The 72089-nt window shown below is 39.4% G+C and overlaps 3 protein-coding genes across 3 annotated transcripts; 1 reads left to right on the forward strand and 2 right to left on the reverse strand.

Annotated features, from left to right (window-relative positions):
- Positions 1-5898: 5898 nt before the first annotated feature.
- On the forward strand, positions 5899-8145 carry LOC145132260 (uncharacterized). Its single transcript, XM_079066978.1, has 3 exons — positions 5899-6218; positions 6580-7013; positions 7519-8145. The coding sequence occupies exons 1-3, from the start codon at positions 6054-6056 to the stop codon at positions 7958-7960; spliced, it is 1041 nt and encodes a 346-aa protein (XP_078923104.1). The 5' UTR covers positions 5899-6053; the 3' UTR covers positions 7961-8145.
- Positions 8146-11596: 3451 nt separating this feature from the next.
- Positions 11597-12648, reverse strand: LOC145134461 (Calcium-dependent lipid-binding (CaLB domain) family protein). The gene has a single exon (XM_079069306.1). It carries the CDS (start codon positions 12584-12586, stop codon positions 11786-11788), a length of 801 nt encoding a protein of 266 aa, XP_078925432.1. The 5' UTR covers positions 12587-12648; the 3' UTR covers positions 11597-11785.
- Positions 12649-27283: 14635 nt separating this feature from the next.
- CPK13 (calcium-dependent protein kinase 13) lies at positions 27284-30966 on the reverse strand. Its single transcript, XM_079069158.1, has 7 exons — positions 30133-30966; positions 29747-29890; positions 29439-29591; positions 28292-28407; positions 28051-28218; positions 27744-27974; positions 27284-27600 (listed from the first exon to the last, which is right to left on the reverse strand). Exons 1-7 carry the CDS (start codon positions 30767-30769, stop codon positions 27448-27450), a joined length of 1602 nt encoding a protein of 533 aa, XP_078925284.1. The 5' UTR covers positions 30770-30966; the 3' UTR covers positions 27284-27447.
- Positions 30967-72089: the final 41123 nt, after the last annotated feature.

The following is a 72089-nucleotide window of genomic DNA, read 5'->3' on the forward strand; positions in this document are numbered from 1 at the left end:
TGGGGGTGTTAAGGAGATTAAATAGGGATCAAACCACGGAAATAGGGTTTGGGCACTGATCGTGTATGCCCAGCGTACTCGATTTACGCCCAACGTACTAGGGATGCCCTAGTACGCCTAACGTACGTGGCTCAACCCAAAACAACCCTAACTTCACACGTTCGTAACTTCTTCGTTCCAACTCCGTTTTTGATGATATTTATATCCACGGAAAGGTATTGAAGAGCTCTACAATATTATCTAAATACATTGGACTAAAAAAATTCTCGAACAAAAATCCATATTTCATGCAAGAACCCGACCTATGATTACCTCCTCAAAAGGTCTAAATACAATTCAAAGGTTTAGATCTTATAACCATCATTACCTCCTCAAAAGGTCTAAACATCGCCTCCTTAAGGCCCAAATCTTTTACATAATCGACTTCCGGCCCACGGCCCTAAATCACGGAATGATCCCGAACAGGGTGTTACAACTCTCCCCCACTTAAATTAGATTTCGTCCTCGAAATCATTCCTTACTATCTCCTTTACTGAACTAAACGATCCTGAATGAACTCCTTGAATCCCTAAAACGACTGGGGAAGTCACCTCGCTCTGATGACCGCCCACCCTTACTGTTTTCGAACCAAAAATAACAGATATCACCTCTCTATGTAGAGTGTTAGATGTCTGCGTGACTCTTGCATGTCTATGTGTTTGTATGCTTACTGGGTGGGGCCCGATGGTTATTCTGTACGCTAGTCTCAGGTTATGCATATATGATTTGTATGTGGGCGGGGCCCCGATGATTGTGCAGTATGCTACTATCTTTGTGATTCTCGCATGTGTTTGAATTTTATATGATTTTATGGTTATATGTTTAGTGGGCGGGGCCCGTTATGCGTGTGTGGGCGGGGCCCGTTATGCGAGTGTGGTCGGGGCCCATATCTCAGTGGGCGGGGCCCATTATGTGATAAGTCATGTATGGTATGTGGTATCTTGGGGAACTCACTAAGCTTTGTGCTTACGGTTTTCAGTTTATGTTTCAGGTACTTCGGTTTTCAAATGGAAGAGCTCGGGATGGTTGCAGGGCACACACCACATGTTTTTCGCATTTTGTGACTTACTCTGATTCGATGATGTTTTGCAAAATCTTGATTATCATGGTTTTATGGAAATGATATGTATTAACGATTTATTTATTTGATAAACGAAAATTTTATGTCATTATTTTTGGGACGTTTCAACCATTTTCGATCTTGATGTGTTCAAAAGCTTTATGAAGTAGACGTTGTGGAAAGTTTAGGTTTGAGATTTTGGTTAAAGGAACTGCAATGGGGTGGCGCGAGATGAACTCGATCACGACTTGAACAAATTCATCATAATCGTTTGGATCAAGTAAAAATAGTTGTGACGTGTCCCTCAAGATAGGTGTATCTGAAGAAGATGATGCAGAAACCTTTGAATATTTCTTCTTCTTCGATGGAGAGTTAGTTGTTTTGGGTGCCATTGTTGAATGCTTGCGGAAGAACACGAAGAACACAGAGTAAGGAAGAAGGGTTCTAAGAAGGAGAAAGATAAAGAGCGTAAAAAAGGGAAGGGTTTAGGATTCAAAATCCTTATATAGGTGGGTTATTTTCGGACCAGGTCGAAAGAACAATGATGACACCCGACTCGAAAACGGGTTGCATTTAATGCTTGGGTCTAAGTATACCTCCAATGTGACAATTAAAAACCATGGTGAAAAGACTTTGTTTATGCTAAAAAGGGTAACTGTCAATTCAAAATCTAGAAAATCACTCAGTAGTTTATTGAAATGCATGCCAAAGCATGTCTATTTCGACTAAAGGATAATAACCGTTGGGTAAACATTTTGGCCGTTTCGGAAAACCCAAATAATGATAACTTTAAAATCACATTTATTGTTATTAAAGTATGATTTCAAAACAAAGGAATTCCAAGATGAACTAACATAAGATACTTCCGAGAATCGAAAATTAATCACAAATGTTCGTGAAAATTATTTTTCCATTGAATTTGTCTCGTTTGGATTTTCAGTGAAGGATTTTGGCACAAAACAAATCCTCCCCTTATGTGATAGCTCTGGCAATCTCTATCCTGTCACGTTACCAACTACTCAAGCTTTCATCTCCACCACTCCTACTATATGGCATCAACGTCTTGGTCACCCCGGTCATCTATTCTCAAGCATCTAGTTAATAATCAAGTTATTTCTTGTTTGTCTAGTAAAGACTCTACTTTATGTCATGCATGTCAAATAGGCAAACATGTTAAACTGCCTTTTAGTTCGTCTTCTTCTGTTTTGCATTTGCCTTTTGAATTAAGTCATTCTGATGTATGGACATCTCCAATTGAAAGTTTGAGTGAAATTAAATATTATGTCATATTTTTGGATGATTACTCTCATTTTGTGTGGTCTGTCCTATTCGTTCCAAGTCTGATGTTTTTGACAAATTTGTGCATTTTCGGTCTTTTGTCAATAAACAATTTGAAACTGATATCAAAATCTTTCTATGTGACAATGGAGGTGACTATGACAACAACAAATTTCATCATCTTTTTGATCAAAATGGTATTACAATGCATTTTTCATGCCCTTACACTTCTCAACAGAATGGTAAATCTGAACGTATGCTTCTCACTTTAAATAATGTCATTCGTGCCCTTTTGTTTCATGCTCGTCTTCCTCCCACATATTGGACGGAAGCTCTTCACATGGCGGCTCATCTTCTCAACATCCTTCCATCCACCACCCTTGCCAATGACACCCATTTTCATAAAGTTTACAACAAAACACCCACTTATGACCATCTTCGTGTGTTTGGTTGTCTTTGCTTTCCCCACGTCAATGCTCCCCACAAACTCTCCCCGAGATCCACTCCATGCATCATTATCGATTATCCTACCAATCACAAAGGCTATCGGTGTCTTAATCTTGATACAAATCAAATCATCATATCCCGTCATGTGGTGTTCGACGAAACCGTAATCTATTTTGGATCAATGACTCCAAATAAAGCCCCATCCTACTCCTTCCTTGACAATTTCGACCCCTCTCATCCTCTTGCATCTACTCCGGTTCCAACTCCTTTATTCACGGATGACGCTCCTCAGAATCCCTCCTCGGATCCTACACCTCGCACTCCATATTCAGACACCTTCATTCGCTCAAACTCTAATCCTCTCAGTTCTTATCTTCATCCTTCGGCTTCATCGAGCCCTCCACCCTCCACCAACTCTTGTTCATTTGTACCTTTTAATTATCCGGTCTCTACTCCTTCACCTGAGTCGTCTAGTATCCTCTGCAATGTCACTTAATCTCAACATCCAATGGTTACTCGTGCGAAACAAGGCATTTATAAACCAATTCGCAAACTCAATCTTCACATTGATACTTCCTTTCCTGTTCCTAAAAATTACTTACATGCTTTTCAAGATCCAAATTGGCTAAATGTAATAACTAAAGAATATAGTGGTCTTATCTCTAAAAAAACTAAGTACTTGTTCCGAGACCACCTATTGCTAATGTTATTAACTGTATTTGGTTGTTTAAAAAGAAACTTAGTGCAAATATGTCATTATCTCGCTACAAAGCTCGTCTTATTGCTAATGGTCGCAGTCAGTGACCCGATATTGATTGTGATGAGACTTTTACCCTGTTGTTAAGCTTGGCACCATACATACGATTCTTACCATTGCAACACTCATAATTTGCCTATTAGACAGCTTGATGTGAAGAACGCTTTTCTTCATGGGCACTTACAGGAAACCGTATATATGCAACAACCACCCGACTTTCGATATCCTACCCGACCAGATTTTGTGTGTCTTATTCAGAGGTCTCTTTATGGACTCAAGCAGGCTTCTCGAGCTTGGTTTTAGCGGTTTGTCATGTTCATTTCTCGCATTGGGTTCGTTCATAGCAAATGTGACACTTCTTTATTTATATACAAACATGGCTCTCATACAACATACCTATTATTATATGTGGATGATATTGTCCTCACTGACTCTTTATCTGAGTTACTGGCTAGTACTATCTCCCTATTGAGCGCAATGTTCTCTATGTCAGACCTTGGGGATCTTCATTACTTTTTGGGTATTACAGCCACCCGATCGGCTGATGGATTATTCTTGTCTCAACAAAAGTATGCATCCGAGATTCTTGATCGTGCTTCCATGTCTACTTGCAAACCTGCTTCTACTCCAGCTGATTTATCTGCTAAGCTTGATGGATCTGGTTCCACTGTTGATGATCCTACGTTATATCGCAGCTTAGTCGGTGCATTAAAGTATCTTAAATTCACTCGGTCTGACATCACGTATGTTGTGCAACAAATATACCTATACATGCATGACCCTCGAGAGCCTCATTTCACCGCTCTCAAATGTATTTTATGCTATGTTCGAGGTACTACTGCTCATGGGCTTCAGTTATATTCTTCACCCAGTCGCTCTCTCATTGCATACTCTGATGCTAACTGGGGTGGATGTCCGGTGACTCGACACTCTACATCTGGCTATTGTGTCGTTTTAGGTCACAATCTTCTCTTGTGGTCCTCAAACGTCAAAACATGACATCTCGCTCTAGTGCTGAAGCCGAATATAGGGGGGTTGCTAATGTTGTTGCTGAAACATATTAGATTCGCAACTTGCTTCTTGAGCTTCATTATATGTCTGCTAAGGCAACCATCGTTTATTGTGATAATGTTAGTGTTGTTTACATGCCATCCAATATGGTTCATCATCAACACACGAAACATATCGAGATTGATCTTCATTTTGTTCGGGATAAAAGTTGCCATTGGTCATGTTCGTGTTCTTCATGTTCTGTCTTCTTCTCAATATGCATACATTTTTACAAAGACCTACCGTCACCTCTTTTCCTTGATTTTCGGTCCAGCTTGAACGTTCGTGAATCTCCTCCCGTTCAATCTGCGGGGGGATGTCAGTGTATTATTTGTATGTGTATTTGTATTAGTGTTTATAGTCCGGTCCAAGTGTTTGGCCATTTTCTGTTTATTATTGTACCTTGTATATATTGTGAGTATCTAATGAAATATCGGTTCATGGGAACATATAGACGATTACATGTTTGGTGTTGTATTCTCCAAGGAACACCACGGGATTAAGGCGGGACATTATTCCTACAACATGGTGGAGGTGACACCTGAGCCTCTCCATGCCGTTTTGAACCAGGATCTAGTAGCCCAAGAAATTTTTTCATAAAATAATTTACTTAGGTTTAAAAATATCAAAAATAAAATAGTCTTAACATTTTTGTAATATTAACCCTATAAAATATGTCCTAATAAATAAGAATGATTTTATCACATGTCCTCTTCTCCTTCATTTTGACACTTGTCATTTTTTAGATTTTTTTGAATTATTTAATATCCAGTTGTCATTTTTATAGTTTTTTTCTTTTTTATTAAAATTCCGCCTATTAAATGTCACATCATATTAATTAATTTTATAAATATATTAATTAATATACATAATAACTTTCTATTTATGAATTCCTCTTTCTATTAATATATTAATTAATGTATATGTATATTAATGTAGATAGTAAATTTCATTTGGGAATTCATATTAATTAATTTTATTAGTATAGATTAATTAAAACCAAATTACATAAATAGTCCATGCGGTTTAGCAAATGTCACAAACTTAGTCGTTACTTATTTTTTTTATGAAAATGGTCTTTGTGGTTATCATAATTTGCGTGAATGATTTTTTTTTGTTCACACCATTAGTTTTGATCATTTTAATAAACTCGTGTAATACACGGATCTCACATCTAATACTGTTAATATAAAAATATAGACCGGGGTCCAGGTGTTGTCTTTTTATTCGTTGATTCATTCATTCCTTTCTCAAATATACACTCCTTCATTCATCCTCTGTTGCCAACAAGGAACAGAGAAAGCGAGAGAGTCATTTCCTGAAGCCCCAACAAACACAATCCAGCTGCAATAAAACACCTGAAAATCTCATCACTAAGTTTACTTTTATATACAGAGAGAAAGAAAGAGTTAGAGAGCAGCCATGGGTGTGGATTACTACAAGGTTCTTCAGGTGGACCGAAATGCTAAAGACGATGACCTCAAGAAAACCTATCGTAAACTCGCCATGAAATGGCACCCTGATAAGAACCCTAATAACAAAAAAGAAGCCGAAGCCAAATTCAAAACCATCTCTGAAGCCTACGATGTATGTATTCTGAAATCAATCGATCAACATATATGTTTCAATGCCGACATGTATCGAATCTCATATAATTGTCAATTTAACAAGGTTTTCAACTGAATTTGTATAAATTTTTGAAATTGATTGGGCATACATTCAAAGCGATCAATGTATACAAAGGTTTTTTTATTGAATTCATAGACTTTTGAAACCGATTATTATAATTTGAATTGGGTATAGATTCACAGTTTCACACCGATCAATGTGCATTTACATATATGTAAACCTAAATTTTCCGAATACGTGATTTTCAAGCAAGGGTTTAATGTATCGATAAACTTTTTGAATCGATTACTGAAATTAGATCGGAATTACATACGTTCAGGTTTTGAGTGATCCGAAGAAGAGAGCCATTTATGATCAGTACGGCGAGGATGGATTGAAGGGGCAGGCGCCACCACCGGGCCCTGGTGCGTTTTCCGGCATGTCAAACGGAGGCTCTGCGACATTTAGGTTTAATCCTCGAAATGCAGATGAGATATTTTCAGAGTTTTTTGGGCACTCGAGCCCATTTGGGGGAATGAGGGACATGAGAGGATCACGTTCATCAAGTTCGTTTACCCGGAGTATTTTCAATGACGATCCATTTTCCCAGTTCAGAAGCGGTGGTGGTGGTGGAGAAGGGTTCCCCGCCTCCGCCAGTATGCCCAGTAGAAAAGCCGCCACAATTGAGCGACCATTGCCATGTAGCTTGGAGGATTTGTATAAAGGAACTACAAAGAAGATGAAGATTTCACGAGATGTTGCTGATCATACTGGGTGAGTTTGAGTTCTGGTTTTCATCTTTGATTTTACTTTCCAAAATTCTCAACTCAAATTATGCATTCAATTTGATTATCACTTGTTTCTTTATATGTCAAGTAATTGCATGAATTTTCCCATAGGATTATAATTGACGGGTTAAATACAAAAAATAACAATGTACTTAAATTTTCTTTTTCTTATTAAGCCCTCATACTATTAAAAAAAATCTACCCATATATAAAGCACTACCTATCAAATTTTTTTTATTATCATTACATTATATTTTGAAAAGTCTACCCAGTGTGAAATCACACACTGTATATGGGAGTTTCAGTTCCAATATAGATGGTTTCCCTGTGGCCACTAGACTCTTATGTCAGCCACCTAGCAGACTACTATGTACCTGATTTATATCTCATATGATTCTTTTGGGCTTATGTGTCAGCTTAGGGTTGGCAAAAGAATAATTTTTTTTACGGATACATTCAAAAGGACAAAATACTAAGCGTTTTGATTGTAGGAGAACAACTACAATGGAAGAGATTTTAACAATAGATATAAAAGCGGGGTGGAAAAAGGGCACAAAAATAACATTCCCGGAGAAAGGAAACGAAGGGCGAGGCGTGATTCCTTCGGATCTTGTTTTCATAATTGATGAAAAACCGCATCCGGTGTTAAAAAGAGATGGAAATGATCTTGTGATGACCCAAAAGATATCATTATGTGAAGCTTTAACAGGTTATATTGTGCAAGTTTCAACACTTGATGGAAGAAGCTTAACAATTCCTATAAACTCTGTAATTTCCCCGAATTATGAAGAAGTTGTCAAAGGAGAAGGGATGCCTATGCCTAAAGAACCCACAAAGAAAGGGAACTTAAGAGTTAAGTTTACTATTAAGTTTCCTTCAAGACTTACATCGGATCAAAAAACCGGCATCAAACGACTTTTGACGTGTTCTTGATTAATTTTTCTTTTATATTTTTTTGCGGTTTTATGAATGGGATCTTGGATTAGATTTTTTTATTGGAGTAAGGTATTAGATCTTTGAATGTGTTTGTGTGAATCCTATGATGTTTTTAGATTTGTATATGTGATGATTTGGTATAAACGATTGTTTTTAGATTGTATATGTGATGATGTATTTTTCTCTAGGACAAAAAGTGTGATTTGACCAAACTATAGGGACTAAAACTGTATTTTTCTCTATCTTGTATTAAAATTTAAAAATAATTTTAACTCTTTATTAAGATACACGTACCAAACGCGATATCTTTAGACGTCTTTAGATAATGCCTCGAAGTGTTCAATTAATCAACCGACCACCTAAGAAAAGCATAATACTAGCATTATTCTTTCCCATCTATAGAATTCCAAATATACCCCTCATGATTCAGGAATAACATATAAAATAATATTTATATGTCTATACCTTTTAAACATCTTTTGTCCAAAGTCGTAGTTTCATCTCAAACAATCGTTCCAGTACTACCTGCACTAGAAAACATTAGTCTAGATATTTACTAATTTACTTTATATTAAACAACAATAGTTTAAAATATTTGTGCTTAATTAACAAGCTTAGCAGCAAGGTTCAAACGGAGTCAAAACAGCAAAAACAGTTCGTTAAAAATTAGTTTGATTATGCACATAATTACGTTTTAGGTGTTTTGCCTCTGACTTTTATGTTTACTAAGGTTCAAATTGGTTCTTAAAATATTGTTTAAATATCTATTTACTTATATTTTTTCTATTAGTTTAAGATCATAAATACTTTAACTTGTTTCGATCGTGTATGTATATTAACATCATTATGAACCAGTACAATAGGTTTTTTATGATAATCAACATGTTTTTTTTTTCAAATTTACCCAAACGTTTAATTCTATTACAAATTTAGTCAATTTTTTTAATAATTTTGACCAACTTTTTGTACGTTTTTTACAACTTTGTCTTCATATATTTCTTTACAACTTCCACTTTACACGTTTTTTTAAAACTTTGTATTGATATGATTTTACATGTTTTGTACTACTTCATTTGAACAAAATTTGAGTATTACTAATGTATTAATTCTACTTTGGAATAGATGCTATTTGAAAACTGCGGCCTCTTGGTCTCCATTAGACTATGTGGTACAGGGCAGTTAACCCCCGTTATTGTCGACGTGGAACGCCCTTAACAGCATGGTAACACGCCCAACACCCCCCCCCCCCCAACCCGTTGTGTTGTCATCCATTGCCAAGGTAACGAGCTGCAACGTGTAAACTGGCGACGAATTCGAATGTTTTCAAATGGGCTTTGACCAATAAATGGTCATTTTAGATAATAAAAAAAATAATTAATTTTTATTTATCTATAAATACATACATTCTATAACGAATTATTTCACCTTATTATTTTCTTTCTCTGTGTTTCATAAACTTTCAATACTTCCAAAAAAATGGATTTGTTTCATCTGTTCCACCCGTGCAACGATGATGACGATGACGATATCTTCGTCACTACGATATACCAGCATTGTACGAACGTGCTACTACAACCAGATCCAACTCCTCTGTTAACAAGACTTGCGATGTTAAATAGAAATCAAGAAGAATGACACCAACATCTAGTTTCCAATTATTTTGCGGATAATTGTGTCTACCAGCCACGCAATTTCAAAAGAAGGTTTCGTTTGCGAAAAAGTGTGTTTGTACGGATAGCAAACGCCTTGGCAAAAATGTCTTGTTTCTTTCAAGTTTTGTAATTTATAAATCTAGATTTTACATAATTTAAATACATATTTTTACCTATTAAATATACGTTTAGGTATGAATTTTCCAAATGAGATATGATGCTAGAGGTAAGCAATGATTCACATGGTTGCAGAAATGTGTTGCAGCAATTAAGTTTATGGCCATGGGGGAGTTGTCTAATTCTATTGACGATTATATGAGAATGTCCGAGAGAACTACAAGAGAAAGTTTGTATAGATTGGCGAGAGTTGTTGTAGAAACCTTCGGTGATTTTATTTGCTCAAACCTTCGTTGAATGATATGCAACAACTATATGCCGCACATGAAGAAAGAAATGGTTTTCCAGGTATGCAAAAAAGCATTGATTGCACACACTGAAACTGGAGAAATTGTCTCGTGGCGTGGAAAGACCAGTATGCAAGTGGTCATCATGGAACGCCTTCGTTGGTATTAGAGGTTGTTGTTTCCTAAGATTTATAGTATTGACATGCTTTTTTTCGGGGTAGCGTGTTCCAAAAATGACGTCAATATTCTTAATCATTCACCAATATTCGACGATTTTTTGTTAGGAAATGCACTGGATGCTCCTTTCACAATGAATGAAAATGAATATAAGTTTGAGTATTATCTTACGGACGGAATATATCCAGCATATTCCACATTCATGAAGGCGTTTCGACACCTAGTAGAACCAAAAGACAATTTTTCAAGAGAATGCAAGAATGACCACGTAAGGATGTGGAACATGCTTTTGGATTTCTAAAGTCAAAAGGGCACATAATTGAACATGCAGCACGACCATATCAGTTAGAAACTCTACGAGATATTATGTATGCATGTATCATAATGCATAACATGGTGATTGAAGATAAATGACGAAATATTGCGGAGTATATGGCTACGAAACCCAGACACGTGTAATTTTAACTAGAGGTAGTGGAGTATTTACATAGATTCGTTGATATTCAAGACGCATGAAAACAAATGCAACTTCAAGATTTGACAGATTATGTATGATGGTAACGAAGATGAATAATTTTGGAGCAAAAAAGTAATATTTTTTGTTTTTAAATGTTATTTGTTTTTTTAGAATTTAAATGTTATATTTAATAAAAAAATTAGGTTTTATTTAAATAACATGTTTTATAAAATTAATTTTGTTTTTATAAATATTAAAAAAATAAACCTAAAAAAATGATAGCATGCAATTTAGTGGATGTTATAACATGTCGAGGGTTTCTTCACTTGTTGTTATAACACCATGTATAACATGACATGTGGGGTGACAACTTTTGGATATGATAACATGTTTTAACATGTTGCTCACACCCACTAACTAGTCTGAAGTCGATGATGTTTACCCTTTTGTGTGATTGACCGAAAAAACAACCCTTTTTCTCATCATCCTTTCGATCGATGCTTCTATTTCAAGTAATAAAAAACGTGTACAAAATGTCTCAAAATAAAGTGAAAAATATGAGAAAACAAAAGAATTAAAGAACCAATAAAGTTGTTAAAAAAAAAAGGCTAATGTTCAGATTTATTCTTCAATTGTTAATGTATTTGTTTTATTCACTAAACTTGTTTTTATAAATCAAAGGTCATTCAACTTTCAAAATTATATCTATTACATCCTTATGATTTGGTATGGCATTGTTATAATTGTTATAATGAAGTAATATACACAAACAAAAACAAATTAAAGAACATTAGACAACCCAAAAAAGTAACGGACTAAATTAGACAATAGTTTAAAGATCAATTTCAGCTTTAAGTTTTTAGCCTTTAACTCAAATGAGATATTACGAAATGAATCCATCTATGAACAAGCTAAAGCTACATATCAATCAATGCATGTAATGTAATTAACTTGGATCATACTATCATTTATCATTTTCAACCTGTAACAACTAACAAGTAACAACTTCAATTCATGCGATTCTTGATTTTTACTAATGATTAAAAACACATTAGACAAACATCATCGATTCCCTTTTATATAAAAGTAAACAGAAAGAAAAAAAATAAAAAGATGGATAAAGTCTAATAGTCTATTCGTCGTCGACGTCGTACCCGAGATCATCCTCAACTTTATCGGCGGCATCTTCGGCGATTTCATCTTCCACATAATCAACCCCCTCCGCAATCGCCAGCCCACCCACCAATCCCGCCGCCGCACCAACCGCCAGTCCAGTCCCCATCCCATACTTGCTTTTCTTCTCCTCCTTATACTCGACGTACGACGGTGGTTGACCACCGTAACCAGTAGACTGCCCATAACCAGGCTGACCGTATTGCGGAGGAGCACCGTATGGAGAATACGGATACCCAGACGGCGGTGCAGCGTAGGGATAACCCCCACCGTAAGGTGGCGGTGCAGCTGGGTATTGTGATTGTGGTGGTGGAACGCCGTATGGAGGTGCGTAGTAAGGATCCGGCGCACGATAGCTGGGTTCCCTAACGGAGACTTTCACCTCCAACTTCCCGTGAGGGCGGCCGGAGGGACGTTTGAGTTTTAAAGTATCGACATAATACTCACCGATTCCGACCTCATCAACGACGTCCTTGAGTTTGAGCTTGGCGGAGCCGATCAATGGCTTGGTGTCCTCCGCCGCGTTAGCATGAACGATGTCGATGTAGAGAGTGGAATCCTCGATTCGATCGTTGAGAGGGATGATGAGTTTTTGATCCCACACCGGTGACTCGTCGCCTTCTTCATCGACGTGTGTGGAGCATTTGTTTTTCGGGTCAACCCAGACGACGGCGTATGGCTTGAGAGGTCCGTGCCGCCAGTTGACGTTTTTGAGGTTTTTGGCGGAGGAAATGGTGAGGTCTAGTTCGTAACGCGCCATGATTCGCCGGAGAAGGAGGGAAATTTGGGTGGTTGAAGTGAAGTGTTGCCATGGTGGATCGAGGAACGGTATATATAGTAGTTGCTATGTGATTGTTATCGAAGGATCGCGAGAATAATGCCTTTATTGGGTATGTTTAATTACTTTTATGCCCTTGTAGTTAAGAAGAAAAATGTGGAATGGGATTGTCAACTATTATTGGTAGATAAAAATATATCGTTTTAAATAAAAATTAATTAAAAAATATGGATATGAAATTTTATTGCGTTTGTTTGAAATGTCATATTGCCTTTTTGCCTTGTGCGGTGGAAATAAAAGATTAATGAATATGAAAAGTAAATAAAAGGTTATTTGATTTCTCAAATTAAAAGGATATGTCTTTCTTTCATAAATGGTATTTTTATTACTTTTTAATACTTTTCAAAGGATGAGAACTAATTTTAAAGTAGCTGTGTTTGTATTGAACGACATGATTGTCTTAAACTCTAATCGAGCTATAAACACAAGTAAGTAGGCTAGGAGACGTGGGGGTATTAATAGAAGATGAACAATATAGAAAACCATAAGTTTTATAATTAGAAAAAAAAAATTCAAATTGATGTTATTATGTTATCTATCTATTATCTAGTTTTTATGTATAATCTCAACATTAATTTTTCATATTTTTGTCAATTTTTATTGATGGATCTAGAGATTCATCCTTTCCAAAACTATCACCAAAGTTTCTTAATTTTTGATAGTTTTCTACTATTAGTTTATGTTTTTTTTAATTATTTGTTTCATCTCGTAAAAAAGAAAGAAAAGCATTTCTACTAAGGAAAATGACTAGGTAACACAACAAAATTTTGGCTGTCTTGGATTTGTCACTAACATATTTTTTTTTTGCGCAATTACTCCTTAAAGTATCATTTTATCTATTAAATAAGGGAAACATGCAATTTAACCCAGTTTCACCGGTTATAATTATCCTAGGTGGCTTTTTATTTTTTATTTTACATTTTCCTTTACAAATCAAATCTAAGTTTATGTGACTTTTTTTCTCATTTTACTTTTCCTCACCAATCGTGCACCGTAATTGTTGGCGTGCTCATCTTCATAAGCAACAAAAGTACAAAACGATTTAGAGGTGGGAGTTCATGTGTATGTCAACTCCGTCACATCATACGAGATCAAATCAGGGTTTACAGACAAAGACATCTTCTTCTCCGATCTCAGCACTAACAAACTGTTAAAAACTCCCCAAAAACTTTCTTTCTGACTTCTTTCTTCGTAATCATCTCCGACGTCTCCTTCACCAACCATTTCAGCGCCGTCTTCAAGGGTTCATGGTGTCTAAAATCGAGTTCATGGCATCTTTTATCGACTTTCTTCACATCCAGATCTTGATATGTTTGCTTCTTCAAGTTTCTTCCATCTTCAGGTTTTTAGGTTTTGAGTTCTAGGATTCGATTATATATTGATTTCAAGAATCGAGTTGATTGGATAGAGCGTGTGACAAAAAGAAAGTTTTGGGAGTTTTTAAAAAATTTCTCAGTTGGTGGAAGTTAAAGATGGAAGATGGTGTTTGTGGGGAGGTAGAAGAATCACGGCCGGTCCAAACGTATATGGGGCCCGAGGCGAAAAGAAAAAAAAAGAGCCCCTCAAAGACAAATATAATAAAGATTCAAAAAAATATCATTTATTCTTCACTATAGAGTTGTTTAATTAGCAATAACAAGCAAGCAAGAAATTGTTTATCTTTTGAGCTACTTTGAGTTTAAACCAACTTTAGGCTCTAAAAATCATTTAGGTAATATATATATATATATATATATATATATATATATATATATATATATATATACACACACTACATAGCCTAGATATTTTGGGCCCCCTGGAGACGTGGGCCCTGGGCGGTCGCCCGGGTTGCCCACCGTCTGGACCGACCCTGAGAAGAATTCAGGATTCTTGGCATGGGTGATAGTTGGTCAGCTTAATTTCCTGATGTTCAATGGGTTGTTGAGATTGCACCACCATCGATTTCTGGTGCCTTGTGGTGGTAGTTGTCGCTGGTTGGACTGGGCCAATGTTCTGGTAAGCGGTGGGGATGGGTGGGAGGTTGTTGCTACTCCTGTACGTACCTCAAACTGAAGTTGCAGCTGCAACCGGCTGGGAATGAACCAAGATTGTTCTTATGTGTTCAACTTTTCTTTCGGTCTTACTTAAACTAAATATTCTTAGCCTAGTTTTATGATATATGAGTATTTTTTTTTAATGTTATAAAAAATGGAATTGGTGTGTTTAAGGTGCATTAGAGGAAGATAAATGGTGGTGGGGGAGATGAGAGGTGGAAGGTGGTTATGATAGTGCTGGTGGAGGTGGAGGTAGAGGTGAGGGTGAGGGTGAGGGTGAGGGTGAGGGTGAGGGTGGGGTGGGTGAAACATCCCAAAAATACAACCCAAAAATTTCGTTTGAAACATTATCAAAAACCATAATCATACATAATCAAAGAAAAACAAGTGTCATGTATCTCAGAATCTTATATCAAATACTATATCAAAACCAAATGAGAAAATATCAGAGTCTAACTCCCAGGCTAAATTGTGGTGTGTGCCATGCCATCATCCCGAGCCCTTCCCTTTGCTAGCTGAAGTACCTGAAACCAAAACTGAAACTGTAAGCACGCAGCTTAGTGAGCTCCCCCAAACTACCACATACCATACAATAACATATAAAGCACATACTGGGCCTTGCCCACTGCATCGGACCGAAGTCCGGAACTGACTAGGGCCTTGCCCACTGCCTCGGACCGAAGTCCTGAACTGACTAAGGCCTTGCCCACTGCATCGGACCGAAGTCCGGAACTGACTAGGGCCTCGCCCACTGCATCGGACCGAAGTTCGGAACTGACTAGGGCCTCGCCCACTGCATCGGACCGAAGTCTGGAACTGACTAGGGCCTCGCCCACTGCATCGGACCGAAGTCCGGAACTGACTAGGGCCTCGCCCACTGCATCGGACCGAAGTCCGGAACTGACTAGGGCCTCGCCCACTGCATCGGACCGAAGTCCGGAACTGACTGAACATAGCATATCATAGCATAAAATATGAACACATATACTGCATACTGCATCGGACCATAGTCCGGAACACTTAACACATACCATGCCTGTATCACAAAGACACCAAGCATACTGAACTACTGCATCGGACCGTAGTCCGGAACTACTGCTAACTAAACGGACCGACATTGTGGCCGTAGACCCGTTCCTACTGGAAGGAAAACTCACCTCGTAAGGCTGGCTGCTGAAATGTTGCTCGGGAACTGTCTGACTGCTGCTCCGGTAACTCCCTGGCTACAATCCCCAAAAGACACTTAATCAGACACCGGTAACTATTCTTAGGGTAAAATGACTATTTTACCCCCGGGTCAAAGTCAACAATCTGTTGACCTGACTCGCCGAGTTGGGCCGACAACTCGTCGAGTCCCTATCTTTTCTTCTACCCCCTTCCCGACTCTACTCGTCGAGTTTAACCAAAACTCGACGAGTTCTCCTTCTTAACAGATATCCTGTCATCTTCATCCGCCTCGCCGAGTTGTATGAACAACTCGTCGAGTTCACCTTCATCATAAGAACATGTCCAGCCTGTGACTCACTGAGTTGTATGAACAACTCGTCGAGTCTGTTCTTACGGGTAAGGAGATTGTCTTGGACTCGCCGAGTCAGGGCGTAGACTCGTCGAGTCCCTCTACACTCAGATCTATGTCTTAACTCACTGAGTCTTTACTCCACTCACTAAACAGACTCACTACTACTGAACAGGGAATCTAAGACTCGCGACCTGACTCGCCGAGTCGGAAGAACGACTCGTCGAGTCCTTTACATGCAGTTTCTATTCAGTCGATTCTAATCAGTTCTAGCACATCCAATTCATAGATCTGGGCTTCTGGGACTATCTGAACACGTAAAGTTGCTAACTTTACATGTATCTATGATGCAATGAAGCAATTACACTCAAACTTGGCTATTATGGGGGTTACTTGTCTAGAACAAAGCCATGGCTACCAAAAAGGCAGCCTTCTTGAGTTCCTGGAATTCAAGAGAGGCTAGATCCGAGGTATGGCTTGATACAAAGCTTCATCACTAAGGATTTTGGGTTTTTGAGCTCAAAACCAACAATTTGGGGACAAACTAGATCTAACAATTCCATAATCAAGATGAAAGCTTTATTACCAGAAAGGATGGCCAAAGAGGAGTATAATCTGGATCTACTTCTTCTTCCTTGAGTTCTTCTACCTTCTCTTTCTTCTTCTTGCTCAAGAATGCACCAAAATTCCTTCACAAGGCAAAGATCACTCACACACACTTCAAGGAGGCTAGGGTTTTGGGAATAAGTCTCTGAGAGGTGAAGGAGGCTGGCTTGGGGCTATAATGGTGTTTAAATAGGGTACACACCCTGAAAACTATGGCTTCCTCCAGACTGGCGGACTCGTCGAGTCGGGAATATCGGACTCGTCGAGTCGCCACGTTAATTCCACGTGCAGAACCGCTGCTACTCGACGAGTTAGGCTACCGACTCGTCGAGTAGCTTCTAAAACAAGAAGTATAATAATAAGAAATGCGTACCAGGAACGGAGCGTTACAGTTCTCCCCCACTTATCTTAGACTTCGTCCTCGAAGTCTGCTGTCTCTGGATCTGAAAATAACTCCGGATAATGCTCCTTCATCTCCTCCTCGGTCTCCCATGTCCACTCCGAACCTTTCCGGTGCTGTCACTGCACCTTCACTAGCTGAACCACCTTGTTCCTCAAGGTCCTCGTCTTCCGATCCAAGATCGCAACTGGTCTCTCGATGTAATTCAGACTGCTGTCAACCTGAATATCCTCCAACGGTACAACTGCTGACTCATCCACCAAACACTTCCGCAACTGAGACACATGGAAAGTGTTGTGGATCTGGCTAAGCTCTGCTGGAAGATCTAACCAATAAGCAACCCGACCCACCCGGGCCAAAACCCTAAAGGGACCAATGAACCTGGGGCCCAGCTTGCCCCTCTTCCGGAACCTGATGACACCCTTCCAGGGTGACACTTTCAGGAGGACCATATCGCCTACCTGAAACTCCAAATCAGAACGCCTCCTGTCGGCGTAACTCTTCTGCCGACTCTGAGTCGTCTGGAGCCGGCTACGAACCTGCTGTATCAACTCTGTGGTCTTAAGCACCACCTCAGTGCTCCCCATGACTCTCTGACCGACCTCGCCCCAATAGATTGGGGTCCTACACTTCCTCCCGTAGAGCATCTCAAAGGGAGGCCGGTCTATACTGGAGTGGTAACTGTTGTTATACGAAAATTCCGCTAATGGAAGGTACGTATCCCAACTGCCACCAAAGTCTAGAACACATGCCCGAAGCATGTCCTCGAGAGTCTGAATCGTCCTCTCGCTCTGCCCGTCCGTCTGAGGGTGGAAGGTGGTGCTGAAAAGAAGACGAGTCCCCATCTCGTCATGGAACCGCTTCCAAAACCTGGAAGTGAACTGGACGTCTTGATTTGATACTACTGAAACAGGCACTCCATGACGTGCCACAACCTCTCGTACATAAATATCGGCTAACTTCTCGGCCGATATACTCTCCTAGATCGGTAAAAAATGCGCGCTCTTGGTCAACCGATCCACTATGACCCAAATCGAGTCAACTCCACGTGCAGTCCTGGGAAGCTTAGTAACGAAATCCATGGTGATATCCTCCCATTTCCACACGGGAATGTCGAATGGCTGCATCTTGCCGTGGGGGTCTCTGGTGTTCTGCCTTGACCTTCCTGCAGGTCAGGCATCTCTCCACGTACCAAGCTACGTCCCGCTTCATGCAGGGCCACCAATAATCGGGTCGAAGATCTCTGTACATCTTCGTCACCCCTGGGTGAATGGAGAACCGAGACTTGTGGGCCTCATCCATCAACACCTGCCGTACTCCTCCCCAGTACGGCACCCAAACTCTCCCATGAAGGGTCAACAATCCTCGACTGTCATAATCGAAAGAAGCTACCCGGCCCACGATCCTCTCGCACTTCCGTCTTTCCTCCTTTAGGCCCTCAACCTATGCCTTTCTAATCCGCTCCAACAATGGAGTAATCACTGTCATCCTTATACATATATCTCTGATTGGGGCCGACATCGCCTTGCGGCTCAGGGCGTCGGCCACTACATTGGCCTTGCCCGGATGATAAAGGATCTCACAATCATAGTCCTTAACCACATCTAACCACCGACGCTGTCTCATGTTTGGATTCGGCTGATCCATGAGGTACCTCAGACTCTTGTGATCCGTGTAAATGGTACAGCGGACCCCATAGAGGTAATGTCTCCAAATCTTGAGGGCGAACACCACTGCCCCCAGCTCTAAATCATGGGTCGGATAGTTAGCCTAGTGAGGCTTCAACTGTCTAGAGGCATAAGCTATCACATGCCCTCGCTGCATCAACACTGCTCCCATACCTGTGATCGAAGCATCACAGTAGACTACGAAGTCATCCATTCCACTCCCTCTGGCAGAGTAAGAATCGGTGTCTCACACAATCTCTGCCTTAGGGTCTCAAATGTTGCCTGCTGCTCAGGCCCCCATCGAAATGCCACCGACTTCCTGGTCAGTTGAGTTAGCAGAAATGCTATCTTGGAGAAATCCTGGATGAATCTCCTGTAGTACCATGCCAGACCTAGGAAGCTCCGAATCTCAGATGGAGACCTCGGGACCTCCCACTGCATCACAACCTCTATCTTGGCCGGATCTACTAGTATACCCTTCTGGTTGACGAGGTGTCCAAGGAACTGCACCTCGCGCAACCAGAACTCACACTTGGAGAGCTTTGCGAAAAGTTTCTCCCTCCTCAGTGTCTCCAGCACCTCCCTCAGGTGCTCCTCGTGCTGCTCATGAGTCTTGGAATAGACCAAGATGTCGTCGATGAACACTATCACAGACTGATCTAACATCGGTCTGCATACGCGGTTCATGAGATCCATGAACGCGGTTGGCGCGTTGGTGAGCCCAAATGGCATCACCACGAACTCATAATGACCATAACGGGTCCTAAAAGCGGTCTTCTGTGCGTCCTCACCTTTGACCCACATCTGATGATAACCGGAGCGCAAATCAATCTTGGAGAACCAAGATGCTCCCTGGAGCTGATCAAACAAGTCATCTATCCTCGGAAGTGGGTAACGGTTCTTCACCGTCACCTTGTTCAACTCCCGGTAATCTATACACATACGGTGAGACTCGTCCTTCTTTTTCACGAACAGGATCGGGGCTCCCCATGGTGAACTGCTCGGTCTGATAAAACCCTTGTCTAGCAGCTCCTGCAACTGCGTAGACAACTCCTGCATCTCGGGAGGAGCTAACCGGTATGGTGCCTTGGCTATTGGAGCCGCACCAGGAACCAGGTCAATCCTGAACTCAACCTGTCACTCAGGAGGTATCCCAGGCAAATCCTCTGGAAATACATCCAGGTACTCGCATACTACCGGTACATCGTTAACTGCCGCCTTGCCCTTCTCCCGGGCATCTAAAACATAGGCGACGTACCCTGCGCAACCCTGCTGAAAGTAGCGCCTCGCTCACGCTGCTGAACACAGAATCGGTCCGCGTTGTGGCCTCTCGCCCTGAATCACTAACTCTCCCCCACTAGGAGTGCGAACCCTCACTAACTACAGTTCACAATCAATCACTGCCCCATTGGGGCTCAACCAATCTATACCCACTATGACCTTATTCCCTCGCAGGGGAATGGGGACTAAATCCACGAAAAACTGCTCATCAAACAACTGCAGTGTACATCCCCTATGTACCCTCGCGACCCTGACGGTCCTGTTATCAGCTATATCAACCTCAAGTGGACTGTCCAGCTCCCCCGGAGCTCTGCTAAACCGCTTGCTAAGCGCAAGCGAGACAAACGATCGGGTAGCCCCCGAGTCAAACAATACTGTAGCTGAAATGCCGTTCACTAAGAACGACCCTATGCACAAACACATAACCATAGGAAACAATCAATACTAAATACAGAGATAAGAGGAAAATACATGTTGGATTAGGTGTCTAAGCCCATAACTATAATTGGTATGTACTTGAATTGATAGCAGCACAGTCCTTTTGGGTTGCCCTCAACCTAGCAACTGGACAAGGAAATTATGAAAGGAGAGATATTAATTTATAAGGTTAATAAATTAATATATATATAAATGATTTATTAATATGTTAATGGATTAACATATTAATTAGAAATCATTATGTTTAATTAATTGTTAGCCAGAAATTAATCAGAATTGATTTTGGGGTTAAAAGAATTAATTATAAGGTGCAGGGACTAGTTTGCAATTATCTAATAGTTGAGTGGAAGGCTCTAGAAACCCCTTGGAAGAGGGTGGACGAAATCTTTAGGGGAAACCCTAATAATTTCGTCCATAGGGGCTTGGATAAGGCCCTTGGGTTTGCTTAGGCCCTAAGCAAAGGATAACTAGGGTTTCCCTTAAACCCTAGATCCCTCAGCTATATAAGGAGCCTCCTGGTTCATGTTTTTGGTCACTCTTTCTTTTGAAGAAACCCTAAGGCCGAGATTTTGCATACTCCCTCTCCCCTCTCTCTTCTACTTTCCTTCTTGCTAGTTTGGGTGTGATTCCATTAGAGGCATTACACTTGTGGTGCTAAAGCTTCCAAGAAGATCAAGATCAAGATCAAGGGAATATCAATTGTTTGCTGTAACAATTGAAAGGTATGTAAACCCTAAACCCTAGTTTGTTAATTTCGAAATTAGCCTCTCTCCTCTAGGGTTCTTGTTTTGCAATTCAAAGTTGTATGTTCAATAGTTAAAACATAGATCCAAAGTAGGTTGCATGTGAACTTAGGAATTGTTTCTAGTTTATTTGTTTTACCTAAAACCCATCAATACATACCCGTCACCACATCAGGAGTCGCCCGCGCCTCCTCTGTTGTCATCTGGAAAGCTCTACTCTTCGCCACTGACGCCTCAGCCCGACCCTGAAGGCCGTCTGTAATCCTCAAAGTAGCAGAGGCAGGTGTTGCCACCTTCCCTGCTGCTAAACTCAGGCACTGGGACTTTTTATGTCCCTTCTGATTGCAATGGAAGCAAATCAGATCAGCTGCTGTGGTAGTGGTGGTTGTACAATCCCTACTCATATGCCCGGTCCGACCGCACTTGTAGCAGCCAGAGATCCCTGCCTTGCACGCCCAATCGTGCAATCTCCCACACTTGCCACACCTACTGTGGCTCTGTTGTCCTCTAGGTCTGTGATCCGATACCTTGGGCTTCTTGCCCGAACTCCCTCTGCCAGATACCGCCTCTGGCTTCCTCTTCTTCTCCATCTCCAAATCTATATCTCTCTCTCGCGAGCCCTCGCAATCATGTCATCCAACGTTTTACAGCTGGACCGGCTCACAAACTGTCTGATATCACCCCTCAACATCTCATGATAACGGGCCTTCTTCATCTCCTCATCAGCCGCATACTGAGGAACGAGAAGAGCCCTCTCCCTGAACTTGGCCATAATCTCCGCCACAGTCTCAGTAGTCTGAGTAAGATCCTGAAACTCCCTCGCTAACTGCTGCACCTCGATAACCGGTGCAAACTCGGCTCTGAACCTGGTAGTGAAATCGGTCCAGGTCATCACATCGAGAGCTGCGTCATTTCCCATGACATGTCCGATCTCCTCCCACCAATCTCGTGCCCTGCCCTTCAGGAGACATGATGCTAGTCTGACCATGTCCCCCTCGGGACATCTGCTGGTGCGGAATGCATTGGCGACATCCGCCAACCACCTGGTACTCGCAATGGGATCCCGCGCCCCATGGTAGTCAGGAGCTCCACATGCTATGAACTCCCTGAAAGTGAGGGTGCGCGACCCCATCATGGCTGCCACCTCAGTACGAAATGTACTCAACTTCTCGTCCATCAGCTCCAAAATACCCTCCTTGATCGAACCGAAGATCACAGGAGTCTGCTCGAGTATGATGCGAGTAACCTCTGAGGAGAGAAACTCCCTAGTCTGCTCATCTAAATGCTCGGCCCCCGAGCCTGATCCCGATCCCTCACCGGCACGTGAACTGCCGACTGCTGGTCTAGGGCGTAAAACCACCATTCTGAAAACACATAATGACAATGTCAGGAATACAGATATATCTCGAGGGATCGCTACTACTACAAGTTTCCTAGTCTCATCTCAGCCTTCCTTGAATCGAGTACGGATCCTCTGCTTTCAGTAGTACGGGCCCATACTACCTTCCACATCTATCCGTACTTTCCTCAAGTACTGCCTCGACTCCACCAAGTCCCTTCTACTACTACTGTTGATCTCATGCTAAACTCATCCTAGGCTTGCCCTAGGGTAATCACCAACCCACTCTCCGCCATCAGCTGCATAAGAAGTCCCTGCTTTCTTCCCCTAACTAGCTCGCGAATACTATTACATATTACTCAGACTAAATAATTCTTCGAATGAGAGATCCTTCTCTACAACGGTTGGACTCAGACAAGAGCTGCGAAATAGAGCTAGACTTAACCTTCTGAAATTATTTAGTCCTTGCAATATGCAACGTAACATATTCATTTACTACTTAGTGAAAGATAACTAAGACTCCTAAAAGCACAAAGCAAACAGCATTTGAGCATCGAGTACACATAATCAAGCATCTACTACTCTGGCTATCATACTGACTAATTTGTACCAGCATGCAGTTCTCATAAAGCTGAACACATATAACAGGCACATAAGGCATCCTTCCTAGATCCTTAGTCCTAATCTAGCTTGCTGTTATGATAAAGCTAATAATCATAACATAGCATAAACTTGTATGGGTAATTTGGGAGTACTTACTTGAGCTCGACTGATTGCATGCACCACACCTTTTTTTCTTTTCAAAGTTCTTTTCTTTCTAAAAATTCTTTTTGCTTTTCTAAAACTCTTTTCTTTTTAAGTTTCTTTTTGCTTTTCTAAAACTCTTTTCTTTTGAAAACTTTATACCACTTCCTTAGTTTGAGTTCAGACACACTCGGGAGTGCGCCCGAATCTCTCAAACCAATGCTCTGATACCAACTTGAAACATCCCAAAAATACAACCCAAAAATTTCATTTGAAAAACATTATCAAAAACCATAATCATCCATAATCAAAGAAAAACAAGTGTCATGTGTCTCAGAATCTTATATCAAATACTATATCAAAACCAAATGAGAAAATATCAGAGTCTAACTCCCAGGCTAAACTGTGGTGTCATGTGGCGTGTCATGTCATCGGTGTTACCGGACGACCACTTCATATCTTGTAAACTGGTATAATTGACACATAAAATAATACTTTAAGGATTTATTGTGCAAAAGAATAACTTAACACCCCGTTCCCGAGTTCAACTTAACGAGAGAAAAGAAAAGAAAACAGGTGGAAAATAAGAAAAAAATAAAAGAAATTGGTGTTCCCGAGTTTCATTAAAGGAATGAAGTGGAGGGAAATGAAATGATTACTTTCCCTCCTAACTTTCCTTCCGATGTGGGAGGAATTGGAAAGAAAGAACAAATGATTAATTTTCATTCCACTTCTCTTCAACTTGGAAACAAAAAAAAAAAATTGTTTTCCTTTCCTTTCTCTTTTTTTCTCTCCTGACTTTTTTTTTCTTTTTTTTTGTTAAACTCGGGAGCTAGGCGTTAAGTGATCAATCCAAGACAAAGCCAAATTTTCCCTTACTACTACAATAAAAATGAAAAGTAAGACGATCCATGACCATGACCATGTTACCCTTGTTGCATATTCCGGTGAAATGATATTATGCAACATTTATTTCATGATACGAATGTCTTTTTGCAATGTGGCGTTGCGAACCATATTATGCCAACATTTTTATTTTATAAATGTTCTTTTATTATTATTAGTTTAAAAGAATGCAGGATGCCTTATCTGACACGTGGCATGTTTTGATTCGATTCTCTTTAGATTTAACTTTTAACAATGAATGTGACGTTACTCCCAAGGCAAATCTGATAGTGATTTCTACTTTACACGTTCCGGACGCGGCATTCCTTACCTTTGTAAAAAAAAAACATAAATATTATTTTACATGTAATTGTAAAGTTAAAATTAAAATTATTTAAACTTCGCATTTTATTGATGATATAATTTTTGTATTTTACATAAAATCTTAAGTTCAATCCAAATTTGAAGTCATTTATATGAGTTATTTGTTATACTCGTAAAAAGCACAAACTTAAGAAGTTATAATTTTTAATTTACTCTTATTTTATTAATCTTTAAGTATTTGAGACTTCTTTCTAAAGTGTTTATTTATTGAGATATTAACAAAAATAACCACAACTTAAATTAATTTTAAGAAAATTTAAATTGTCTCCTACCTTTTATGCCTACAAATATATCTACTCACTAGCATTATGACACGTGTCACCATTCCATTTTTACTTAACTATCTCATTAAGAGTATATTAGTAATATCTCCCTATTCTAATAAAAGAATAGTTTTATTCTCCTCTTGACATGTGTCACCCTATTATGTCTCCTAATTAATGCATATTTTATTCTTCATTTGTCATGTGTCACCCTATTATATCTTCTAATTAATGGATACCACTTGGAAACCTATTGATTTTCTTTTTCAAATTTCAAAATTTAAATTTCTCACTTTAATTACATTAAATTAATAACATTAGGACAAAAATTAAAATAAAATTAATACAAATTATAAAGTGATATAATTTCACATATTTATTTAAATAAATGATTATAATTTTATATAACTAAAAAAATCTCTTAATTAATAATTTATTTAAAATAATTGATTAATAAATTTGAATTTTTACTATAAAAGTTTGATTAATTTTATACCCGTGGTTCCCACGGGGTATAAACTAGTATCAAATAAAATTAAATTGAATTGTGGAATTATGACACATGTCATAAAGTTAATGGGTAGAAATATTTGTAGGTATAAAAGATAAGAGACAATTTAATTTCTCTAATTTTAATGAAAATAACCCATAATTGAAGTTTTAAAAAATAACCAATTGTCTGAACAGGACATTTCATACACAAATTCAGCCAGTTAGCAACCGTTGCCCGAACGATTAAAAAATAACGAGTTGTGGTGTTGTAGGTATGTTATTGCTTTCTTAATTGTTTTATTTCATTATTATGGTTATGGTGTTAAAAAATTTAAAATACTTATGTGAGTTTTGGTATGATAATTAAGTAGTATGTGAGGATAAGATGGTTGGTGTGGTTTGACGGTTAATAAAAATGTTGAGTGGGTGTTGGTATATTAATAAAATACAAAGTTAGATGATTATTCCAAGAATATGACGTTACTACCTTAGGATTTGATTTTCAACATTAAACTCACAATGAAAGCTATTGATGTTGCAGCTCGGAGTCCGAAATGCTCACTAGTCCAGAATCCGAAATGGTGCTTTGGAATGTCTCATTCTGAACAAATTGGTTATTTTTTATTGGACATCTCAATTAATATCATTTGTTAATTTGTTAATTTATTAATTCATATTCAATGACACTACTCAGTCTCTGTGGCCATAGAGTTTTGTCTGCAGTGACTCCAGGACATGAGACATAGTTTCATGTTGCAGCGGGAGATTAGTCGGTGCGCGAAAACTGAATTCTCTTTCCAAATAAAATATCAAACTTAATAATTTTTAATAATACCGCGTAAGCTAATTCAAACATTTTCCTTAACTTTTATTGATACCATATAAGTTAATATACGTTTTTATTTAAAAAAAAACTAAATTGTTTTAAATAAGTCATCACTAAGAATCCCTATATGTATATATACGTACATATTAGTTAATTTGATAGATTATTATACTAAATGATGTATAATTTCCTTGATAAGTTTTTATGAAATGTCTGTCAAATTCTTACGTTTGGGCATTGCCGCATTGGTATAAAAATAATTTGAGATATTATTTTGACTTTAGATAGGGAGAAGTAAGCATTCACTTATTGAGTAAAGTCGTGGGCTGTGGTTCTTTCACAATCAAAAGAGGCGATTGAATGTGTTATTAAAATTTAAAATAAATAATTTTGTTAATGAAAGTTAAAACTATAACTAGAATCATCAATTTGAACATAATAAAATAATCGAAGTTAAGGAGATTTATGTAATTTTAGGTAATTATAAAACAATCTGATTATCATTACACAAAAGTATATATATATCTAAAAAGAATATATCTTTAATAATATGAAAATCTGATTATGCTCACAAACAATTGCTTTTTCTCACGTGAGTCGTGATCCACAAATGCCAGTGCCTTATCTTTTACACCTTTTTTTAATGGTAAACTTAACTAACCCATCTTCATTTTTATGAAATGTTTTATAGAACATTTCATCTAACTAATTATTTTGAAGTGCGTACATATTTTCAGAATTAACAATATCTTCTTTTATAGACATAAAATATCCCAAGCAAACAAAATTTTGAACATTTACTACTTTTTCTCAAAAGGGATAAAAAGTTTAATCACCAACACATATTTGACCTAGTTAAAAGTAACATGTGTAAGAGTTTTCTTACACAACAAGAAAGATTTAATTTCTAATATAAGATTAGGCTCCTTATGGGTCCCCTAATTGCATACCTGATATACATTTCACACGATGCGTTTTGTCTAAGTCAGGTTACACAGGTTGATGGAAGAATAATTTTTTTTAAGAAACCGATAAAACCTCTCTAAAAACATTTAAAGTAGTCTAAAGTCAAAATATACAACATTTCACAAATTGAATGTAGTGGCGAAATCTAATAAAACATAATTACAAATGAAATTTTGCAAAGAAAAAAATTATAAACCTTACTCGGTATTTCCAAGGTTTATGGAGCCATCTTTCATAAGCTTCACACTTAAGCTGTTAAATCTCCCTCTTGAATAATGTCTAGAAGCTTTTCTCCAATCTGTTCCTGTTTTCATCATTGCAACAAACTCCTCATAGCTGATTTTCCCATCCTACATTTTTAGATACAACAATAATTAAAACAACAAAAAAAAAATATATATATATATATATATATATATATATATATATATATATATATATATATATATATATATATATATAGTTTAAATGCAAATAATAGCAAATAAATTACCTTATCTGTGTCAACTTCTTGGAAGATATCATTTGCAATATCTTCAGAATTATCATCTCCATCTTCTTTCAAAGAGTCCCGAAGCTCTTCAGGCTCTATGAAGCCATTTCCATTTTTGTCAAAGTATGAGAAAGCTTTGTGTATGTGTTCATCATTTGCCATTTTTCTTATGTGTAATGAAATGGCAACAAATTCACCATAATCTAGGGTTCCTTTTCCATTCGTATCCACCTGGAATTAAATAAACAATTTTTTAAAACTAATAATTTCCATGTGGATTTTTAAAAAAGTTAAGAATCTCACTCACAGCTTCAATAAGCAATTGTATTTCAGACTCTGCAAGCTGTGAGTTTAACTTTTGTAATCCGGTTTTTAATTCTTCAATTGTAACAATTCCATCATCATCAGTGTCGATTTTTTTGAATGTTTCTTTGATGTCTTCAACTTCTTCATTGGATAAGAAATCAGCAATCACCTGTACATAAAAAATTTATATAAAAACATGTATTAATAATTTAAATAAAGGGAAAGAGAAAAGTAAAACTAACCCTTAAAGCTTTTCTCTTGAATCGATTCATCATTGAGAACTGTTTTAGTCTTGATTTGACAACATCACCAAGGGGAACATTTGGAGCCTTTTTAGCATTTTGGAGCCAAGTATGTTCTGAAAATTACAAGAAAAATATAAAAATTCGAAATTATGATATTCAATGGACAAAGGTTAAATGCAAGAAATGGGAATTTAGTTTAAGTAATTTGTTTAGTATATTTATAGAATCCTACTTTCATTTCTTCCTGTTACAACATTTGTTTGTTATAAAACCAAATTGAAAGTACAATGCTGTAATAGAAAGAAGGGTTAATCTAAAAAAAAAAAAAAAAAAACTTATATGTTGTGTTTTTTCCGGATTAAACCTCAAATTTATTTTTTGCCTGAAAAAGACCTTGTATTTTTTTATTTTTTCCGAAAAAGCACTCAACTTTGTATTTTTTTTTTCCGAAAAAAACCTTCAACCTTCTAAATGCTTCCAAATAAACCCTTAACTCTTTAGTTTTTCTCGAAAAAACCCTCACAGGTTACAATTTTTTTTGGGGAAATCTACAGAAAAGTCCCAAACTTTTGGGAAAAGTTTCAATAAAGTCCTAAAAGTTTTTTTTTGAACAGGAAAGTCCCGATTATTTAATATTTTGCCCAAATTAACGAAAAAGTCCTTTTTTATATTTGAACACCAAATGACAGATTATATGATTTTATCAAAATAATGGGACTTTTCTGTTCAAAAAAAAAATTAGGACTTTTTTTAAACTTTTCCCAAAAGTTTGGGACTTTTCTGTAGATTTCCCATTTTTTTTTGGCAAAAAATGACTAAAAGGGCCAAATTGGGAAAAACGAAAAAATACAAGGTTTTTTTCAGGCAAAAAATAAATTTGAGGTTTAATCCGGGAAAAACACAAAATATAATGTCTTTTTTGAGATAACCCTAGAAAGAAATGGAAGTCTTGGACTCAAAAGGATTGATTATTGATTTGTAACTGATATTCTTGGGAGAGCACAACTTCTTGAATGTTGGAATAAAAAAAGATAAAGCTTCAATTTCCATCAGAAGATATGATAATGATATACTATAATACTATAATACAAATATATCAAAGTATGTTGCTATTTCTTGCATTTAGCCCTAAAGATAAACATACCAAGTACTTGTTTAGCTGTTAGGCGAAGCTTTGGATCAGGCTCTAACATTTGCTTTACAAGACTCTTGGCACCTTCAGAAACACTTGGCCATGGTTCACGTTTGAAATCTATTAGCCCACGAAGAATGGCTTGTGCAACACCTTGCTCTGACTCTACATTATGAAAAAAACTAACCATAAGCTGATAGAATTGTAACTTGTACACTAAGAAGATTGATAGAAGAAATGACTAGTTTAAATGTCTAATCGATCACTATATACAGAAGAGTAAGAAAGCAATTATCTAAGAAAAAAGAATTATCAATTACCTGCCCAAAATGGAGGGACACCACATAATAGAATGTAAAGAATTACTCCTGCACTCCAGATATCAATCTCTGGTCCATAATTACGCTTGAGGACCTCTGGAGCCATGTAATATGGGCTTCCAACTATTTCAGAGAACTTCTCACCTGTATATTTAACATGTTGTTTATTAGAAAGTTCATTACTCAATCTTCATGTTAAGTAATGTTTTCTAATATAATTCATTGAACTGAATTTGTCCTAAGATAAGGCAGCTATGTAGAATAAGACAGTAAATTGTGTGTATCCAATAGAAACAATGATTAGGAACCTTGATTGTCTACTAATTTCCTGACTAGAAGCTGTAATCCTTAATTTATGGTAATTCTGGAAGGAGAGATATAGTCACCTGGCTTGAAGAAGATAGACAGGCCAAAATCAATTGCTTTGAGAGGCGAATTCTCCTTCTTGTTCGCAAACAAGAAATTTTCTGGTTTCAAGTCTCTATGGATCACTCCATGCTTATGACACAACTGCACAACCTCTACAATTGTCCTAGTGACTGCCGCAGCCGCACGCTCCGTATAATGGCCGCGCGCAACAATCCGATCGAACAGTTCTCCGCCTTCGCACAACTCCATCACCAAATGCACTGCATTCTCGTCCTCGCAGGCCTCCCTCAACGTCACAATACTCGAGTTTTCCGGCAAGTGCTTCATGATCTCCACTTCTCTCCTCACATCATCAACATCCACCGCTGTCCGTAGCTTCCGCTTAGAGATCGACTTACAAGCCAACAACTCCCTCGAGCTCCGATCTATACACAAGTAGGTCACTCCGAATTCCCCACGGCCAAGCTCCCTATCTAACGCGTACTTGTCTTCAATATTTTCCTTCGATTTATCAGCTAAAACTGTAACCGGTCCCTTTTTCCCATTCCCCGCGTTAGCCTTCTCCTTCCGGTTGTTATGATCATGACCAGAGTAGTTCGATGACTTGACATCCTCCCTGGCGACCGCCGCCGGAGATCTGCAACAGTTCCCCATCTAATCTAGAGATTCCAAAACTGAAATCGAGCTCGCAGTTCAAAACACGAAGAGCCCTAACCCTAGCTCCGGTTAGCTAGGGTTTCACATCACCATATTAGCCCAAAATCAAAAGCTTATCCTATACCATTGGAATCGAATTATAGAGAGATAGAATTCAAGGAAGTGTGTGAAAAGGAAAGTGTTTTAGTATCGAGTAATAGTGTTGTTGGTAATTAGTTATTGTTTTTAAAGATTTTCTCTAATTAACCCTCAAGTTTTCAAATCGTCATGTTTAGTCTTCTTTAATTTATTTTTTTCAACTATCTTTTTTTATAGTTTAAAATTTAGAAATAGTACTTATGGTTTATAGTTATTACTAACCTTACAAAAATACCAGAAATTTTTTATGGATACATGCAATTCAATACATTTTTCGTAATGTAACAATTTGAAAAGGAATCCTATGGATATACCACACAAGAACTTTAGACCACTCGTTACGGGCAACGAGAGTCGGCGTTTTTTCTAGGTGACAATGAAAAAACGGCGTCATAACGCCGGAAACACTGGGTGGCGTTTTTTGATGTTATGGCATTAGTCGTGTTCGTGGTAACGGGAGGGAATGTAGACAATTTCGTTTACAAGCTTCTCAAACGGTAATATTTTAGACTGTTTAAAAACGGTCACAAACCCCCATAAAAATAAAAAAGAAATAACTAAATAAATATATCATTTATATCTATTATAAATACACATATTTTATCTCAATTGTACCTACAAAATTCATCAATTTCTCTCGATTACACATTTTTTTTCAATTGTCTTTTCTTTTCTATTTTTCTATTTACTAAAAAATGGATCCCTTTGATCTGTTCCATCCATACAATGATGATAACGACGACAATTATATCTTCGTAAGTATGATGTACCGATATTCTACGGACATGCTACCGCCAGAGCCAGCTCCACTAATGACAAGGTGTGCGGCATCAAACAAAGATCGTGCAGAAGAACATAGACGTCTAGTACACGATTATTTTGCAGATAACCGTGTCTACCAACCTAGCGATTTTAAAAGAATATTTCGTTTGCGAAAAAATGTGTTTCAACGGATAGCCAATGCACTGGAAAGCAGATATCGTAAATACATTTTTTAGATAATTGTTTTTTAGATAACATAAGTACACATTTTTTTACAAATTAAATATATGTTTAGGTATGAATTTTTTTCAAATGAGGTATGATGCGAGAGGTAAACGAGGTTTTACAGAGTTGCAAAAATATGTTGCTGCAATCAAGCTTATGGCTATGGGGGAGTCGTCCGATTCTATTGATGACTATATGAGAATGTCGGAGCAAACTGCATGAGAAAATTTGTATAGATTGGCGAGAGGTGTTGTCAAAACCTTCGGTGACAAATACTTGCGCAAACCATCATTGAATGACATGCAACAACTATATGCGGCGCATGAAGAACAACATGGTTTTCCGGGTATGCTTGGAAGCATTGATTACACAAAGTGGATATGAAGAAATTGGCGTGTGGCGTGGAAAGGTCAATACACAAGTGATCATCTTGGATCGCTTTCGAGAGGTTGTTGCTTCATAAGACTTATGAATTTAGCATAATTTTTTCAGAGTTGCGGGTTCTAACAACGACATAAACTTTCTTGATCAGTTACCAATATTCCAGGACCTTTTGTCAGGAAAGGCACCAGATGCTCCTTTCATAGTGAATGAAAATGAATATAAGTTTGGGTATTACCTCACGGATGGAATATATCCACCATATTCCACGTTTATGAAGCCGTTTCGACACCCGATAGAACTAAGAAAAAAAATTCAAGAGAAGACAAAAAGGAGCACACAAGGACATGGAACGTGCTTTCGGAGTTTTGAAAACAAAATGACACATAGTTGAACATATGGCACGACCATATCACTTGGACACTCTACGAGATATTATATACGCATGTATCATAATGCATAACATGGTGATTGAAGATAAAGGATGAAACATTGCGGAGTATTCGCCTACGGATCCTAGACACATTCAATTTCAACCAAGGACAGCGGAATAATTACATAGAGTTGTTGATATTCAGACCAACGAAAACACAAGAAACTTCGAGAAGACTTGGCAGATCATATCTATGATGGTACTGAAGATGAATAATCTAGGAAAAAAATGTAATTTTTCTCATCTTTTATTGTTTTTTAGGTTTTGTCATTTGTTGTAATTTTTTTAATGTCATTTTTAATTTAGGATTTATTAAAATTTTATTTTTAGTTTTTAAATGTTATTGTTAATTTATATGATAATTATAATATTATGACATGAATAAAAATAAAAAAAATGGAAAAATAGAAATTAAAAATATCAAAAAAAATAAATAAAAAAGAAATAGAAAATAAGGGGTGCTATCACATGTTATTTGGTTTGCCCATTTCCACAATTTGTGTTATAACACCAATGTATGAGTAGGATGATGACGTGACACATTTTGGGTGTGATAACATGTAATAACATGTTACCCACAGCCAGTAGCCTTATAACTGGATGTAACAATTTAAGGAGGAATCCTATGGATATCTCACACAAAAACTTTACAAAGTAGTAATCTTTTCAAAATATTTCTTTACCAATAATTTAATAAATTGAATTAATATTTAAATAAAGGAAAAATGATAAAACCATTGGTGACAACAATGTGTTTTCATCTTTTATACTACTGTGGTTTTTAAATTATGACATAACTATTAACGAAATAAATTTATATATATATATATATATATATATATATATATATATAAGGTATAAAATGAAGTGTATAATATTTATAGGCCAAAATATACAATACATAAAAAGAAAATTAAGAGGATAGAGTTTACTAAGTGGTTGGAGTGACCATTCCAAAAACCTCTTCATTCCAATGGTAGAAAACTATACAAAAACTTATTCAAATAGTAATAAGTTAGAGCATGTTTTATTTTAGAGGAAATTTTACTCCTCTATCTCCAATCCATCAAGACGTGTCTCGATGTAGTAAAGTTTTATGGATCTATTTTGGTTACCATAGACTTTGGAATTTTGCTTGCTTGTTGGAGGAAACTCCTACAAATATAAGTGGCAGAATTATCAATTATCAATCAAACAAATGAAAAATTATTAGTCATAGAAATGAATATCCAAATGAGTTTACTTTGAGCAGACTAAAGCTAATAAAGTTGACACCAACCTTCAACATAACTTCAAAAGAATAAAATTCATCAGGAGTGTTATCAGGTAGAGCATCAAGCTTAGAGACAAGGATTGACCAGTTAACTCAAGCCAAAACCTAGAAAGTCAGACAACTTCATTTGTCATCTCATTGAACTATAATGCCTGATATGTCAGGTAAATTCTTTAACTATTTATTTCTCTTTATTTTAGCTTGAGGACCTCGTACGTTGGGCGTACATAAGGTACGATGGGCGTACGTCAAAGGGTGCTTGGCAAGGGATTAACCTCCCTGGTACGTTGGGCGTATGTGAGTCAAGGGAAACCCTAATTTTTTAGGGTTTACACCCTATTTAAACACCTTATGTCCCAAGGCTGTCTCCTTATCAGCCTCCATTGCCCATTTTGAGCACTATCTCAAAACCCTAACCCATTTCTCAATAGATTTGACCCTTTGTGTGTGCTTTGGTGTGTGTGTGTGTTTGTGTGTGTGTGTGTGTGTGGTGCATATAGAAGAATAAGAAGCCTTGTAGAGGAGCATTAAACAAGTTTGAGCTTATAGATCCAGGGTTTATTCACTATTTTCAGCTTATTGGAGGTATAAGGTATTGACCTTGCTTATCTTATGTCTAGATCTAGGATTGGTTGAGATTTAGCATATTTTGGTCCCATGAATGAATTCTTGTGAGTAAATTTTACTCCAGAAGTTATGAGATGTTTTCTTTTGATGTTTTTGAGGTCCTTAGTCCATAAAGTTTGCATCTTGATGGTTGTAGATCAACCATGCATGAGTTAGTGATCATTTGATGGAAGTAGGATGCTAAATCTAGGGTTTGAGTCTCCTTGAGCCATGCAAAGGTATCAAGATGGAAACTTTATTATTTAAGACGTCCCTCAAGAGCTAGATCTTAAAGATGGACGTTGGACTTGAAGAATTAAGTGCTTAATGAAGTCTTGGCTAGATTGGGGGGGGGGTATGTCGGGGCGTACCTAAGTGTACGCTGAGAAAATGCGGTTGAATCCCCAATCCTCCTTTCTATGAAGCAGTACGTTGGGTGTACGTAGGTGGTACGCTGAGCGTACTCACCAGGGACCATTTTGGAGGTTTTGGGCCATTATTGGGCCTTAGGACCTTTAGGCTTGGGCCATGGATTGAGGGGCCCATTAGAGGAAGGGGTAAACTAGTCTTTTACCCCTTGGCATGTAAGATGGTAATCTGGACCATTCATAGGTTATTACCTTGAGTATTGATTAAGATTAATTGGAATGTTTAATGTGAGGAGCCATAGTAGCAGCAGCCCGGGAGTGTGATTTGTCTATCTTCAGACTGAGGTGAGTTCCTTCACTGTACTCGTGGGTCGAAGGCATCAATGCCGACCTACTGGATTATATTTGTAGGATGATAGTGGTCATCGTGACAAATACTGTTATGCATGTATGTGCTTGTTGTCTCTATGACTCTTGCTGATATGATTATATGCTAGTTGTAGGGGTGAAATGGACCCAATACCGGTTGAAAGAGGCCGAAGGGGGTGAAATAAACCCAATACCGATTGAAAGAGAGATGAAGGGGGTGAAATGGACACAGTACCGCTTGAAAGAGACTGAAGGGGGTGAAATACACCCAGTACCGGTTGAAAGAGACCAAAGGGGGCGAAATAAACCCAGCTATGTTTTTGACTGTTATGTATGTGTGGTATGAGGTATTTTGACATTAAGTGTTGTGCTTACAATTTATGTTTATGGTTTCAGATACTTCCAATGTAACACCCCGACTCCCAGGTATAACTTTCAAAAGCTTTATATTCATTTTGTTGACGGAACTCAACGAGTTGGAGGCCCCAACTCGTCGTGTCGAACCTAGTTGGCCCGCGTGGTTTATGATTCCTACTCGATGAGTCGGAGGACCCCGACTCGACGAGTAGAGTCTGTGCATAGAAACCCTAATGTTTAGGGTTTGCACCCTACTTAAAGGACCTTAAGTCCTTTCCTCCAGCCCCTTACCACCTCTTGACGGTCAGTAGAAACCCTAATCAGTCTAGACCTTATTCTTGAGTGTTTGTGAGATTTAAAGAGTGCTTTTGGTGCATTTTGTGAAGAAGGCTTGAAGTGTAAGGAGCTTGGAGCAAAGAGAAGCTTGTGGATCTGACTCTATTTCATCTTGACATCAATTTGAAGGTAACAAGTCGTTACCTTGGCTTATCTTTAGCTAGATCTCTTCATGCAAAGGTTTAGGGCCATTTTTAGCATATTTGTGAGTCAATTCGGGTATTGGGCATGATCTGAAGTTGTAACTTCAGATCTGGACTCCTCTTGGTCCCTATAGTCATAAAGTGATCTGATTTAGCAAGCATTAGCCCTTCTCTTTGGGTTAAACCTTTCCCTTAGCTTGGTTTTGGCATTTAGGGCCATGCATGTACGTAAAGTTTGCAACTTTACATGGAAACCATGCCCTAGGAGGTTAGATCTGCAATATGGAGCTTTGGGGTAGCTTAAAAAAGTCTGGATGAGAAATGGACTGAAGGGACTCGACAAGTCGCATAGCCGACTCGACGACTCGGTTGAAGATTGCATGTATTGGTTCTGCATGAACTTGGCGTGTCATTAAGAAGACTCGACGAGTTAGTTAGGGTTTTCCCGACATTTGGACCCCATATGGACTCGGCGAGTTGTCTGGAAACTCGACGAGTCAATTAGGGTTTTTATGATTTCATGAGTTCTTAAGGAACTCGACTAGTTGCTAGCTGCACTCGACGAGTTGGGTCAACATGGACTGTTGAATTTGACCGTTGACTTTGACTTAGACCAAGGGTTGACTAGTTGGACTTTTTAAGGTTTTTGGTAATTTGGGATTCTGATGGGCTTGGTCCTATGGTGGTTGAGTTCGTGGCTGTGATTCGGGAGTTTGATCTTATCACTACAGTTAAACATCGTGAGGTGAGTTCTTCTCACAATATCAACCGGGTCTAAGGCACCAAGGTCGGCCCTTATGATTTGTATCGTGGTTATAGGATGGTTGCTATGTTAGTGATCTGTTAGATCGGTATCCTAGTTATAGGATGGTTGCTATGTTAGTGATCTATTAGATCGGTATCATGGTTATAGGTAGGTTGCTATGTTAGTGATCTGTTAGATCGGTATCCTGGTTATAGGATGGTTTCTATGATAATGATCGGTTAGATCAGTATCCTGGTTATAGGATGGTTGCTATGTTAGTGATATGTAGATATGTATGATTATCTGTACATTCTAGCTAGCGTATGATATCTATGTGCACATGATTATTTGATTGGGGGTTGGGTTGAGGTAGGTCCTGCTTTGTGCTGTAGGCCAACATACCCAGGGCGGACCGGATAGACTGCAGACCCGGCTAGGGCATACTAGTCAGCCCGAAGGCCCGACGAGCGGTCCGGATAGGCTGAAGGCCCTGAGAGGCGCTCCAGACATGCCGATGGCTCGAAGAGCAGTCCGGATAGACTGATGGCCCTTAGAGGCGGTCCAGTCAGACTGATGGCTCATTATGCATGATGTGTTTGTTTATATGATATGGTTATATCTGTACGGTGTTGGTATTTTGGGGGAACTAACTAAGCTTCGGGCTTACAGTTATTGATTATGTTTCAGGTACTTCTGATGATCCCGGGAAGGCGAAGGCGTGATCGTGCACCTCCTTATATTTTCATGATTTGATTATGGGGATACTCTGTTGTTTATACTATTTTGAAAACAAATTTTAATAACTTAATGGGTTTAAATGTTTTTAAAAGTTTTAAATTGGCCTGAATTTTATGGGTATTACAAGTTGGTATCAGAGCCTTGGTTTGAGTGAATTGGAGGAAACACTCATGTGTATCCAATCTCAAACTGAGGACAAGAATTAAAAAATGATTTTCAAATGGTTTTCAAAATAATAAAGGAGGATGCAAGTGTACGATCAGTCGGAGCCAGTAAGTAGACCCCAAAATTCCTTACGGATTATTTGATTTTGTGATATGTTGGAACAACATGCTAGTACTAGGCTAGGGATCTTCAGGAATTGCATGATAGAATTGTCTGATTATATGATGCCTGATAGCCTAGGGTTTTTCCTTATATGAAATTGACATCATTATTGTAGTTGCTTAGTGTATGCATCACGACTGTACATAATTAAGATCTTATAGCCTGAGAATGTTTGGTTTGGCCTTATTTCTTGTTCTTGTTTGATGAAGGGCTTAGGGTAGGATCAGGTATTCGAAAGTCTATAGGGTCCAGCGTTATGTATGGCTAGCATACACTAGTGCTGTAGGGTTGGTGGAAGTTTCATGGATGAGTTGTATGGGATCGGTCTGCTAGTTATGAGATATTTATCCTTCCTCTAGGAGTGAGGATTGAGCGCATGCCATGCTTATGTATAGTTTTAAGGCGTTGTGATGATACTTGAGATAAATATGGGTAGGTGTGGAAGGTAGTATGGGCCCGTACTACTGAAAGCACAGGACCCATACACGTAGCAAGGAAGTCACAACCCCTAGGGTTTTGTTGGGAGTTGGTTCCCGGATTGTTACATGGAATATCGGATGTCTTCCTGGTATATTTTCAGCATGGTGGTTACTTAACGATTTGTGACTGGATCCGGGTCAGGATCAAGAGGCGGCGGACAGGAGGCACCAGCAGTACCCGAGACTATCGGCCATATGGGGCCAGCCGAGATGGACGCTAGGATTCAGGAGATCCTGCATGATGAGGTTGTTGCGATGTTCTAGGCTCAGTTACCGGAGATGTTTGGGTCTATCAAGACTGCCATGATGTAGTATTTCGATGAGCGCTATGCAGCCCTCACTGAGACGGCTGCCGCATCAGCTACAACGGCTGTAACAGCGGCAAGGGGAGGAGCTAGTCGGGCATTCCAGTACCGGGACTTCGATAGCACGAAGCCCTCGACTTTTGATGGGACTCAGGACCCCATCAAAGCCATGAGGTGGCTTTCTGACGTGGAGGGGTGTTTCTTCACATGTTCATGTCCGACTGACCAGAATGTCAGATGTGCCCTGAACCTGCTGAGGTATGGGGAAAAGGACTGGTGGAGGTTGATGACTGGGTCTTACACTGATGATCAGTGAGCTGCGGTTACTTGGGAGCAGTTCAGGGATATGTTCTGTGCCCGCTACATTCCACGGGTCGAGCGGGAACGGTTAGCTCAGGAGTTCTTGGAGTTGAGACAGGATGGTGAGACGGTGACGGAGATCACCCGTATGTTTACGAAGAGGGCGATGTTCTGCCCAGAGTTCGCTTCTGAGCAGGCTCAGATGACACGTTATTTGAGCATGCTCAAGACTAACATCCGTCAGTTTGTTGCTACCCAGTGTTGCGATACATTGCTGGATTTACAGGAGGCCGCTAGGCGGCGTGAGTTAGAGATTGATCTACAGTTGAGGGAGCAGCGGCAGGCCCCAACACAGTCACATCCGACGCCAAAGCAGTCTAAGACCGCTGATTCTAGGTCAGGAGGCCAGCATGGCCACACTTGTGGCAAGTGCGGGAAGAGTCACTCTGGGGTTTGTAGATCGGGTAGTGCATGCCGAAAATGCGGAAAGGAGGGGCACTTTGCGAGGGATTGTCGCCAGCTAGCCCTGGTTCAGGATATGAGGATCTGCTACCACTGTCATCAGGTTGGTCACATGAAGACCAACTATCCACAGCTCGCTGCCCGACCGACGCAGGCTCCAGCGCCGGCTACACTGAGGATTACTAACGAGAGTCAGGGTAGAGCAGCGCCCCCGAGGGCTCAGGGACGCACCTTCCAGCTTATAGCAGAGGAGGCCAGGGCAGCACCAAACGTGGTTGCTGGTATGTTTCTATCCCTTATCTTACTGATTATATATGTTGTATGCTTATATGTTTGTACCTGTGATTAGGTACGTTTTTAGTGAACTCCTTACCTGCTTTGGTATTATTTGACTCGGGGGCGAGTCGGTCGTTTGTCTCTCATACATTTAGTAGGGAGTTCGGTTTTCCAGTAGGAGAGCTAGAGTGTCCGTTGCGAGTTTCTATCGCCAACGAACACGAGATTTCCGCTTCTTCAGTCTATCAGGGTTGTGTATTGGAGATCTTCGGGGTATCTTTCCCGATAGACCTGATTCTGATTCCCATGGGGGACGTATGTGTGATTCTGGGTATGGAATGACTTAGTCGCTTCGGTGTCATGATCGACTGCGAGGGTCAGCGGGTAGTGGTTCGAACCCCAAGTGGGGGAGAACTGATGATCTACGTCTAGGGCACCAGATTGGGATCAAGGTTTTGCTCAGCTGCCAAGGCTCGACAGTGCATTCAACACGGGTGTGCGGGTTATCTAGCGTATGTGGTGGATACGCGGGTCAGGGATCAGACCATAGTTCCAGAGGTTCCAGTAGTCAGGGAATTCGATGACGTGTTTCCGGAGGAATTACCCGGAGTGCCTCCGGAGAGGCAGGTCGAGTTTAGGATCGACCTAGTGTCAGGTGCGGCCCCTATCGCCAAGGCGCTGTACCGATTGGCACCACCAGAGATGCAGGAGTTGTCATCACAGCTGCAGGAGCTGCTGGGCAAGCAGTTTATTCGTCCTAGCAGTTCTTCGTGGGGAGCGTCGATCCTCTTCGTCAGGAATAAGGATGGTTCACACCAGATGTGCATTGACTACTGGGAGTTGAACAAGTTGACGGTGAAGAACCGTTATCCACTCCCGATGATAGATGACCTTTTTGATCAATTGCAGGGAGCATCTTGGTTCTCCAAGATAGATCTGAGGTCCGGGTACCATCAGGTCAGGATTAGTGTGACAACCCGAACCTTTTTCAGTTAACGTTAGCCGATTCCCGTTAATAAAATTTAAATTTTATTGAGTTCCATCAAATTCCTTTAGTTTGGAAAATCATTTAGTTATATAATTAAATTCTATATAAGAGTCGGAACCAGAATCACGCGAAAAACCCGAGTTTTCTTTTAGTTTTCGGCCGAAGTGATGTTCACGCCCGTAAACTCGTTTACGGCCGTACACCTGTTTACGGCCAGTGCCGGGTGGCCCCCACCACCGACCATACCCCCAGCCTATATATACGGGACCCCCACCCTCATTTGAACTTTCTTGGCCGAAAACTCTCTCATTCTCTCTCTACGTCTCGACCGTAAACACCAAAACACCATCTTTTCTTCCGAAAATCATAAAGAAACACCTTCAGAAGTTGTTTTGGAGCAGCTAAAACACTTTTTTCATCGAATCTAACATCGTTGTTCTTGAGTTTACGGCCGTACACCCTTCAAATCTTCAAATCTTCAAAGACCGCAAACTGTTTACGACCGTACACCATTCAAACCTGCAAATCTTCAAAGACCGTAAACTCGATTACGACCGTAAATCCTTCAAGGGATAGTTCACGGCCGGAAACTCTTCACCGCCGCACACTCCTTCACACCGTGAATCTTGACGACAAAACCACTTTTCCGATCCAATCGAGTCCCGGTAACATTCCTAAACCGAAAGCAAGTGTGTTTCTAACACTATAAATAATGGTTTCGCTAATAAAATACATATATGTATTAATTGTATTAGGATACCGTTGAGTGCCGCGTACATCAACTCGAGGGTCTTCACTCCTAGTTTTCGCCATCCGACGATTCACACGACTAACAGTGAGTTCATACCCCTATGCTTTTACTATTTTTAAGGTTTTCATGGGGGAATACAAGCCAAACACAAATGATTTTGTGAACTTATACAAAAGAATTTCAAAACTTATGCAATTGATACAACCAAAAGATTTCCATGTTTTATAAAATATTTAGATATTTTATCCCTTTTGTAACATGCTGAGCATAAGGGACGTTTTCAATATACAGCCATAACTGCATAGTTTTCAGATCAATACACGAACCAAACACGCAACATATATGCAAACTATAATAGGTATAGTTTGGGGTTTTCAATACACAGTTTCATGAATTCAGAGTTATACATTTGATAGCTTATTTTATTTCCTTATTTTATTAGTTTATTTTAGATTTTTTGATCTTTTTATCATTATTGCATTGTATTTTATTTATTTTTCTTTAGTATGGATCGTACCGGGTGCTTCTTATGTTGCATGAGATATTTTGTAGGTTTTCGGTGCTTGTTGCGGTTGCAGGTTGATTGGAGACGGGCTGAGTGGGCTCCCGAAGCATTATTGGGCTTGGCGGAATCAAAGAAGAAGAATTGGGCTTTGAAAGTTATTGGCTTGGATTATTTGGGCTTGTGAAGATGGATCATAAATTTCTAATTTTGGGCTTGGAGCATCCATTTGGTGGCTAAATGATGATTGGTGGATTCAAATTACATGGACAAGGGGGGACCAAAGGAATCTTTGGTAGTGGAAGGGTGGAGTAGTGGAATGGTGGACCAATGGCATTCCAGCAGCATTTGCGCGGGTGGAATTTTGGCTGCGCGGGTACCCGCGCAACTGCCCAGTTTGGGTATTTTGGTCATTTGGCTCACAATAACTCTGGGGGATCAGATCTAGAGGGGATACACGAATTTTCCACCATTGGAGACCTGCAAGTGACGATTTGGAGAGCAAAATACTCAATTTCTTTCATCTTTTCAAGTCTTAGGTAGATTCTTGATGCAAATTAATTATTGTTCTTGTTACTTTGTTGCCATGAGTGGCTAATACTCTTATTTGGTTGACTTTGGCTGAAAACCAATGAATGTTTGTGGGTTTTGAAGGATTTATGTTGATTATCAATTTATTCCATGTTTATGATTCTAGTTTACAATTCTTATGCTTATTTGATGCTTTGATCATGAGCTTAGTATTTGATTGAGCAATGGTTGATTTGTTTCATTGATTTTGCATTGGATCATTGAATTTATCTAGAACAAAGGCTTTATGATGGTAGAAATCATCTCTAGCTTATGAATCATAGCTCCTTTATGGATGTGTAAGCATTTGACATCCTCTAGGAATTGGGGATTCCTTCATTCTTAAGGCTAATTGATTTCTTGGGATTAATTGCTTCAATTGACCCTTGATCTTAATTAAGAAGGTGTGTTGTGGGCTTCCCCAACCTCCATACTACATATGAGGATAAGCTATAACCAATTTGGGATGAAGGATAAGCTTTGTATTAGATCCTAATGATAAACACACAAATGTTCATTGTGTTGAATTGCCTTAGTTAACCAATTATTCCCAACCTTTGAGCATCTAATCAACTTGCTTAATTGCAAGGTTTTTAGTTATTCAAGTATTTTAGTTTTCAAGTAATCAAACACCCCCCTTTTAGTTTAATTGTAGTTAGTTAGTTTAATTTCACTAGTTCTATTGAATTGCATTGGTGATTGAATACAACCATTTCCCCGAGGATCGATACCCCTTTTTACCATTATATTACGTTTATTTAGCAATCAAAGGGTGTAATTTGCTTGGTGGACTTGACATCCCACCAAGTTTTGATTGCAAAACATATAAACTATGACATATTTAGTTTATGAAATACATTCGTACTTCAAGAGTACAACATTAAATAATTATTTAAGTATAATTATTACCCTATAAAGTATACACATAGATTCAAATACAAAAGAACCATACAGAACCACATGTAAACTAGTTAATACAGGATTGTGAGACAACTCTTTAATTGTACCTTTAGGGGTACAGGTTAAATCCTATCATAGTATAACCAGAGTCTCCTGGAGGGAGAGCATGATATTTGTGAATAGATCTATTCAGGACTGACAATACCACACCTGAACTGCTAGCTACAGTTAGGCAAGCATTGCTGGGGTGACAAATGTCATTTAACCGACACTTGAAGAACGTCGAAAAGGTCACTAGGTCATATCAAGCATGGTTATACGACTCACAATAGTATAAACTAACCTTTGTTTTACGGGATTTCATTCTTCATTAGTTTTATTTTAATTAATAGAACTACTATACATTACTGGAGGATTCCAGGGGATACAATGCATGATTTTAATTTAAGTAATAAAACTGTTATACATACTGGTGGTAACCAGGGTTTTCAAACAGAGCATTCTATACAGATTGGTAGTAACCAGTGTTTTCAAACAGAACATTCTATACATTTCTGGTGATAGCCAGGGTTTTCATACAAATGGTTTTTCACTCAAAACAATGTTATACAATACAGTTGGTGATAACCAGACATGCGAACTAATACATTATAAATTGCTACAGAACATAGTAACAAACATATATGCTAGAAAATATTGGATTTTCTGGGAAAGCATACAAACATTTTACAGATTCAATGACATGTTTTCATTACAAAAACATGCTTATGAACTCACCAGCTTAATGCTGATACTCTTTTCAAAACCGCTTGTATTCTCAGGAAATCAGTAGACAGGTACCTCTCGCAGTTTTTGGAGAAGACGGAGAGTATAGAGTCACGTCTTTCACATTTGTTATACTTTTGATGTATATGAATTCGAATCAAACAGATGTAACTACTTTATATATATATATATATATATATATATATATATATATATATATATCCAATGTAATGGTTGTGTTTACTATGACTACCATGATGCAATTGTTGTGATACTACATATGACGTCATCCACCCCCGAACGTTTCCTCCATTCCGATTTGGGGGTGTGATAGATTGGTATCAGAGCTATTGTTTATAGTGAACTAAGTATACCGAACCTTACATGGTATACAACTATAAACACTAAGGGGTCGAAGTGCTCTGAACTAAAAGTATACTTTTTAAAATATATAAGTATTTTATAAGAAGTATGCAAGTATACATACGTACCAGAAAACAGTATCGTAAGCAGAACAAAACAAAAGTATTTGGATGTTGGACACTGCGGTTAAACCTGGATATTTATGTAATCATGTCTGGGATCAATATAGCCTGATCAACTATATTTATTTGAGACATGACCAACATGTGTTTAGGAGTGACTGTGGTGTGCAGCAAGCCTAAAACTTACCAAGCTATATACAACAAAATATCGATAGAACAGAGCATACAACTTAAAATACTATAGGAGTATTTTAGCTAGAGCCGAATACAGTGTATAGATTCATTCCAAGTGTTGCTACTTATTTCTTCCTAGCGATAGTTTACTTGCGTTGGTAACTTTTCTTGTTTATCGCTTAGTAGAACACTTTATCTTTCAGGTTGAGATATATCTTGTGTCATATCTCTTGATTCAAAAATCTAGGGGACTTACCATCCTCTTCTTCCTGATTATTTTTAGAACAAGATGCCTCCGAAGAAGAGACCCAACAGAAAGAACAACAATCCCCCGACAGATCCAATGCCACCACCTCCTCAGTTCGATAATGCTATGTTCCAGGCAGCAGTTACAGCCGCTGTAACTGCCATGATGGCACAAATAAATCCTGGTGGCTCTAGCGGATCAGGAAGTGGTACCCATCCCCAAAATCTGGAGAGTGGTCAGGGACACCTGAAAGAGCGTTCCTACAAAGATTTCATGAATGCGAAGCCCAAATCCTTCGACGGAAATGGAGGTGTCATTGCCCTAACCCGGTGATTCGAGAATATCAAATCAATTTTCGAGATTTGCGCATGTCTTGAGGTAAGCAAGGTGAAGTTTGCCGCCTGCACCTTCACCGACAGTGCACTGACTTGGTGGAATAGCCGGGTCAAATCCCTAACTCTACCAGTAGGAAATGCCATGGATTGGGAGAGTTTAAAAGAACTTATGCTTGCTGAGTACCGCCCTAGGGGCGAAATGCAGAAGTTGGAGCATGAGCTCTGGAACCTAAAGATGAAGGGTTCCGACATCGCCACTTATACAGCTAGATTCTGCGATCTGGCTCTTCTCTGTCCGGGCATGGTCACCCCGGAAAGCAAGAAGATAGAAAGGTACATTTGGGGATTGACGCCCCTAACTCAAGGAAATGTCCTGGGGAGATTGGGCACTTCAAGAGAAATTACCCCATGACAACAACAGCTGGAAACACAGGGAGAGTGCTAGCTATGGGCCAGGAGGAGGCAGTTGTTGATCCCACCGTTGTTACGGGTACGTTCCTCCTCGACAACTCTTATGCATGCATTCTTTTCGATTCTGGTGCGGAGAGAAGTTGTGTTAGTACAACATTTAAGCATCTTCTCAAGCATAAATCCCAACCTTTAACCGAAACATTTACCGTCGAGATGGCTAACGGAAAGAAAGAGAGCACTAACGGCGCATACATAGGCTTTAGACTTACCCTAAACGATCATTCCTTTCCAATCGACCTTATGCCAGTTTCCATAAAAAAGCTTCGATGTCATCATTGGCATGGATTGGTTGAGCCCCAATTGTGCTGATATCCTTTGCTACGAAAAAGCCATACGTCTCAATCTGCCATTTGGCGAAGCCCTCGTTATTTACGGTGATAAACTTAGCTCAAACCTTCGTATCATCTCATGCATCAAAGCCCATAAATATCTGCGAAAGGAGTGCCATGCATTCCTAGCCCATGTTGTTAACGAAAAGCAGGAAGTTAAAGACCTCGAGAGCATCCCCGAAGTCTACAATTTTCCTGATGTCTTCCCCGAAGATCTTCCTGGAATCCCTCCCGAGTGCCAAGTCGAGTTTCGTATCGACTTAATCCCAGAAGCTACTCTTGTAGCTAAATCGCCATACCGTCTAGCGCCGACAGAAATGAAAGAGTTATCCAGCCAGCTCAATGAACTGCTCAGCAAGGGATTCATCAGACCAAGTTCCTCACCCTGGGGAGCCCCGATCTTGTTTGTGAAAAAGAAGGATGGATCCTTTCGGATGTGCATAGACTATCGTGAGCTGAACAAGCTTACCATCAAGAACCGTTATCCCCTACCCAGAATCAACGACCTCTTCGATCAACTCCAAGGAGCCGGCTATTTCTCAAAGATAGACCTGAGATCAGGGTACCACCAATTGCGAGTTCATGAGAGTGATGTTCCCAAGACAGCATTCCGAACTCGCTATGGTCACTACGAGTTTGTAGTAATGCCCTTTGGTCTAATCAACGCACCTGCGGTATTCATGGACCTGATGAATCGGGTGTGCCGCCCTTTCCTAGACAAGTTTGTAATAGTGTTCACTGATGATATACTTGTTTATTCTCGAAGTGAGGAAGATCACAGACAGCACTTGAGGTTAGTGCTAGAAACTTTAAGGGCGGAGAAACTTTATGCAAAGTTTTTAAAGTGCGAATTCTGGATCAGAAAAGTAACTTTCCTCGGTCATGTGGTTAGCGAGGAAGGCATACACGTAGACCCTTCCAAAATCAAGGCGATTGAGAATTGGTCAGCACTGAAGACACCCACAGAAATCCATCAATTCTTGGGTCTCGCTGGCTATTATCGCAGGTTTATCCAGAATTTCTCCAGAATCGCTAAGCCTTTAACCACCCTGACGCAGAAAGGTGTAACCTTTAGTTGGGGAGAAAAGGAAGACACTGCGTTCCAAACCTTGAAGCAGGCCCTATGTAGCTCACCTATTTTGTCTTTGCCTGAAGGGACTGAGGACTTCGTGGTTTACTGCGACGCGTCCAATCAGGGCCTAGATTGTGTGCTTATGTAATGAGGGAAGGTTATTGCCTATGCATCGAGACAGTTGAAAGCACACGAGGTCAATTATACAACTCACGATTTAGAGTTGGGAGCAGTGGTCTTTGCGTTAAAGATTTGGAGATATTATCTATACGGAACCAAGTGTACTGTCTTCACCGACCATAAGAGCCTACAACATATATTTGATCAGAAAGAGTTGAACATGAGGCAATGGCGATGGGTAGAGCTACTCAGTGATTATGAGTGCGAGATACGCTATCATCCCGGCAAGGCCATGTGGTAGCAGATGCCCTCAGCCGGAAAGAGTATTCAGGTCGTAGAGTGAAGGCACTGATGATGACCATCCATTCCCATCTATCTGCTCAAATAAGAGAGGCTCAGCTGGAAGCCTTAAAACCAGAGAACATGTCGGATGAAGCATTGAGGGGAATGGAAAAGAACTTAGAGGTCAAGGGAGACAGAGTTTACTATTTCATGAACGGATCTGGACCCCGAAGTACGGCGGTTACAAGGAAGTTGTCATGAACGAAGCTCACAAGACCCGATACTCCGTTCACCCAGGTTCAGATAAGATGTATCTGGATCTCAAAAAGCTCTATTGGTAGCCGAACATGAAAGCATTGATCGCTACCTTCGTGGGCAAGTGCCTGACTTGCGCCTAGGTGAAGGTAGAATATTAAAACCCCTCAGGTCTACTTCAGCAGCCAGAAATACTTGAGTGGAAGTGGGAAGGGATTACGATGGATTTTATCACTAAGTTGTCCAAGTCTCCGAGTGGGTACGATACCATCTGGATAATTGTCGACCGATTGACCAAATCCGCCCACTTCTTGCCAATCAAAGAAACATTCAAGATGGACAGACTTACACGAATCTACATCTAAGAGATAGTTCATCTGCATGGTGTGCCTGTGTCCATTATCTCCGATCGGGATAGCAGATTCACCTCGAGGTTCTGGTAGTCACTGCAGAAGGCTCTTGGAACTAAGCTGGATATGAGCACAACTTACCATCCACAGACCGATGGGCAGAGTGAGAGAACCATTCAGACATTGGAAGACATGCTGAGGGCGTGTGTCATAGACCTTATCAAGTCATGGGACACCCATTTACCCTTGGTTGAGTTCTCTTACAACAACAGCTATCATACTAGTATCAAGGTTGTGCCGTTTGAAGCCCTCTATGGCCGTAAGTGCAGATCCCCTCTGTGCTGGGCTGAGGTGGGTGACACGCAGCTACCTAAGGGTCAAGTCCCTGATAGCACTCTCACAGGCCTATAAATCATCCGGGAAACCATAGAAAAGATCCTACAAATCTGGGAACGACTGAAAGCTTCAAGAGATAGACAAAAGATCTATACCGATAAGAGATGAAAACCCTTGGAATTCAAGGTTGGTGACCGTGTTCTTTTGAAGGTCTCACCCTGGAAGGGTATGATACGCTTTGGAAAGAGTGGAAAGCTGAATCCAAGATACATAGGACCGTTCGAGATCCTCGCTAGGATCGGTCCCGTAGCATACAAACTTCGTTTACCCCAAGAACTTAGCAACATTCATCCTGTCTTCCACGTGTCTAACCTTAAAAAGTGTTTATCTGACGAAACGTTAGTGATCCCTCTTGATGAGACCGAGATCAATGAGAACCTCAATTTCGTGGAAGAACCAGTCGAAATCATGGATCGGGAAGTCAAACGAACGAAACAAAGTCGCATCCCTATAGTGAAAGTTCGCTGGAATGCCAAACGGGGACCTGAATTCACTTGGGAGCACGAAGATTCAATGCAACAGAAGTATCCTCATCTTTTTCCGAGTCCATGATTTGTATTCTATGTTTGAATTTCAGGACGAAATTCTCTCTAACGGTGGGATGATGTGACAACCCGAACCTTTTTAGTTAACGTTAGCCGATTCCCGTTAATAAAATTTAAATTTTATTGAGTTCCGTCAAATTCCTTTAGTTTGGAAAATCATTTAGTTATATAATTAAATTCTATATAAGAGTCGGAACCAAAATCACGCGAAAAACCTGAGTTTTCTTTTAGTTTTCGGCCGAAGTGATGTTCACGGCCGTAAACTCGTTTACGACCGTACACCTGTTTACGGCCAGTGCCAGGTGGCCCCCACCACCGACCATACCCCCAACCTATATATATACGGGACCCCAACCTCATTTGAACTTTCTTGACCGAAAACTCTCTCATTCTCTCTCTCTACCTCTTGACCATAAACACCAAAACACCCTATTTTCTTCCGAAAATCATCAAGAAACACCTTCGAAAGTTGTTTTGGAGCAACTAAAACACGTTTTTCATCGAATCTAACATCGTTGTTCTTGAGTTTACGGCCTTACCCCTTTAAATCTTCAAATCTTCAAAGACCGCAAACTGTTTACGGCCGTACACCATTCAAACCTGCAAATCTTCAAAAGCCGTAAACTCAATTACGACCGTAAATCCTTCAAGGGGCAGTTCACGGCCATAAACTCTTCACGGCCGCAAACTCCTTCACACCGTGAATCTTGACAACAAACCCACTTTTCCGATCCAATCGAGTCCCGGTAACATTCCTAAACCGAAAGCAAGTGTGTTCCCAACACTATAAATAATGGTTTCGCTAATAAAATACATATATGTATTAATTGTATTAGGATCCCATTGAGTGCCGCGTATATCAACTCGAGGGTCTTCACTCCCAGTTTTCGCCGTCCGACTATTCACACGACTAACAGTGAGTTCATACCCCTATTCTTTTACTATTTTAAAGGTTTTCAGTGGGGGAATACAAGCCAAACACAAATGATTTTGTGAACTTATACAAAAGAATTTCAAAACTTATGCAATTTATACAACCAAAAGATTTCCATGTTTTATAAAATATTAAGATATTTTATCCCTTTTGTAACATGCTGAGCATAAGGGACGTTTTCAATATAAAGTATACACACGGATTCAAATACAAAAGAACCATACAGAACCACACGTAAACTAGTTAATACAGGATTGTGAGACAACTCTTCAATTGTACCTTTCGGGGTACAAGTTAAATCCTATCATAGTATAACCAGAGTCTCCTGGAGGGAGAGCATGAGATTTATGAATAGATCTATTTGGGACTGACAATCCCACACCTGAACTGCTAGCTACAGTTAGGCAGGCATGCCTGGGGTAACAAATGTCATTTAACCGACACTTGAATAACGTCGAAAAGGTCACTAGGTCATATCAAGCATTGTTATATGACTCACAATAGCATAAACTAACCTTTTTTTTACGGGATTTCATTCTTCATTAGTTTTATATTAATTAATAGAACTACTATACATTACTGGAGGATTCCAGGGGATACGATGCATGGTTTTATTTTAAGTAATAAAACTGTTATACATACTGGTGGTAACCAGGGTTTTCAAACAGAGCATTCTATACAGATTGGTAGTAACCAGGGTTTTAAAACAGAACATTCTATACATTACTGGTGATAGCCAGGGTTTTCATACAAAAGGTTTTTCACTCAAAACAATGTTATACAATACAGTTGGTGATAACCAGACATGTGAACTAATACATTATACATTGCTACAGAACACAGTAACAAACATATATGCTAGAAAATATTGGATTTTTTGGGAAAGCATACAAACATCTTACAGATTCAATTACAAGTTTTCATTACAAAAACATGCTTATGAACTCACCAGCTTAATGCTGATACTCTTTTAAAAACCGCTTGTATTCTCAAGAAATCAGTAGACAGGTACCTCTCGCAGTTTTTGGAGAAGACGGAGCGTATAGAGTCACGTCTTTCACATTTGTTATACTTTTGATGTATATGAATTTGAATCAAACAGATGTAACTACTTTATATATATATATATATATATATATATATATATATATATATATATATATATATATATATCCAATGTAATGGTTGTGTTTACTATGATTACTATGATGCAATTGTTGTGATACTACATATGACGTCATCCACCCCCGAACGTTTCCGCCGTTCCGGTTTGGGGGTGTGACAATTAGGGAGGAGGACGTGGAGAAGACCACGTTACGGACTCGTTATGGACATTACGAGTTCGTGGTTATGCCGTTTGGGCTCACCAACGCGCCAACAGTATTTATGGACCTGATGAATCAGGTCTGCAGACCGATGCTCGATCGCTTGGTCATCGTGTTCATAGATGACATCTTGGTGTACTCCAAGACCAGAGAGCAGCACGAGGAGCATCTTCGGGAGTTATTAGGAGTCTTGAGGCGAGAACGACTTTATGCCAAGTTCTCGAAGTGCGAGTTTTGGTTACGAGAGGTTCAATTCCTTAGACATCTCGTTAACCAGGAGCGGATTTTGGTCGATCCGGCCAAAATCGAGGCGGTTATGCAGTGGGAGGTTTCGAAATCTCCCTTGGATATCAAGAGCTTCTTGGGATTGGCGGGGTACTACCGGAGATTCATTCAAGATTTCTCCAAGATTATAGTACCCCTCACTCGTATGAAGAGGAAAGGGGTAGATATCCGGTGGGGCTCCGAGCAGCAGAGGGCGTTTGAGACCCTCATACAGCGACTATGCGAGGCTCCAGTCTTGACTCTCCCGGAAGGAGTTGAGGATTTTGTGGTATTCCGTGATGCATCCATCACAGGACTGGGAGTGGTCCTCATGCAGAGAGGACGAGTGATAGCCTACACGTTGCGGCAGTTGAAGCCGCATGAGCCGAAATACCCTACTCATGATCTAGAGTTGGGAGTGATGGTATTCTCTCTCAAGATTTGGAGACATTACCTCTATGGGGTTCGCTGTACCATATACACCGACCACAAGAGTCTGAGGCACATCATGGATCAGCCTAACCTGAACATGAGGCAGCGTAGGTGGCTTGACGTGGTCAAGGATTATGACTGCGAGATCCTTTACCATCCTGGTAAAGCGAACGTGGTTGTGGACGCTCTGAGCCGCAAGTCAGCTGGATCTTCTGCTCCAGTGACATGTGTGAGGATATCAGTGGATTCTCCAGTTGTGAGCTTGATCAGGGAAGCTCAGGCTGAGGGTATGCTACAGGAGAATTGGAAGCTTGAGAGGATTAGGGGTGAGAACACCTGGTTTGTGCAAGATAGCTGGGGATTATTGACCCGTTGCGGTCGGGTTTGGGTTCCGATATCTGGTGGGATCAGACAGACTATATTGGAGGAGGCTCATAAGTCTCGCTTCTCTATTCACCCAGGGCCACCAAGATGTACCGAGATTTACGATTGAGTTACTGGTGGTCGTGCATGAAGCGGGAGATCGCTTGGTACGTTGAGAGGTGCTTGACCTGCAGGATGGTCAAGGTCGAGCACTAGAGGCCGCATGGCACGCTGCAACCTCTAGAGATTCCCATGTGGAAATGGGAGCAAATCACGATGGACTTCATCACCAAATTTCCGAGAACGAAAAACGGGTTCGACGCTATATGGGTCATCGTGGATCGATTGACCAAGAGTGCTCATTTTATGCCCATTCGGGAGAGCTCGTCGGCTGAGAAGCTGGCCGATGTGTATATACGCGAGATTGTCACTCGCCATGGGGTCTCAGTCTCTATCGTTTCTGTCCGTAATGTTCGGTTTACTTCTCGTTTCTGGAAGAAGTTCCACGAGGATCTGGGCACGCGGCTGCACTTCAGTACAACCTATCATCCGCAGACTGACGGCCAGAGTGAGCAGACCACACAAAATCTCGAGGATATGCTGAGAGCCTGCGTTATTGACTTCGGTGGGAACTGGGACTCCTACCTACCCATTGCAGAGTTCTCCTATAACAACAACTTTCACTCCAGCATTGGTGCTCCACCTTATGAGTTGTTGAATGGACGGAGATGTCGCACCCCAGTCTGTTGGGGCGAGGTTGGTCACAGGGTGATGGGTCGGACCGAGGCAGTCCTGCAGACTACCGAGATGATTCAACAGATCAGACAGCGGTTGCAGACCGCACAGAGTTGGCAGAAGAGTTACGTCGACCGGCGCCAATCTGAGTTGGAATTTCAGGTCGGTGACATGGTACTCCTGAAGGTCTCACCCTGGAAGGGTGTGATTCGCTTCAGGAAGAGGGGGAAGTTGGGTCCCCGATACATCGGGCCATTCAGGATCACTGCCAGGGTTGGCAAGGTGGCGTATAGACTAGATCTTCCTGAGAAGCTTAGTCAGATCCACAATACTTTCCATGTGTCACAGTTGCGGAAGTGAATTCTGGATGAGGAGGCAATAGTGTCATTATATGATATTCAAGTCGATGAGCGCCTGAATTACTTGGAGAGGCTAGTGGATGTTCTTGATAGGAAGGTAAAGGTTCTACGGAACAAGGAAGTAGCTTTGGTAAAGGTACAGTGGCAACATCGGAAAGGATCCGAGTGGACTTGGGAGCCGGAGGCAGAGATGCGGGAGCATTACCCCGAGTTATTCACTGCAGCAGACTTTGAGGACGAAGTCTAGTTCAAGTGGGGGAGAATTATAACACCCCGACTCCCAGGTATAATTTTCAAAAGCTTTATATTCATTTTCTTTAGGGAACTAGACGAGTTTGAGGCCCCAACTCGTCGTGTCGAACCTAGTTAGCCCGCGTGGTTTATGATTCCTACTCGACGATTCGGAGGACCCCGACTCGACGAGTAGAGTCTGTGCAGGGAAACCATAATTTTTAGGGTTTGCACCCTATCTAAAGGACCTTAAGTCCTTTCCTCCAGCCCCTTACCACCTCTTGACGACCAGTAGAAACCCTAATCAGTCTAGACCTTGTTCTTTAGTGTTTGTGAGATTTAAAGAGTGCTTTTGGTGCATTTTGTGAAGAAGGCTTGAAGTATAAGGAGCTTGGAGCAAAGAGAAGCTTGTGTATCTGACTCTATTTCATCCTGGCATCATTTTGAAGGTAACAAGTCGTTACCTTGGCTTATCTATAGCTAGATCTCTTCATGTAAAGGTTTAGCGCCATTTTTAGCATATTTGTGAGTCAATTCGGGTATTGGGCATGATCTGAAGTTGTAACTTCAGATCTGGACTCCTTTTGGTCCCTATAGTCATAAAGTTATCAGATTTAGCAAGCATTGGCCCTTCTCTTTGGGTTAAAACTTTCCCTTAGCTTGGTTTTGGCATTTAGGACCATGCATGTACGTAAAGTTTGCAACTTTACGTGGAAACCATGCCCTAGGAGGTTAGATCTACAATATGGAGCTTTGGGGTAGCTTAAAAACGTCTGGATGCGAAATGGAGTGAAGGGACTCGACGAGTCGCATAGCCGACTCGACGAGTCGGTTGAAGATTGCCTGTATTGGTTCTGCATGAACTCGGCAAGTCAGTAAGAAGACTCGACGAGTTAGTTAGGGTTTTCCCGACATTTGGACCCCACATGGACTCGGTGAGTTGTCTGGAAACTCGGCGAGTCAATTAGGGTTTTTATGATTCCCTGAGTTCTTAAGGAACTCGACGAGTTGGGTCAACACGAACTGTTGACTTTGACCGTTGACTTTAACTTTGACCAAGGGTTGACCGGTTGGACTTTTGAGGGCATTTTGGTAACTTGGGATTCTGATGGACTTGGTCCTATGGTGGTTATAGGTGGTTGAGTTCGTGGTTGTGATTCGGGAGTTGTTCTTATCACTACAGTTTGACATCGTGAAGTGAGTTCTTCTCACTATATCAACAGGGTCGAAGGCACCAAGGCCGATACTTATGATTTGTATCGTGGTTATAGGATGGTTGCTATGGTAGTGATCTGTTAGATCGGTACCCTGGTTATAGGATGGTTGCTATGTTAGTTATCTATTAGATCGGTATCCTGGTTATAGGATGGTTGCTATGTTAGTGATCTGTTAGATCGGTATCCTGGTTATAGGATGGTTGCTATGATAGTGATCGGTTAGATCGGTATCCTGGTTATTGGATGGTTGCTATTTTAGCGATCTGTAGATCTGTATGATTATCTGTACATGCTAGCTAGCGTATGATATCTATGTGCACATGATTGTTTGATTGGGGGTTGGGTTGAGGATGGTCATGCTTTGTGCTGTAGGCCAACATACCCAGGGGGACCGGATAGATTGTAGACCCGGTTAGGGCATACTAGTCAGGCCGAAGGCTTGGCGAGCGGTCCGGATAGGCTGAAGGCCCTGAGAGGTGGTCCAGACATACCGATGGCTCGGAGAGTGGTCCAGATAGACTGATGGCCCTGAGAGGCGGTCCAGTCAGACTGATGGTTCATTATGCATGCTGTGTTTGTTTATATGATATGGTTATATCTGTCTGGCGTTAGTATTTTGGGGGAACTCACTAAGCTTCGGGTTTACAGTTGTTGATTATGTTTCAGGTACTTCTGATGATCGCTGGAAGGCAAAGGCATGATCGTGTACCTCCTTATATTTTCATGATTTGATTCTGGGGATACTCTGCTGTTTAAACTATTTTGAAAACAAATTGTAATAACTTAATAGTTTTAAATGTTTTTAAAAGTTTTTAAAAGTTTTAAATTGGCCTAAGTTTTATGGGTATTACATCCAACTTGAAAGGGAAGGACCCGCCATGATCGCACCGCATCCGCCCATGTTTTCCGCATTTTGTGATTTTGGGATTTTATACTCTGATTATTATTTAATCTGGCATACTTTTAGTTGTTTTGATATGAATATTTGATGTTTTGGATTGAATTAAAAATGGAATTTTTATCTGAAATTTTTGGGATGTTACAAGTTGGTATCTGAGCTTTGGTTTGAGGGATTCGGGCTCACATTCGGGTATGCCTGAACTCAATTTGAGGAATTGATAATCTTTTTTTTTGAAATATAAGAGTTTTCCTAAATAAAATTTTTATAAAGAGAAGGGGTGCGATGCATGCAATCAACCGAGCTCAAGTAAGTCTTCCCACAGTAGCCATACATGTTATATGTTTTACACTATGATATGTGTGACATCTCCAAATTTCACGGCCAGAAAAGACCGATTTTGTTTATGATTTATAAAAATCAGAGTACTTCTTTTAATAAAAATGTTGCGGAATTTGTTCCCAGAAAAACATGATAAATATATTATCAAAGCATTTCCTAATAAATGTATTTTATTCATATTAAAACTTTGGGATGCAATCGTCAATACTAAAACATAAGCATAAACATACCTTACATTTATTTACACTAGTGATCTACATCTCCTTTAATCTCTCAGTGTAAAGTAGCTTCGTATCGACACCTGTGATACAAATAAGTTTGAGTGGGTCAGGTTGGGAAACCTGGTGAGTACATAGGGTTTTCAACCCACAATAATATAATTATTATATTTAATCATCAAACAATCAACCCAATTACCCATATGATAGTTTCATTTTATTTACTTCTTTTTATAGTTTATTTTAGCATATTTCATTCGCATTTTAGTTAATTTCCATGCATATTTTCCTTTTTGTTATTTTATGACCGCTTTCGGGTACTTTCTAGTTTCGTGAGTATAATTGCAGATTTTAAGGAGACTAGCGGAGCGGGATCTTTTGGAAAGCAATTGGACTTGGAGGACAACGAGGATTTTGGGCTTGATGGCTATGGAGATGATGCATGAAGTGGGCTTGTCAATTACTTGAAGGCTTGGAAGAATTAAACTTTAAATTTTCAAGATGCGGGAGAATTTTTGAGTGTGCGGAGATTGATGATCGGGCGATTACGAGAGCTTTGGAGGATTTGGAAAAGTCAAATTGGGCTCAAATTGAAGAGAACTTGAAGAAAAATGGGCTAGAAGCTGATCGGACTCAAACTGGGCCAATGGAATAGCTGTGGGGGCCCAAGACTTGAAGAAGCCCAAAACTCCGTCATAGTCACGCGGACCGCGTAAGATTTCCACGCGGCCCACGTGGATTCCTGCAGGGGAAAATTCAGGATTTTATTTGGAGCTCTATATTGGGAAGGTTGGTGTGCCTCTTTAGCCTAATCTTTAACATCCGATTTTGACACATTCTCTCTGGAGTTACTTTGAAGACCAAAAACCTTGAAGAACTTCATCTTTTCATCTCTTGATTCTTGTCAAATGTTTGGTACAATCTTATCTAACTTTGTTTTCTTGAGTTTAGCCATGCTTGGCTAAACAAATCTTGGTTGACTTTTGTTGAATCCTTTGAACTTTTGTTGAATATTGAAGAATCCATGAATTTGTGTTTGAATCTTTATGAAAATGTTTTGTGTTTTAACATATTATCATTGCTTGTATGTTTTTATTCATGATTTTAAATGTGTTTGTAGTGATTAGTTGGCTAATTTCTTGATTAAGTAAAGGATCTTCAAATTAGCAAGCAACAAGTGATTCTTGTGTTAGTTTTACTTCACACAATCATAAAAACATTTTCTCCAACATGGTGGTGGAAGCTTTTGACTCCTCTTGGATTTAGTGACTTTTTGGTTCTTAATGCTAGTTGACTTTCACTAATTACATGCTTATTGGAATTAGTGACTTTGACTAAGGAAATTGTTATGAGCTTCTCTAACCATTTCAACAACTAAGAAAAGTCTAGGTAATCTTAAGCTCCTTGGATTACTATAGCCAAATTAAGGGTTTAAAACAAGTATTGCACCATTGGATTCTAATGATATGTTCATCAAAAGTCAAAGTGAGGAAACCTTAAGTCAACCATCTTTCTCTTATTGATTTCACATCAAATTCTTATTTTTGCCAAATTGTTCATTTAAATTCTAGTTTAATTCTAGTTTTAATTTAAGTATTTCAAAAAGATCAAATCCCATTTTTATTTTATTGTCATTTTACAAGTACTTTTGCAAAGAAAATTTTCATAGAATTATAAATTGAACCGATCTCCGTGGATCGACCCCTTTACCACTATACACTATTTTAGTGTAAAAGATTTAGGGTCATTTATTTTCGTATCGACACCTGTGATACAAATAAGTTTGAGTGGGTCAGGTTGGGAAACCTGGTGAGTACATAAGGTTTTCAACCCACAATAATATAATTATTATATTTAATCATCAAACAATCAACCCAATTACCCATCCCCATTATCTTATTTATTGTTAAGGATCTACCCTAAGAATCATCTAACCTTCATTTATTCATTCGTAAGGATTGACCTAAGGAATAGGCACGAAGTCCATCGCGGCCAGGGTTTATATCAGATAAGGCAACCATCGGGGTGACAACACTGCTTTCCTCAGCAATTTATGTCAAATAAGCAAACATCGGGGTGACAACACTGCTTTCCTCAGCAATTTATGTCAAATAAGCAAACATCGGTGTGACAACACTGCTTTCCTCAGCAATTTATGTCAAATAAGCAAACATCGGGGTGACAACACTGCTTTCCTCAGCAATTTAAGTCAAATAAGCAAACATCGGGGTGACAACACTGTTTTCCTTAGCAATTTATGTCAAATAGGCACGAAGTCACATCGTCGCCAGGGTTTATACAACAGGCACTAAGTCCATAGTTGCCAGGGTTTAGGGACCAAGTCTGCATGGTCGCCAGGGTTTATAAAATAGGCACTAAGTCCATAGCTGCCAACGTTTATCTTATAGGCACTAAGTGTTGAATTAGGTGTCTAAGCCCATAACTATAATTGGTATGTACTTGAATTGATAGCAGCACAGTCCTTTTGGGTTGCCCTCAACCTAGCAACTGGACAAGGAAATTATGAAAGGAGAGATATTAATTTATAAGATTTAATAAATTAATACGTAAATGATTTATTAATATGTTAATGGATTAATATATTAATTAGAAATCATTATGTTTAATTAATAGTTAGCCAGAAATTAATCAGAATTAATTTTGGGGTTAAAAGAATTAATTATAAAGTGCAGGGACTAGTTTGCAATTAACTAATAGTTGAGTGGAAGGATCCAGAACCCCCTTGGAAGGAGGTGGATGAAATTCATAGGGGAAACCCTAGAGATTTCGTCCAAGGGGTCCAGATAAGGCCCTTGGGTTTTGCTTAGGCCCTAAGCAAAGGATAACTAGGGTTTTCCCTAAACCCTAGATCCCTCAGCTATTTAAGGAGCCTCCTGGCTCACATTTGAGGTGACTGATTCTTTGGAAGAAAACCTAAGGCCGAAATTGCATACTCTCTCCATCCTCTCTCCTCCAAGTTTCCTTCTTGCTAGTTCTTGGGTGTGATTCCATTAGAGGCATTACATTTGTGGTGCTAAGCTTCCAAGAAGATCAAGATCAAGATCAAGAGGATTATCAATTGTTTGCTATAACAGTTGAAAGGTATGTAACTCTTAAACCCTAGTTTGTTAATTTCGAAATTAACCTCTCTCCTTTAGGGTTCTTGTTTTGCAATTCAAAGTTATATGTTCAATAGCTAAAACATAGATCTAGAGTAGGTTGCATGTGAACTTAGGAATTGTTTTCTAGTTTATTTGTTTTAAATAAAACTCATCAGTGGTATCAGAGACATTGTTTGTTTTAAATTGAATTACAAATTAGGGTTTATAGCCATTAAACCCTAAAGGCCAAATTTTCCCAATTAGGGTTTTGGATTGAAGGGTTTTCGAAAACCCTAGCCTCCAAAGAACCCTAATCGAAATTAGGGTTAGGGTTTTGAAAACCCTAGCCTCCTCCCTTGTAAATTTTGAAATATGCCTAGAAGTTTTAGGGTTTCTTGTTTTGGATAATTGTTACTTGATTAGATTAATTGGATAATTATCCTTACCCTAATTTTCGAAATTTAGAGGGATAAGGATTAGGATTAAATTAATTGATTAATTTAATTAGATAATCCTTACAAGATTTAATAAATTGATTAAAAGTTAATTAATAGATAAATATTAAATCTAGTTAATTGGTTTATTTAAATTTAATTTAATAGTTTAAATTTCGAAATTTATAGAAACCTTGAAGTTTTAAAAAGTTTTAAAACACACCTTATATATGTATTATGATTAAATGTTTAATATTATATATGTATAAGAATATGGTCAGTCAAATCGCTAGTATGCCTCATTCACGAAGCTAGTCTATAAGGGGGGTATAAGGAAACTGCCTATAAAATGATAGTTGAATGGGTGTCCACTCTCACCCACCGCTTCCTTGATTAGTGGAGGGTCGTTAGCAGAACGGATTTGATAGGACAACTACTTCTCATTAAAAGTATAATGCTATTAAAGAAAGTACTAGAACATTATTTTACAAAATCCCAACTCTAGTTACTTTAGGAAAAATGTGAAAAGTATGCTAATCCATGAAATTGCACATTGTGCTTTATTGGTTGTTAGTGGAGCGTGTGTGGTTAACCAGCACACTAAAAGGCACTAATAAAGAGTAGTAATGGGTATCTCATAATTATCATTTTGATGGAGCGTGTGTGGCTTACCAGCACATCAATTGTTAATGATAAAGACAATGAGGTTACCAAGCAGATTTGCATGGTTATTCACATCTTGTTTGTGATCCTCGGCATCCCAGTCACAAATAGAAGAGCATAATCTGAGATTAAAACATGCCATTGAATAGTTTCAATGTATCTCAAAAGAATTAGGAATTTCACTTCGTATGTTTCGTCTAATGGTGGAATTGGTGAATCGTCATTCACCTACCTTTATGAAATTTACACTTGGATCTCGGCATCCCATTTCTAAGTTGTGAATCTTCATAGTTGGATCCTAACCTTGATATTTTATCTTTGGGTTATTACATTGAGGTATCTTGAAATCTAACTAAAACTTTCTTTCTTTTCAGATGTCTACTCCTGGAAACACTTCTGCTTCATCCTCCTCCAACCAAAACTTCTCTTTGCTCAATATCTGCTCCAAAGTCGTTATGGATGGCTCTAACTATAACGATTGGATGCGCAACATCAAGATGGCTCTTCGTTTTGAGAACAAAGAATATGTTCTTGAAAAGGAGCTCAAAGAGCTTGATGAGTCTGAAGCTACTCCTGAAGATCTAGCTGCCTACAAGAAACATTACGATGATGCTACCAAAGTGGCGTGCATCATGGTGGCAACCATGTCCCCAGAACTGCAGAGGTACTATGAGGACTACTGGCCTTTCGAGATGAAGAAGGACCTTATGGAAAAGTACCATAAGCGAGCTCGTCAAGAAAAGTTTGAAGTAGTCAAGTCACTCATGGCTTGCAAGATGAAAGAGGGGGAGTCGGTTGTGTCACATGTGCAAAGAATTCAACGCTACATAGAGCATTTGGTCAAGCTCAACATTCACTTTGATGAGGAATTGGCCATTGACATGGTCTTGAACTCACTACCTGATTGTTATGGTCAGTTTATTCTAACTTACCATTTGAACAATACTGAGCAGATTTTGGCCCAATTGCACAACTTGTTGCAGACAGCTGAAGCAGGGATGAAGGGTAAAAGTATACCCTCCACACCTGCAAGTGCCCCTGTGTTGGCCATTGGACAGGGAAAGGGGAAAAAGAGGAAAGGTCCTCCCAAGCAAAATTGGAAGAGCAAGGCTCAAGCTGGGTCGTCTAGTAATGGCCCAAAGGCTAAGCCCAATGGTTCCACTCCCCATGTTTCTGATCCAAAAGAGGCCGTTTGCTTTTATTGCAATCAAAAGGGGCATTGGAAGAGATCTTGCCCACAATATCTGCAAGATATCAAGGATGGCAAAGTGAAGCCATCTTCTGCAGGTATTTACACTATTTCTGCTAGTAACTCATTATCTTCTCGTTCATGGGTCCTTGATACAGGATGTGGTTTTTATATCTGTTATGATTTGCAGGGGCTAAAGGAAAGTGAGGAGATAGAGCGAGGGAGGATAAACTTGATCATGGGAAACAGAAAGTCTTCACCAGTAACCAAGATCGGAGTTTATCAACTTTTGCTTAGTAATGATGTTAGATTAGATTTAATAAATTGTTGCTATTCGTCTGAGATGACGAGAAACATTATTTCATTTCATGCATTGTTCAGACAAGGTTTCAAATATTCTTTTAATGATTTGAATGGTTCAATTTCTGTTTATAAGAATGGTGTTTTTATGTTTGAAGCTTTACCTTGTGATGGTGTGTATGAAACAGTGACCTGTGTTGATAGCTTAGGAAATAGTGTACTTAATATTGACTTGTCTAATAGTGTAGACAAGGCATGCTTGTGGCATTGTCGTCTTGGACACATTAACAAGAAACGCATAGCCCAACTCCAAAAGGATGGAGTGTTGGAATCATTTGACCTAAAATCAGATGATATGTGTGAATCTTGTATTTTGGTAAAGATGACAAAATCACCATTCACAGGGTCTTGTGAAAGAGGTGAAGGTCTGTTGGATCTCATACACACAGATGTGTGTGGGCCCTTCAGATCAACCACAAGGGATGCTAATCGATTCTATGTGACTTTCACTGACGATTATAGCAGATATGGTTATATCTACTTGATCAAACATAAGTCAGAAACCTTTGAAAAGTTCAAAGAGTTTAAGCATGAGGTCGAAAATCAATTGGGTAGGAAGATAAAGATACTTAGATCTGATAGAGGCGGGGAGTATCTTAGTATCGAGTTTAACGACTATCTGAAAGAATGTGGGATAGTCTCACAATTGACTCCTCCTAGGACACCACAGTTAAATGGTGTAGCTGAGAGGCGCAATCGAACCTTGTTAGACATGGTTCGTTCTATGATGAGTCGTGCTTCGCTTCCTATTCACTTCTGGGGGTATGCCTTAGAGACAGCCGCCCACATCCTTAATCTTGTCCCTACAAAGAAGGTTGCCAAAACACCTCACGAAATGTAGACGGGGAAAGTTCCCTCGTTAGCACATATTAAAGTCTGGGGTTGTGAAGCTTTCGTAAGACGGGAGACTCACGACAAGCTAGCAGCTAGAAGTGAGAAATGTGTTTTCATTGGTTACCCAAAACAGTCTTTTGGATATTTGTTCTACAGACCTAGTGAAAACATGGTCTTTGTAGCACGAAGAGAAGTCTTTCTAGAAAGAGAGCTCATATTCAAAGTAGACAGTGGGAGCACCATTGACCTTGAAGAAATTCAAGAATTAGCCAATAAAGGAACCTTAGATGACACTAGCACTCAACCAGAGGAAACAGTTCCTGTTGAACCAGTTGATAATTCATTACCTCTTCGAAGGTCCACTAGGGTGAGTGTGCCACCTGAGTTGTATGGTTTTCATATTACTTCAGATGGTGACACATTCATAAGTGACAGAACACTGGTAAACTTAGATGAACCAGTCACTTATAAGGAAGCAATGGCAGGCCCAGAGGCTTCCAAGTGGAAAGAGGCAATGGACAGCGAGATTAAGTCCATGTATGACAACCAAGTTTGGAATTTGGTTGATAGTGCACCAGGTCGTAAGACAGTTGAGTGCAAATGGATCTTTAAGAAGAAGACAGACATGGATGGGAATGTGCATACATTCAAGGCTCGACTGGTTGCAAAAGGTTTCACTCAAACCCCAGGGGTTGACTATGATGAGACCTTTTCGCCAGTAGCCAAGATTAAATCTATTAGGATATTGCTCGCCATAGCTGCCTTTCATGACTATGAAATCTGGCAGATGGATGTCAAGAATGCTTTCCTTAACAGGAAGTTGGCTGAGGATGTTTACATGAATCAGCCAGAGGGTTTTGTTGATGCAAAGTTTCCCAATAGAGTGTGCAAGCTTAGAAATCCATTTATGGATTGAAACAAGCATCTCGCAGCTGGAATCTTTGCTTCCATGAGAAAGTCAAAGAGTTTGGTTTCTCTAGAAGTGAAGATGAGTTTTGTGTGTATATCAAGGCTAGTGGGAGTATAGTAACTTTTCTGGTGTTATATGTCGATGACGTATTACTCATTGGTAACGACGTTCCAACCTTGAAAGAAGTTAAGTCTTGGCTTGGAAAGTGTTTTGCCATGAAAGACCTTGGAGAAGCTGCCTATATTCTTGGGATTAGAATATTGAGAGATAGAAAGAAGAGACTAATTGGACTTAGTCAGAGCACATACTTGGATAAGGTACTAAAGAGGTTTAGTATGGAAAATTCCAAGAAGGGAGAGCTACCTATCCAGAGCAATACCAAATTGAGTAAGACTCAATTCCCGAGTACAGATGAGGAAATAGATGACATGAGTCGTGTACCTTATGCTTCCGCTGTCGGATCGATCATGTACGCTATAACATGTACTCGCCCTGATGTGGCTTTTGCTTTGAGCATGGTCAGTCGCTATCAGGGAAACCCAGGTAGAGCTCATTGGATAGCAGTAAAGAATATACTCAAGTATTTGCGAAGGACAAAGGACTGGGTCCTTGTGCTTGGTGGCAATGATACTTTGAGAGTAGATGGTTATAGTGATGCCAGCTTTCAGAAGGATAGAGATAACTTCCGTTCTCAATCAGGCTGGGTATTTTTACTAAATGGAGGAGCAGTTACTTGGAAAAGTTCCAAGCAAGATACGGTGGCTGATTCTACTTGTGAATCAGAGTACATAGCAGCGAGTGAAGCGTCGAAAGAAGCAGCTTGGTTGAGGAACTTCATCGGAGATCTCGGAGTTGTTCCAACCATCCAGGAGCCTATGGAACTGTTCTGCGATAATGAAGGAGCGGTTGCCTTGACAAAGGAACCGAGAGATCATGGTAAGACCAGACATATCGACAGAAAGTACCATTTCATCAGACATAGAGTAGAAGAAGGCCATCTTATAGTAAAGAGGGTGTCATCTGAAGATAACCCAGCAGATCCTCTCACAAAGGGTCTGAGTAGGGCTAAGCATATTCAGCATGCTCGGAGCATAGGACTGAAAGATGATATTAGTTTTAGTAGTTAGATTAGTTTTGTTCTGAAACTTGTAACAAAGTAAATGTAATTGACTTTTGGTGATTAAATAATAAAGTATTGTTTATAAGTTTGGTTATTGCCTTCTGTCAATTGTTTATTATTGTGTTTCATATTTTGCATGTTTTACTTCCTGAATAATAAGATTATTCAAACTCCACAGTCGCTCGGACAAAGAGATTGATTACATTCCATGTCTTATGTCTAGGGATATCTAGCAGAACGAAGGATTATATGATCACTTATCTTAGGACACGTAACTGACTGGGTCAGAGTTCGGTAGCAGCTTTTGGAAGCCACAATTTGCTGGTCAAATTTAGAAGGCATACTAGCAATTATAGTTACAGACTTATCCAAGTGGGAGACTGTTGGATTAGGCGTTTAAGCCCATAAGTATAATTGGTATGTACTTGAATTGATAGCAGCACAGTCCTTTTGGGTTGCCCTCAACCTAGCAACTGGACAAGGAAATTATGAAAGGAGAGATATTAATTTATAAGATTTAATAAATTAATATGTAAATGATTTATTAATATGTTAATGGATTAATATATTAATTAGAAATCATTATGTTTAATTAATAGTTAGCCAGAAATTAATCAGAATTAATTTTGGGGTTAAAATAATTAATTATAAAGTGCAGGGACTAGTTTGCAATTAACTAATAGTTGAGTGGAAGGATCCAGAACCCCCTTGGAAAGAGGTGGATGAAATTCATAGGGGAAACCCTAGAGATTTCGTCCAAGGGGTCCAGATAAGGCCCTTGGGTTTTGCTTAGGCCCTAAGCAAAGGATAACTAGGGTTTTCCCTAAACCCTTGATCCCTCAGCTATTTAAGGAGCCTCCTGGCTCACATTTGAGGTGACTGATTCTTTGGAAGAAACCCTAAGGCCGAAATTGCATACTCTCTCCATCCTCTCTCCTCCAAGTTTCCTTCTTGCTAGTTCTTGGGTGTGATTCCATTAGAGGCATTACATTTGTGGTGCTAAGCTTCCAAGAAGATCAAGATCAAGATCAAGAGGATTATCAATTGTTTGCTATAACAGTTGAAAGGTATGTAACTCTTAAACCCTAGTTTGTTAATTTCGAAATTAACCACTCTCCTCTAGGGTTCTTGTTTTGCAATTCAAAGTTATATGTTCAATAGCTAAAACATAGATCCAAAGTAGGTTGCATGTGAACTTAGGAATTGTTTTCTAGTTTATTTGTTTTAAATAAAACTCATCACTAAGTCCATAGCCGCCAGCGTTTATCTAATAGGCACTAAGTCCATAGCTACCAACGTTTATCTAATAGGCACTAAGTCCATAGCTGCCAGGGTTCTTAAATTACAACTGGTGAACACATAGTTCAAAAATACCTAATCCATACTCCCAGATCTAAAACTAACCTCTCTACCTGATCCATACTCCCGGATCTGGTATGTATGATCCATACTCCCGGATCAATAACTAATAACTATGTTTATATTCTGCTAGATGACTAGATCATCTTAAGCATCGAGACCTCTCATCAATTTTTATTTCATCACACATCATCTAATTCATCTACCCATGTTTTACCCAACATATTTGTAGATATAAAATACATATACAGTTTAAATCAATTAAAACATGTATAAAATGGTTCATCCATCATAGATCGCAAGTATACAGATAATATGCATACATAGCACGTAATTTATATAAAATACTTCATATCTATGTGTAAGATGAAAATAATATGCACTCACTTGATAGGACGGCGATTGGACAACGCTTCGTCCCTTAAAACAATATTCTTCAATGAAATCAGGATCTTTCCTAAAAACCGGGCTTCTCGTGGGCAGAGTTTCGGCTCGAAAAACTCTTTTTCTCGGAAATCTTCGGGGCATCGGGACTTGCTTCAGTTGTCGATATGTAACCGGGGTGTCGGGGTAGTGTAGAGGGGCTTAAAGATGAAAAAAATAGGAGAGAGATTAGAAAATGGCAACCAAATTCGGAGAGCTTCGATTCCTATTTATAGGCTGAAAAATCACATTCACGTCGTGAACCAGGTATATTCACATCGTGAGTTTGATCCCGATCATCTCCTAGGCTTGCCGTGTGTCTTCTAGGCTCGAAACGTGTCCTTCACTGAGTTCACGTCGTGAGTTCAGTCAGACCTCGAAGTTTGTGTTCCGAACTTCAGAAATTCATATCTTTCACATACGAACTCCGTTTTTGACGCTCTTTATATCCACGCGTAGGTGAATTTATGCTCTACAACTTTGGTTTATACTTCGTCGGCTAATTTTGAATTCATTTTTAATATTATATTTTTAACGGGCCGGGACAGGAAAAGTCCATTAAAAATTTATAACTTCTTCATCCGACGTCCGTTTTCATCTGTCTTTTTATCGTTACGCTACTATTAATGAGATTTTCGATTCTCATTTAGGTTGTGTCGGCTAAAAACCGCTCGATCTATTATTCGAATTTCGGGCTGCATACTGCTAAGCCGAAACTTCGAAAAATCATAACTTCCTCATACGAAGTCAGATTTGGGCGTTCTTCTTATGCACGCTCTCGGTTTAACGTATTCTATGACTTTCGTTTAGATCGCTAAGGCCAAATATCGCTCTATCGTAAATTCACTATTTACATCGCGCTGTGTCGTGCCGGTTTTGTCGCGAAACTTCGACGGGTCATAACTTCTTCGTTATAACTCGGATTTCAGCGTTCTTTATATGTACGAAATCCTTGTAACATATACTAAAACTTAGTTAAGATTACTCCTTCTAAATAATCTTCCATCAAAAAGTGATTTTTGACGCTCATTGTCCTTAAATTGACTAGCCCGAATCTGCGGGCGTTACAATTATCTCCCGCTTAGGATGATTATGTCCCAGAATCATCAACGAAATAGGGCTTGTATAATGATTCCATACGTTATCTTTCCATCCTAAGTAATAACCATAATCTATGTTACTTCAAACGAGTATCTAACTCTTGGATTTCTTGACTGCAGGCGGTTCTCAAATCTTGCACCTGCTTTTTATCTTATGTTAAACTCCAAATTATGACCTTCAAGTCACAATATCGATCCTTACTGGAGACTCCTTCTTCTTCTTAACAAACTTAAGGCAAGTTCTTTTCTTACTACCATGGATCGATGTGTCATATTATAATGACCTTTCATCGTATGTCGCAATGCTTTGACTCAGGTCTCTTAGAGCCAATTTCCAGAAGAGATTATACCTTCCTTCATTTTCTAATGTGATATAATCACATTTTACATGTAGCATTTCTAGCTATCAACTTCTTTAACATTTGATTTCAATCTTCTAGCTTAAGTCAGATGTTACATCGAACTTGGTTTTCTGAACCACGTAACAAACTCATCACAGTCGGACTCAATTTGATATGACCACTAGGGTCAGAATAACAATCATCTTATTAGTCATTACCGAAACAATGGTAACGACATACTTGAATAAAACGAGACCAATCACTAGCTTCTTGGTAACCTTGTGACTTTCCCTGATCCAAGTGTGAGTCCTGTGCTTTCAGTAGTATAGATCTCTACGACTATTCACACATACTTATACTCGTCCCAAGCATTGTCTCGCAGTCCCCAAGTCCTAAAATCACAAAACAATTTAACACATACGAATACGTCCAATTAATCATAAAAAATTTCCTAGACTCTACTAGGACTTCTTCCATGCGTATCTTCAATCATCAATTCTACTTCAACTCGGTTGGTGATGGAAATTCCAGATGATGGGACAACTTCAAGAATTACACCAATCGTTCCATCATCCTGCCAATCGAAGGTGTACTTTAGACGTAGCGTACTCCTCTAAACGTTCCGTTATTTTATCAGACACATTCTAAAGGCAAGATACCACTCTTACGATATCTTCCGATATGTGTCATTCACTATCATAAGCCTTTCATTTCCTCCATCTACTCAATTCTCTACGAGTCTTCACCATAACGTTTTGTACACCCAAGCAGACGCTCGGTGTACTTAGGCGAGAATTTTAAGATAGGAAAGCTTTATTTACGATAGATGTATAAATCTCCTTATCACTCCGAAACGTTTACATGCTAGTTCTAATATCGTAGTTGTACGCTTAGAATCCTAAACACATAAGGTTTCCAGATCCGGTCGGCAACAGACCATAGATCCAAACAAATAATAGCATATATGGTAAACATATAGTATTTAGCACATAAAGGCATTTTAGGTATCTTTCCTAAAATAAACTAGTGCTCGTGTCTAAAATATGGTAGACACTTATCTCACAATCATCACTTAGCATTCTAAGTTTAAGTCTAGAAATCCTACAAATTCCTAGTTCGCTTAAACTAATGCTCTGATACCAACTGTGACATCCCCAAATTTCACGGACATAAAAGACCGATTTTGTTTATTCTTTATAAAAATCAGAGTACTTCTTTTAATCAAAATGTTGCGGAATTTGTTCCCAGAAAAACATGATCAATATATTATCAAAGCATTTCCGAAGAAATGTATTTTATTCATATTAAAACTTTGGGATGTCATCGTCAATACTAAAACATAAGCATAAACAGACCTTACATTTATTTACACTAGCGATCTACATCTCCTTTAATCTCTCAGTGTAAAGTAGCTTCGTATCGACACCTATGATACAAATAAGTTTGAGTGGGTCAGGTTGGGAAACCTGGTGAGTACATAGGGTTTTCAACCCACAATAATATAATTATTATATTTAATCATCAAACAATCAACCCAATTACCCATCCCCATTATCTTATTTATTCTTAAGGATCTACCCTAAGAATCATCTAACCTTCATTTGTTCATTCCTAAGGATTGACCTAAGGAATAGGCGCGAAGTCCATTGCTGCCAGGGTTTATATCAGATAAGGCAACCATCGGGGTGACAACACTACTTTCCTCAGCAATTTATGTCAAATAAGCAAACATCGGGGTGACAACCCTGCTTTCCTCAGCAATTTATGTCAAATAAGCAAACATCGGGGTGACAACACTGCTTTCCTCAGCAATTTATGTCAAATAAGCAAACATCAGGGTGACAACACTGCTTTCCTCAGCAATTTAAGTCAAATAAGCAAACATCGGGGTGAGAACACTGCTTTCCTCAGCAATTTATGTCAAATAGGCACGAAGTCACATCGTCGCCAGGGTTTATACAATAGGCACTAAGTCCATAGTTGCCAGGGTTTAGGCACCAAGTCTGCATGGTCGCCAGGGTTTATAAAATAGGCACTAAGTCCATAGCTACCAACGTTTATCTTATAGGCACTAAGTCCATAGTTGCCAACGTTTATCTAATAGGCACTAAGTCCATAGCTACCAACGTTTATCTAATAGGCACTATGTCCATAGCTGTCAGGGTTCTTAAATTACAACTGGTGAACACATAGTTCAAAAATACCTAATCCATACTCCCAGATCTAAAACTAACCTCTCTACCTGATCTATACTCCCGGATCTGGTATGTATGATCCATACTCCTGGATCAATAACTAATAAATATGTTTATATTCTGCTAAATGACTAGATCATCTTAAACATCGAGACCTCTCATCAATTTTTATTTCATCATACATCATCTAATTCATCTACCCTTGTTTTACCTAACATATTTGTAGATATAAAATACATATACAGTTTAAATCAATTAAAACATGTATAAAATGGTTCATCCATCATAGATAGCAAGTATACAGATAATATGCACACATATCACATAATTTATATTAAATACTTCATATCTATGTGTAAGATGAAAATAATATGCACTCACTTGATAAGACGGTGATTGGACATCGCTTCGTCCCTTAAAACAATATTCTTCGATGAAACCGGGATGTTTCCTTAAAAACCGGGCTACTCGTGGGCAGAGTTTCGGCTCGAAAAACTCTTTTTCTCGGAATCTTCGGGGCGTCGGGAATTGCTTCGGGTGTCGATATGTAACCGGGGTGTTGGGGCAGTGTAGAGGGGCTTAAAGATGAAAAAAATAGGAGAGAGGTTAGAAAATGGCAACCAAATCCGGAGAGCTTCGATTCCTATTTATAGGCTGAAAAATCACATTCACGTCGTGAACCAGGTATATTCACATCGTGAGTTTGATCCCGATCATCTCCTAGGCTTGTCTTGTGTCTTCTAGGCTCGAAACGTGTCGTTCACTGAGTTCACGTCGTGAATTCTATGTTAACGTCGTGAGTTCAGTCAGACCTCGAAGTTTGTGTTCCGAACTTCAGAAATTCATATCTTTCGCATACGAACTCCGTTTTTGACGTTCTTTATATCCACGCGTAGGTGAAATTATGCTCTACAACTTTGGTTTAGACTCCGTCGGCTAATTTTGACTTCAATTTTAATATTATATTTTTAACGGGCCGGGACAGAAAAAGTCCGTTAAAAATTCATAACTTCTTCATCCGACGTCCGTTTTCGTCTGTCTTTTTATATTTATGCTACTATTAACGAGATCTTCGATTCTCGTTTAGGTTGTGTTGGCTAAAAACCGCTCGATCTATTATTCGAATTTCGGGCTGCATATTGCTAAGCCGAAACTTCAAAAAATCATAACTTCCTCATACGAAGTCAGATTTGGGCGTTCTTTTTATGCACGCTCTCGGTTTAACGTTTTCTACGACTTTCATTTAGATCGCTAAGGCCAAATATCGCTCTATCGTAAATTCACTATTTACGTCGCGCTGTGTCGTGCCGGTTTTATCGCGAAACTTCGACGGGTCATAACTTCTTCGTTGTAACTCGGATTTCAGCGTTCTTTATATGTACGGAATCCTTGTAACATATACTACAACTT

The sequence above is a fragment of the Lactuca virosa genome, chromosome 8 (assembly GCF_052849685.1).
Source record: "Lactuca virosa cultivar CGN04683 chromosome 8, Lactuca_virosa_CGN04683_v6, whole genome shotgun sequence".
In the NCBI taxonomy this organism is placed as follows: Eukaryota; Viridiplantae; Streptophyta; class Magnoliopsida; order Asterales; family Asteraceae; genus Lactuca; species Lactuca virosa.

Bases quoted from the DNA above. Each gene is read 5' to 3' on its own strand.
- LOC145132260 (XM_079066978.1), top strand. From the start codon at position 6,054: ATGGGTGTGGATTACTACAAGGTTCTTCAGGTGGACCGAAATGCTAAA. The intron at 6,219-6,579 runs GTATGTATTCTG...ACATACGTTCAG, and splicing joins CCATCTCTGAAGCCTACGAT to GTTTTGAGTGATCCGAAGAA. The intron at 7,014-7,518 runs GTGAGTTTGAGT...TTTTGATTGTAG, and splicing joins GATGTTGCTGATCATACTGG to GAGAACAACTACAATGGAAG.
- LOC145134461 (XM_079069306.1), bottom strand. From the start codon at position 12,586: ATGGCGCGTTACGAACTAGACCTCACCATTTCCTCCGCCAAAAACCTC.
- CPK13 (XM_079069158.1), bottom strand. From the start codon at position 30,769: ATGGGGAACTGTTGCAGATCTCCGGCGGCGGTCGCCAGGGAGGATGTC. The intron at 29,592-29,746 runs GTAATTGATAAT...TTCATAATGTAG, and splicing joins TGTCCCTCCATTTTGGGCAG to AGTCAGAGCAAGGTGTTGCA. The intron at 27,601-27,743 runs GTAATTTATTTG...CTAAAAATGTAG, and splicing joins AAGAAGTTGACACAGATAAG to GATGGGAAAATCAGCTATGA.